The following is a 72,089-nucleotide window of genomic DNA, read 5'->3' on the forward strand; positions in this document are numbered from 1 at the left end:
TCCATGGTCATAATTTTCTCCCTCAAATGCATCTGTCAACACGTGCATGTGTGTGTTAGTCGCTCAGTCATGCCTGACTCTATATAACTCCGTGGACTGTAGCCCACCAGGTTTCTCTGTCCATGGGATTCTCCAGGCAAGAGTACTGGAGTGGATTGCCATGCCCTCCTCCAGGGGATCTTCCCGACCCAGAGATCGAACCCAGGTCGATTGTCTGCATTGTAAGCAGACTCCTTATCATCTGAGCCACAAGGGAAGCCTATACTCATATAAACATGATATATGAGTATAGGAAAGTATTATCATGTTGATCCATGGTCATAATTTTCTCCCTCAAATACATCTGTCAACATAAAAAATTATATATTTGTGAAGTGAAAGTTTCTCTCAATACAGAGACCATATTATATTAATCTTTATACCACAGTTGCTCAACCAGAGGTTGGCATATTAAGTAAACCTTCACTAAGTGTTTTTTACTTAAGAAACTACTGCTTTCTCTTCTAGATCTGCAATACTTTCCCTGCTCTCCTTGATTATTTCCCAGGGAGTCATAACAGAGTACTTAAAAATGCTGCTTATTCACAAAATTATTTTTTGGAGCAAACAATGAAACACCAAGCATCCCGGGACATTTATTGTCCATTGATTAAATCCTCAAGACTTTATTGATTGCTTTCTGATCAAAAAGGAGCCGATAAAATGTTAATGATAGCTCAGTTCTTTGTTTATGCACTTTGTGATTCATTGAATAGTTTTCAATTTACTAGGAATGTTTCGGTGGTCAAGTAACTAATGCCAACAAGCATTTTAAGTACCTATTGTGTGCATATATTGTGTGCACTTAGCATTATGAAAGATACAATATTTAACTTTTAAATAAGTGGAAAAATTGATCTTGCTTTTTGAATACTAATAGTCTACCTAAGAAGAGTCAGAATGACACCTCAGATGAAAAATAAAAAATTACAAACAAGGTATGAAATACAAATATCATAGTATAATATGAAGATGAGCATGATTGCTGTACACACTGTATGAGGGAATGGAAAAGAATGACTTAATCTAGCCGGATTTCTGCATATCAGGTGGTTGAAAATAAATTCAATATGTTTGCATGAAGGACAAGAAAAGGAATCTCAGATGGGTGAACAGTGTATGTAGAGGTGCAAATGTGTGTGATGGGAAAGAGTAGGTGAATGAAAGAAAGAAATCTTAATTGACTATAAAGTAAAACGAAATGTCATGCATATGGTGTTCAAGGTTGGTATCTGAGACTCTGAATCCTGCACCATTAGTTAAAAAGACTGTTTTCCCCACACTAACCATTATGGCACCCCCTTGTCAAAAATCATTTTATTCAGGCAGTGAAAGGGTTTATTTGTGTAACCTCAAATCTTTTCCAATAGTCTATATGAAAACCTTATACCATAACACATTATCTGTTCGTCTTAGTTACTAGCTTTGTATTCTAGTTCATTTCAGTTCATTTCAGTTCATTTCAGTGGCTCAGTCATGTCTGACTCTTTGCAACCCCATGAATCGCAGCACGCCAGGCCTCCCTGTCCATCCCCAACTCCCGGAGTCTACCCAAGCCCACACCCATCGAGTCAGTGATGCGATCTAAGCATCTCATCTCTGTCGTTCCCTTCTCCTCCTGCCCCCAATCCCTCCCAGCATCAGGGTCTTTTCCAATGAGTCAACTCTTCGCATGAGGTGGCCAAAGTACTGGAGTTTCAGCTTCAGCATCAGTCCTTCCAATGAACACCCAGGACTGATCTCCTTTAGGATGGATTGGTAGGATCTCCTTGCAGTCCAAGGGACTCTCAAGAGTCTTCTCCAACACCATAGTTCAAAAGCATCAATTTTTCAGTGCTCAGGTTTCTTCACAGTCCAACTTTCACATCCACACATGACCAATGGAAAAACCATAGCCTTGACTAGGTGGACCTTTGTTGACAAAGTAATGTCTCTGCTTTTTAATATGCTTTCTAGGTTAGTCATAACTTTCCTTCCAAGGAGTAAGCGTCTTTTAATTTCATGGCTGCAATCACCATCTGCAGTGATTTTGGAGCCTCCAAAAATAAAGTCTGACACTGTTTCCACTGTTTTCCATCTATTTCCCATGAAGTGATGGGACCAGATGCCATGATCTTAGTTTTCTGAATGTTGAGCTTTAAGTCAACTTTTTCACTCTCCTCTTTCATTTTCATCAAGAGGCTTTTTGGTTCCTCTTCACTTTCTGCCATAAGGGTGGTGTCATCTGCATATCTGAGGTTATTGATATTTCTCCCAGCAGTCTTGATTCCAGCTTGTGCTTCAGGCAGCCCAGTTTTTCTCATGATGTACTCTGCATATAAGTTAAATAAGCAGGGTGACAATATACAGCCTTGAAGTACTCCTTTTCCTATGAAAACCTTATACCATAACACATTATCTGTTTGTCTTAGTTACTAGCTTTGTATTATAGTTAATTTTGAAATTGAGAGGTGTGAGTCCTCTAACTTAATTTTTAAGAGTATTTTGGCTAGTCGCATTGCTCTGAATTTTCAGATTAATTATAGGGTAAACTCATCAATTTTTGCCAGGAAGACAGTAGTGATTTTCATAGGGATCACAGGAAATCTGTAGATCAGTTTGTGGAGTAATGTCATTTAAAAAAATAAGGTGAAATTCACATATCATAGAATTATCTATTTTAAAGTGTACAGTTTATTGTATTTAGTGCATTCACACTATTGCATGATTACTTGATCTCTCTAATTTCAAAACTTTTCCATCACTCTGCAGAAATATACCCTTCCATTAAATGATCACTAACACATCATGTGTTAACCTGTTATCTGCTTTATATATCTATAAATTTGCCTATTATGTATATATCATATGAAAGGTCTCATAGCACCGCCCCTTTTGTTTCTAGCTCTTTGATCTAGTATAGGGTTTGGGAGGTTCATCTAAGTTGCATGCACACGTGCTTTGTTATTTACTTTTATGGTTGAATAGTATTTCATGTTTTCACTTATTGTAATTTTTTATACATTCATCTATTGGTAGACATCTGTGTTGTTTCTATCTTTGAATCTTATGAATAGTGTCACTGTAAAGACTTGTGTACAAGTTTTTTGTTGGACATTTTTTCATTTTTGTGGGGTATATTTCTATGAGTAGAATTGATGGGGAATGTGGTAATTTTATGTCTTAATTTTGAGGAACTGCCAAACTTTTCTACAGTGACTACAGCAGTCATGTTCCCATGAGCAATGTACACAGGTTCTATTTACCCATATAGTTGCCAATGTGTATTTTCTAATTTTTTGTAATTATTAAAGCTAGCCTAGTTAATGTGAAGTGGTATCTTGTCATGGCTTTGATTCCCATTTCCTTAATGACCAATAATGTTGAACATATTTTTATTTGATTTCAGTATAGTATGTCCACCGTTTTTATATTTTCTTTGGAGAAATGTCATTCAAGTCCCTTTGCACTTTTTAAATTGGGGAGCTTGTTTTTGTTGTTGAATGTAAAAGTTCTTTATATAGTTTGGGCATTAAACCCATATATTATATATATAAAATACATGAAGAGCAAATATCCTTTTCCCATCCTGTAAGTTTTTGTTTTACATCTTTGATTGTGTCATTTGATGTGTGTGTGTGTGTGCACGTGAACATGTGCACACACATAGTCATTCAATTGTGTTCAATTCTTTACAACCCCATGGACTGTAGCCTGCCAGGCTTCTCTACCCATGGAATTTTCCAGGCAAGGATACTGGAGCAGGTTGCCATTTCCTCCTCCAGGGGCTCTTCCTGGCCCAGGGATCAAATCCGTGTCTCTTGCATTGGGCATATTCTTTACCACTGAGCCACTTGGGAAGCCCATACACACACACACACACCCACACCCACACACACACACACACACACACACATCCCTCATGGTAAATGCACATAAAAAAATCTCTGTATATAGAACTCATGGTAACCACACCAAAATTCTACAATAGGTACAAACACACAAAAAAAGTGAAAGGAATACAAATATGATGCTAAAGATAGTCATCAAATCACAAGGACAGAGAAGAAATAAAGAATGGAACAATTTATTTTTGCATTGGTCTTATACTCTGGAGTTGTGTTGAATTCATTTATTATCTTTAGTAATTTTTTTGTGTGGGTTCTATATGTATACTGAATTATTTGCAAATAGTCATAGTATTACTTCTTCCTATTCAAACTGAATGTCTTTTATCTGTTTTTCTTGCCTAATTGGTCTGGAAGTGAAGTGAAAGTCGCTCAGTCATATCTGAATATGTGACCCCATGGACTGTATGTCCATGAAATTCTGCCGGCCAGAATACTAGAGTGGGGAGCTGTTCACTTCTCTGGGGGATCTTCCCAACTCAAGGATTGAACCCAGGTCTTCCTTATTGCAGACAGATGTTTTACCAGCTGAGCCACCAGGGAAGCCCAAGAATACTGGAGTGGGTAGCCTATCCCTTCTCCAGTGGATCTTCCTGACCCAGGGATTGAACTGGGGTCTCTGGCATTGCAGGCAAATTCTTTACCAGGTGAGCTACCAGGGAATCCCAATTGGTCTGGAGAGTTCTTCTATTTCAACTAAATAATTTTTTACCTGTCAATTAAACTTCAGTAAAGCTTGGAATATGTAGAGTATATGCAGAGTACATCATGCGAACTGCCAGGCTGTATGAAGCACAAGCTGGAATCTAGATTTCTTGGAGAAATATCATACAGATGACACCACCATTATGGGAGAAAATGAAGAGGAACTGAATAAAATGATGAAAAGTGAAAAATTGATGAAAGTGAAAGAGGATAATGAAAAAGCTGGACTAAAAGTAAGCATTCAGAAAACTAAGATCATGGCATCTGGTTTCATCACTTCATGGCAAATAGATGGGAAAACAATGGAAATAGTGACAGACTTTATTTTTGGGGACTCCAAAATCACTGCAGAAGGTGACTGCAGCCATGAAATTAAGACACTTGCTCCTTGGAAGAAAAGCTATGACCAACCTAGACAACATACTAAAAAGCAGAGACATGATTTGGCCAACAAAGGTTCATCTGGTCAAAGTTACGGTTTTTCCAGTAATCAGGTATGGATGTGAGAGTTGGACTATGAAGAAAGCTGAGCGCCGAAGAATTGATACTTTGGCGTTGAACTGTGATGTTGGAGAAGACTCTTCAGAGTCCCTAGGACTGCAAGGAGATCCATCCAGTCCATCCTAAAGGACATAAGTCCTGAGTCTTCATTGGAAGGACTGATGCTGAAGGTGAAACGCCAATACTTTGGCCACCTGATGCAAAGAACAGAGTCATTTGAAAAGATCCTGATGCTGGGAAAGATTGAAGGCAGGAGGAGAAGGGGAAGACAGAGGATGAGATGGTTGGATGCATCACCAACTCGATGAATATGAATTTGAGTAAGCTCCGGGAATTGGTGATGGACAGGGATGCCTGTTGTGCTGTAGTCTATGGGGTCGCAAAGAATTGGACATGACTGAGAGACTGAACTGAACTGAAAGCTTGGAAATTTTTTATGTATTTAATGTATGTTCTCATGTATTCTCAATCTCTTTTGTTGTGTCCAGCTCTTTGCAATGCTATGGACTGTAGCCCACCAGGCTCCTCTGTCCATTGGATTCTCCAGACAAGAATAACGGAGTGGGTTGCCATGCCTTCCTCCAGGGGATCTTCCAGACCCAAGGATCGAAGGTGGATTCTTTACCACTGAGTCACTGGGGAAGCCCATTTAATGTGTACTACATGCTATTTTGATACACATATGCTGAAGGCTGTACTTAGGAGTTGAATGGGATTTTGAACTTGTTTTTCTGCCACACTGAGCCATAAGATGTACTCTGCCATTGCTGGGTACTTGTGGCTAGGATTCCTGGCAGAAAAAAATATTATATTTTTGCTTGATTTTCCTGTACGTTGGTATGATATTGAACAAGTCATTGCCCAGACCAATATAAAGAAGCTTTCCTTTTATGCTTTCTTATAGGTGTTTCATGGCTTTAGGTCTTAGGTTTATGTCTTCAGTCCACTTTGAGGTGATGTTTGTATGTTGTAAGATAATGATCAAAATTCTTTTTTTTGCAGGTGGTAATCTAGTTTGCCCAGCACTCTGTTTTTAACAGATTGTGCTTTCTATATGTGTCTTGAGATCAGTTGATCATAAATTTGTCCACTTCTGGGTTCTTTATTCTTTTACATTTGTCTGTGTATCTGTTTTTAAACTGTTTGATTATTATAGCTTTGTAATATAGTTTGAAATTAGAAAATGCGATTGCTCCACACTTGTTCCTTTTTAGCATTGCAGTGACTATGCAGGGTCTTTTGTTGTTCCATATGAATATTGACTTTTGACTGCACTGAGTCTTCATTCCTGCACAGGCTTTCTCTAGTTGCAGCAAGTGGGAGCTATTCTCTAGTTGTGGCACATGGACTTCTCACTGTGGTGGCTTCTTTTGTTGCAGAGCATAGGCTCTAGGGTGCATGGGCTCAGTAGTTGTGGCACATGGGCTTAGTTGTCTCACAGCATGTGGAATCTTCCTGGACCAGAGACTGAACCCGTGTCCACTGCATTGGAAGGAAGCTTCTTAACTACTGGACCACCAGGGAAATCCTTACATATGAATTTTAATTTTTTTTTTAATTTCTGTGAAAAGTTCTATTTTCATACAGATTTCATTGAATCTGTAGATTGCTTTGGATGATATAGGCATTTTAACAATATTAATTCTTCTTATTGATATACATGGGATATCTTTCATTAATTGGTCCTCTTCATTTTTTTTTTTTTTTTCATCAATGTCTTGTAGTTTCTAGTGTACAGATCATTCACCTCCTTGGTTAAATTTATTTTAAGTATTTTATTCATTTTGTTTCTATTTCCTAATGCTCTGTCAGTTTTGCCTCACATATTGTAATGCTCTGATGCACTTGTAAATAAAACTATTACACTTTACAGTTAATGTCTCCTATGATAAAAAATAATTATACTTCTTCCTTTCCATCCTTTGTATCATTGTTGTGGTTCATTACAGTTATATATAAGCATATGTATATATATATATATATATATATATATATTCATAACCATTACATAATCAAATGCACTGTTATCACTTTCTGTAAATTTTTATCTGTTAGAGCAATAAAGTAAATAAAGTAAACTTTTTATTTTACTGTCACTCATTCCTTCTTTATAACCATTTCTTTATGTTGATGTGTTTCTGACCTATATGATTTTCCTTCTCTCTAAAGATTTTTAAAACATTCTTTGCAAGGCAGTTCAACTGGCAACAAATTCCCTCAATTTTGTTTGCCCAGAAAGTCTTCATTTCTCCTTCACTTTTTAAGGAAATTTTGAAGGGTACAGAATTTAAATTGTTGGTTTGACCATCTGTATGTCTTCTGTGGAGAAATGTCTGGTTAGATCTTTTGCCCTTTTTTCAATTAGATTGTTCATTTTTGTGTTGTTGAGTTGGATGAGTTCTTTGTATATTTTGGAAATTAAGCACTGGTTGATCACATCATTTGCAAATATTTTTCTCTCATTCTGTATGTTGTCTTTTCGCTTTACTTATGGTTTCCTTTGCTGTGCAAAAGCTTACTCGTTTGATTAGGTCCTATTTGTTTATTTTTGTTTTTATTTGTATTGCCTGGGAGACTGACCTAAGAAAACATTGGTATAATTTATGTACCAGACACACTTATCTAAGCCTTCCCCTGGATGCTGCAAGAGTTTAATCTCCAGGGTGCAAAAATAATTTCTCAGACCCTTTGTGCACAGCCAGTAGTTGTTTCAGTGGAGGGACTGATTCCTAGAACTTCCTCTCTACCTTTTGTGTGACATTACTCTAGCAATGCCATCCTCACAATATTGAGTGTCTAAACCTATGACAAGGAAAGTTATTTGTTTATTTAGGTTTCATTTTATTTTTGTGTGTAATAATGGTAGGCTGTGTACATGTAACCTCTGTATCTCCAAATCAAATCCAAGAAATGGAAACACTAATAATATCGTTTTATTAGAGCACTGCTTTTCCTAATGACTTTGGAGTAACTTTGAATTGAGAAGTCAAAAGCATGTGTGAAGCCAATGTTACTGATAGAAATGACTTTTTACTTAACAAGAGCACACATTCAGTGAGTTTAATCTGTCTTTATTGTGTTTATTGTATAATAATAGACATGGCACTGGGGCCCTGGAGATTATAAATGTATCATAAAATTAATGCTAGTTTAGGGACATGTTTACAAAATATGCTTTTTTTGCATGCTAACTATCCCTTCTACTCTATTTAAAACTGTCTGCTTGTTGTTATCTATTCTGTGTCATATCATTGCCTCAATCCTAAAACAGTATTCAGTTCAGTTCAGCTCAGTCGCTCAGTCGTGTCCAACTCTTTGCAACCCAATGGACTGCAGCACTCCAGGCCTCCCTATCCATCACAAACTCCTAGAGTTTACTCAGACTCATGTCCATTGAGTTGGTTATGCCATTCAACCATCTCATCCTCTGTTATCCCCTTCTCCTTCTGCCTGCAGGGTCTTTTCAAATGACTCAGTTCTTCACATCAGGTGGTCAAAGTATTGGAGTTTCAGCTTCAGCATCAATCCTTCCAATGAATGCTCAGGACTGATTTCCTTTAGGATGGATTGCTTGGATCTCCTTGCAGTCCAAGGGACACTAAATGTCTTCTCCAACACCACAGCTCAAAAGCATCAATTCTTTGGCACTCACCTTTCTTCATAGTCCAGCTCTCACATCCATACATGACTACTGGAAAAACAATAGCTTTAACTAGACAGACCTTTGTTGGCCAAGTCATGTCTCTGCTTTTTAATATGCTGTCTAGGTTGGTCATAACTTTTCTTCCAAGGAGCAAGCGTCTTTTGATTTCATGGCTGCAGTTACCATCTGCAGTGATTTTTGGAACCCAAAAAAAGAAAATCTGTCACTGTTTTCATTGTTTCCCCATCTATTTGCCATGAAGTGATGGAACTGGATGCCATGATATTAGTTTTCTGAATGCTGAGTTTTAAGCCAAGTTTTTCACTCTCTTCTTTCACTTTCATCAAGAAGCTCTTTAGTTCCTCTTTGCTTTCTGCCCTAAGTCTGGTGTTATTTGCATATCTGAGGTTATTGATTTCTCCCGGTAATCTTGACTCCAGCTTCTACTTCCATCTAGCCAGGCATTTTACATGATGTACTTTGCAAATAAGTTAAATAGGCAGGGTGACAGTGTACAGCCTTGACATACTCCTTTCCCAATTTGGAACCAGTCTGTTGTTCCATGTCCAGTTTTAACTATTGCTTCTTGACCTGCATACAGATTTCTCAGGAGGCAGGTAAGGTGGTCTGGTATTCCCATCTCTTTAAGAATGTTCCACAGTTTGTCATGATCCACGCAGTCAAAGTCTTTTAGGGTAGTCAATGAAGCAGAAGCAGATATTTTCCTGGAATTCTCTTGCTTTTTCTATGATCCAGCGGACGTTGGCAATTTGATCTCTGGTTCTTCTGCCTTTTCTAAATCCAGCTTGAACATCTGGAAGTTCTCGGTTCATGTTCTGTCGAAGCCTGGCTTGGAGAATTTTGAGCATTACTTTGCGAGCATGTGAAATGAGTGCAATTGTGCCATAGTTTGAACATTCTTTGGCATTACCCTTCTTTAGGATTGGAACGAAAACTGACCTTTCCCATTCCTGTGAACAACCATCAATAGGAGAATGTTGGATCCCACCAGAAAAAGATACCCTGCATCCAAGGGCAAAGGAGAAGCCTCAACAAGATGGTAGGAGGGGGTTCAGTTGGGCTTAAAATCAAATCTCAGACCCACCAGAGACACTCAGAGGGCACAAACAAAACCTTGTGCACACCAGGACCAAGGGCAAGGAGCAGTGATCCCCCCACAGGAGACTGAGCCAGACCTACCTTTGAGTGTTTGAATGTCTCCTGCAGAGTCATGGGCCAGCAGTGACCTGCCATGGGGACAGGGGTACTGACTGCAGCAGTTCCAGGAGCTGAGGCAGGTTGGCATAAATAAGTCTTTTTGAAGGCCAAACTACAGGGAGAAAACACAGCCCTATCCATCAGCAGAAAATTGGATTAAAGATTTACTGAACATTTACTGAGATTTACTTGCCCGCCAGAGCAAGACCCAGTTTTACAAAGCCATCCCTCCCATCAGGAAACTTCCACAAGCTTCTTATCCTCATCCCTCAAGGTGCAGATAGAATGGAAACCACATTCACAGAAAACTAACCAAACTGACCACATGGATCACAGTCTTGTCTAACTCAATGAAATAATGACCCATATTAGGAATAGAAGAGAGTTTTATTTGAGCCAAATTTAGGACTAGCCTGTGAGACAGCCTCTCAGATCACTCTGAAGAGCTGCTGTGGAGAAGCATGGTTTTCAGCACAGTTTTATATCTTGTCAGAACAAAGTACATCAAGCAAGTCAGGGAAACATTCCTTCAAGTTTTTTTTTTCTTTCTTTCTTTTTTTGCCAAAGATCAGCATGTTTACAAAGTCAGCATGGCCTCGATGCCTGGGAAGGGAGTCTTTTCAGCTTTGATGTCCCAAGAACACTTAATCTGTATTTTTAATATTTATTTCTGGTCAGCCAACTCTTTTAAAAAATGATTAAACAGGTGGACAATGTATGTTTGATAGACCACAAAGAAGTTGTTTTCCTTCAAGTAAAATTCAAGTTAAATGAAGTATAAGCCAGAATGACTTCCCCATACCTCAGTATGTAAAAATTTCTTCCATTAATATCAGTTTATCTATCTATCCATCTACCCATCAACACCTCACTACTTTAGTGTGTATATCTCATTAACAATGATTTGTTATAAACAAAACAATAATATTTACACTCCAAAGTTACCATGAGTGCACTCATATCATCTAATGTACAGCCTATATTTGAAGATTCAATTTAAAAATGATTTGCCTAAAATATAATTTATAGCTTTTTTTTCTTTGCAATTTAGTGTGTAGCCTAAGGACAAGCATATAACTTGGTTACCCTTCTCTTTAGTTTCCTGTTATCAATTCCCTCTGCTTTGTATTTCTTTCAAGATTTAACTTTGTGAAGAATTCAATTTAGTAGTTTTATAGCAGGCGATTATTTTCTAGAGACTACATTTCAGTTACTATTTGGTTAGACAACTACATAGATGCATTTGTGTGTTCCACCGAAATTCATTTGGGGTAGGGATACATAATGTCACCCCGTTATTGGTATGTGGTGTTCTTCACATAAAAGAGTAGTATCTGCCAGATTTCTCCTTGGGAGAGTTTCATTTGTTTTTATTAATAAAAGTCTGTGGTGTAGTACTTCAGGGCTTTGTAAATATCAAACTTCTCAACCATTCACTCTACAGTTTTAGCATTTATTGATGAAACTTGCTTGAATTAATAATCATACGCTGAATTGTTGTAAAAAGATTTTTCTAATTTTATCATTGTTTCTGTTTCTAAGCTGAGACTAGTCTGTAATGAAATCTACCCTATACTTTCAAATAAGACAATCTGTATGAAAATGATAAACACTAATAGTTGCTCTAGTACCTATTATTATCACAGAAGAGTTATTTTTTAACTAGATCAGATATCTTTTTACAAAAGTACTATGGACAGATAACTCCAAACACTTCAAATTCCAATAGTGATTTCCATTTCAAACCATTGTCCACATATGAGAAGAGTGGAAATTGAAGTGACGAAGCAGCTGTTAGGGATGGATACCAGTGTCCAAATGTGATAAGCAAAATGGATACACCCTAGGGCCCATGTACTCACTATTCCAAATGCTGTTGAGGTTTACTTTAGCAATATCACTGCCACTCATCTTTAATTTACTTTTGCTTATTACTTGCTCTGTCTGCCACTGTCTTGATCAAAATGCCACAGCCCTTCTTTGGGCCTAGGATTCCTCATCCATAAGTCATAAAATTGGACTAAATGGTTTGCAACATTTGTCCAGCTACAGGACTTCTGTGTAGTTCAGTTTATCTTCATCTGTTCTTTCCAGGGCACAGATGTATTAACATCACTGACTTCTGTGCTACATGATGACAAAGAATTCCCCGACCCAGAGGTATTTGACCCTGACCAATTCCTGGATGAGAGCAGCAACTTTAAGAAGAGCGAGTACTTCATGGCTTTCTCAGCAGGGAATGCAAGTTTAGTTTCTTCATCACTTCAGAGAGCAGGGTACCTTTTGGGCATCAGGTGGAACTGGCATCCTGTGCTAGGATTGGTAAAAATGCTTTTTTGTCCATGATGAGGGGCAGTAATCACAGTGCCCACACACTTTCCTTCCCCTCAATACATCATCATTGTTGGGTTAGATCACTGGAGCTTGGAGAGGTGACCCAGTTCTTTCAAATTCAGAAATAAAGTTTGAGCTACATTCTGAAACTGTAAGTAAAGTACATCTTAGAAAAAAGAAACTCTGTGTTATAAATCTTTGAAACTTCAAGGTTGATAAAGAATAAATATACTTAGAACAGAGAACAGAGGCTGTGGAGAATGGAAAGAAACATATTGGACCATCAGATTAGGAACAGAAAATAGAATGAATATATGTGTGTTCCTAGAAAGAGATTGAACTTGAAAATATCAAATTGCAGCTATAATATGAGAATACTTAATGAAGTATGTGGTATAGTACTGATGCTCAGTAAATGTGTGTTGAAAGAAGGATACTCGTTAAGACAAGATGTAAGTGGATAGCATGTATGTCTACCCTTTGTCCATCTGTCTATCCAGCCATTCTGCCTTCCTTCCATTCACTGAAACATTCATCAAATGGTTACTGCGTAGTCTCTTTCTGACTGCCAGAAACACAATGTTCAAGAAGTATACGTACTCTATGTGTTTGTTGTTTCCAGAGAAACAGATTTGTGTGGCAGAGAGCCTGGCCCGCATGGAACTAGTTTTATTCCTGATCACAATTTTACAAAAATTTGCCTTGAAATCTGTGGTTGACCCAAAGGACATTGACACCACCCCAGTTGCCAGTGGGTTAGTTTCTGTGCCACCTTCTTACGAGCTCTGCTTCATTCCTGTGTGAGGAATGTTAGATCATCTGGCTTCAACTGCCTCTCTTCAGGGCATCACTCACTTCTTTCCCTTCAGTTTTCCTGAGAATTCCTTCTCTGACTTCTCATCTCATTGTGCTGTTTCACTGCAGAAATGTATCTGCTATTCTCCATATTCTGTAACATTTGTATTGGCCATCACATATGCTAATAATTGCCTAATATTGAGTATTATTATGTAGTCACTACAACATATAACAAGATGGTTAGTGTATACCAATGGAGAGCCTTCTCCTGTGCATGTTCAAAATAAAAGGCATAATTTGATGAGTCAGTTCTCAGACTCTCCCTCTTTTGTGCATAGTGCACGTACAAAATGGAAGAAAAGGTGCAAATAGTCATGATGTTTCTCAAAATTATAAGTCAGTACATCTAGCATTCCAAAGGATAATAGCTTTTGGGGGGACTTAAATGAGGAACTCGCTTTATCTTGCTTGTCTTGGAACATTGACAAGACCCAGTGTACTCTTGAAGAAAGCTGGTGACAGCTAGAACAGAAAAGCAGGCTGCACTAGCGTGCAAGTTTAAGACCTTCAGAATCTTTGACTGGGCTGGTTGGTGAGGTTCTTCACCTACATGAGACTAGTCACTGTAGATTGGGAGAACTGACTGTTAGTGTAATGTGCAAACACCAATGCAGACTGTCAAGAAAAATGAAGAAGCAGAAGATGCATAATGGAACAAAAATATAATTCAGAATAACATCCACAAAGATCATTGCTGGGTTCAGGAGAACAGTAAAGAAATGCAGAAATTTCAACAAAAGACAATTTAAAGGTACCAAACAGAAGTCAGATAATTAAAGAATATAATAATTGAACCTAAGGCATCATTAGAGGGTTCAGAGAAGAATGGATCAAGGAGAAGAAGTGATCAGAGAACTAAAATATATATCATTGGAGATTATGCAATCAATCAGGGGACTGAAAGAAAGACTAGGAAAAAGAAAAGAAAACTAAAGAGATTTATGGAACACCATGAGATGAGCCAATATAAGAGTCTAGAAGGAGAAGACAGAAAGAGAAAGGACTAGAAAGCTTATTCAAAGTAACAATGTCAGAAAATCTTCCATATCTGGGAAAGAAGTGAACATAAAAATCCTGGATGTATAAAGAATCTCAGATTTTAAAAAATCAAAGAAATCCATGCTGAGACACACAATAATTAAGTTGTCAAAAATCAATGACCATGAGAGTGAGAGCAACCATAGATAGCAGCTTTTCATATACAAGGGACCCCATAAAGCTGTCAGTAACTTTTAGAGCAGAAACTGACAGGAGAGAAAATAGAACATATCCTCAGAATTCTGAAAGAAGAAATAAAATCTTAGATTTGAGGACACTCATAGGCTGAAAGTAAATGGATAGAAATGGCTTCCCTGATGGTTCAGCAGTAAAGAAACTACCTGCAGTGCAGGAGACGTGGGTTCAATCCCTGGATTGGGAAGATCCCTTGGAAGAAGAAAGAACAACCACTCCAATATTCTTGCCTGGAAAATCTGATGGACAGAGGAGCCTGGTGGACTGCAGTCCACAGGGTTGCAAAGGGTTGGACATGACTTAGAGACTACACCACCACGAACACATAGTTGAATTTGTAGCATTGTGTTACTTTCTGCTGTAAAACAAAGTGATTCAGTTATGAATATGTAAATGTTCTTTTTCATATTCTTTTCTATTATGGTTTATCATAGGATATTGCACATAGTCCCCTGTGCTATACAGTAAGACCTTGTTGTTTATCCATCCTATGTTTAATAGTTTGCATCTGCTAGTCTCAAACTCCCAACCCATCCCTCTCCTACCTTTCTTCCCCTTGGCAACCACAAGTCTGTTTTCTATGTCTGTGAATCTGTTTGTAAATAAGTTCATTTGCGTAATATTTTAAATTCCACATATAAGTGATATCATGCAGTATTTGTCCTTCTCTTTCTGACTTACTTTGCTTAGCATGATCATTTCTAGGTACATCTGTGTAGCTGCAAATGTCAACTGTTGATAAGAAGAGGCAAAGAGGGAAATAGATAGCATGCAATAAGGAAAAAAAATGGATGTATCTTTACCTAGACTAAGAAAAAAGTAAGACTCAGGTAAATAAAATCATAAAGAGAAACCTATACAACATTACCACAGAATAAAAGGATCGTAAGAGACTATTATGACCAATTATATGCCATTGAAGAAAGTCAGAAAAGACATGCAATGACTAAAGAGATTGAATCAGTAATCAATAGCCTCCCGACAAAGAAAAGCCCAGGCCCACCTAGTTTCACTGGTGAGTTTTAAATACTTAAATGTAGAAGAATTAATGTTAAACCTTTTCAAAGTCTTTCAGAATGTGAGAAGAGGGAACACTTCAAAATTCATTTTTTTTTTTTTTTCTTTGAGGCCAGAAATTCTGTGGTTCCCAAGTCTGGCAAAGATGCTACCCAGAAAAGAAAACTACAGGTTAGTTAGTATTCCTTATGATGGATGTAAATATCTTCGATATAATTCTAGAAGAAAAAATCCAACTGCCTATTAGGAGTATCCTTTTGTTAGGTAGTTAGAATAGGAAAAAGGAGTCCAGAATGGCGGTGACAAAAAGACAAGCAAGGGAAAAGCCAGTGAAAATAGAATAAAGGAAGGCCTGAGGACTGGAGTGAGGACCTCAGGTAGAACAAAGAGCACTCCTGGCTAGCCCAGTTCACATATGGCAGGCCCGGGGGAGGAGAAAAAACATATAAAAAGAGGAGCCAAAAGGCCGGGGGTCTCTCTTACATGCTCTCTCTCTCTCTCTCTCTCCTCTTCACGTCTTTTGGGTCATCATGCCCTCATGCGTCAAGGATGTATTTTCCTTTATTTTCTAAATAAAACTGAGCTGTAACACAGAGCTGTAACACTGATCTGTCTGAGAGCTGTCACACGGTCTGTCCAAGGGCTGAAACACTGGTCCATCACTTCAAATTTTTGTTGTGACGAGACAGAACACTGCCCCTACACTCAACATTCAGAAAACTAAGATCATGTCATCCGGTCCCATCACTTCATGGCAAATAGATGGGGAAACAGTGGAAACAGTGGCTGACTTTATTTTTGGGGGGCTCTAAAATCACTGCAGATGGTGATTGCAGCCATGAAATTAAAAGATGCTTACTCCTTGGAAGGAAAGTTATGACCAACCTAGACAGCATATTTAAAAGCAGACAGATTACTTTCTCATCAAATGTCTGTCTAGTCAGGGCTATGGTTTTTCCGTCCATGGCATTTTTCCAGGCAAGAAATCCTAGAGTGGGCTGCTATTTCCTTTCCAGGGGGATTTCCCAACCCAGAGCTCAAACCTGAAGCTCCTGCTGCATCTCCTGCATTGTAGCATGATTCTTTGCTGATGAACCACAAGAGAAGCTCCCTTTATTTCATTATTTTTGACAAAGTCAGACTCCAAAGGGCAACAAAGCATTTGGGTTTGGAGGCAACTGGGAGACTTAAACCACAGTTTCTCAGGCCTTCTACATAAATTCTTGAGATTGGCTCTTCCTTCTATTGCCTGAGCAAGTTTTATCATTTTGTTGATGAGGACGGGAGAGTACCTTTTTAACATTTCTCCACTTGAGAATCTATGACCCTTTTCACCTTGAATTCCAGAGAGATGTATTTACTGTGATGCCTGTTGTTTTGTGAACTGCCAACATGGTGCATATTCAGAGTACCATTTTAGCGTGTTTGTTTTTTTTTTTTCCCCAAAATTGTCCCTGAGACAGCTGTGGTATATATGAGAGAGCATCACAATGAGCATCAGAAAATTTCAGTTTAAATCCTAATTTTATTTATTATGAGCTTTGTGACACTGGACGGTTGTCCTCTTTACCCAGAATCTCCCTTTCCCTCATTTGAAAAACACAAATTTGCCATCTCTACCTTCCAGTGTTTGTTTTGTTGGTGTAGTCCTGGGATTCCCAGGTAAAAGTCATGTTGATTTACTTAGACAACTATTTTATATGTCTTTGGTATTCAGGATGCTTGAATTATGCTATTGTTAACCATGAATTTCCAGAATGGAGACCTGGTTGAAATCAAGAGGTGTTTATATGGGATTTGTTAGGACTGCTTCTCAGAAGACACATATCCAGGAAGTACTTAAGCCATGTTCTTCCACACTACAACATGAGGAAGTTTATAAGGGTAAAAATTACAAACTGTGTCCAAAATTAGGATTGGATATTTTGTAATAACTGTTAATGGAAAGTAACCTTTCCATTGTGCAAAAGATTAAAAATATTAAAAAGTAAGGATTTGAGAATAGAAAATCATCCTGGATTACCTGGTATGCCCAGTGGAATTGTAAGAGTCCGTCAAGGAGGCGGTCAAGGGATCAAAGAGCCATGAAGATGCTGTGCTGCTGACCTTGGCGATGCAGGAGGTGGTGTGAGCTAAGGAATGCAGGTGGCCTCTAGAGACTGGAAAAGACAAGGAAATGGATTCTCCCGAGAGCCTCCAGGAGGAATGCAGCCCTGTCAACACCTTAATTTTCAGACTTGTGACCTCTAGAGTTGTAGGATAATAAATTAGTGTTGCCTTAAGCCAAGGGGGAAAAAAAAGAATTAGAATTGGAGATGGAAAGATGCTTGTTAAGCAAAGTATGGCTGTGTCTGAAGTGATTAAATAGTTGTGAAGCAGGCAATTTTGAAACTACAAACTTGCAGTTAACAGCCACTAGTCTATATCATTTTGAAAATGGCTGATGGAGTATTGAGTTTGACACAGTTCAGAATTGAAGTAGTCAGTGATGCAGGAACATGTCTGAAATCACATCCACAATGACTGCCCACAGTTACTCCATTTTAATTTTTTTAAATATGTCATCATTAACTATTTTATGAATCAGTTCAGTTCGGTTCAGTTCAGCTGCTCAGTCGTGTCCGACTCTTTGCGACCCCATGAATCACAGCACGCCAGGCCTCCCTGTCCATCCCCAACCCCCGGAGTCTACCCAAACACATGCCCATCGAGACGGTGATGCCATCTAGCCATCTCATCCTCTGTCATCCCCTTCTCCTCCTGTCCCCAATCCCTCCCAGCATCAGGGTCTTTTCCAATGAGTCAACTCTTCGCATGAGGTGGCCAAAGTACTGGAGTTTCAGCTTCAGCATCAGTCCTTCCAATGAACACCCAGGACTGATCTCCTTTAGGATGGATTGGTAGGATCTCCTTGCAGTCCAAGGGACTCTCAAGAGTCTTCTCCAACGCCATACATAGTTCAAAAGCATCAATTTTTTGGCATTCAGCTTTCTTCACAGTCCAACTCTCACATCCATACATGACCACTGGAAAAACCATAGCCTTGACCAGATGGACCTTTGTTGGCAAAGTAATGTCTCTGCTTTTTAATATGCTGTCTAGGTTGGTCATAAGTTTCCTTCCAAGGAGTAAGTGTCTTTTAATTTCATGGCTGCAATCACCATCTGCAGTGATTTTGGAGCCCCCCAAAAATAAAGTCTGACACTGTTTCCACTGTCTCCCCATCTATTTCCCATGAGGTAATGGGACTATATGCCATGATCTTAGTTTTCTGAATGTTGAGCTTTAAGCCAACTTTTTCAGTCTCCTCTTTCACTGTCATCAAGAGGCTCTTTAGTTCTTCTTCACTTTTTGCCATAAGGGTGGTGTCATCTGCATATCTGAGGTTATTGATATTTCTCCCAGCAATCTTGACTCCAGCTTGTGCTTCTTCCAGCCCAGCATTTCTCATGATGTACACTGCATATAAGTTAAATAAGCAGGGTGACAATATACAGCCTTGATGTACTCCTTTTCCTATTTGGAACCAGTCTGTTGTTCCATGTCCAGTTGCTTTTATGAATAGGTAACTGTAATGTTGGGTTTCTGTGGTGGCTCCATGGTAAAGAATCCACCTGCCAATGTTGGAGAGGAGGGCTTGATCTTTGAATCAGGAAGATCCCCTGGAGAAGGAAATGGCAACCCAGTTCAGTATTCTTGCGTGGGAAATCCCATGGACAGAGGAGCCTGGCAGGCTACAGTCCATGGGGGCACAAAGAGTTGGACGCGACTTAGTGACTAAAGAGCCACAAGTGCAATGTTAGTACAATGCATTCAAATACTTTGAAGTCTTTCACTTTGAAGGACAAAATACCTAGCATTAGATAGAGCATTCTTTTCAAATAAAGAGGGTATATATTACAGTGATTGTCCTCAAAGTGATACATTCACAGCTGATCATTGATTTAAATTCAGAATTTCAAGCCCTTTTTGTCATTAGATTTTTTATTTCTTTGGTTCTCAGTCTTGGCTGCATAATGGAAACACTTTGTAAAATTATAACTGGAACACCATCTACTGTGATTAAACCAGAATCTCCAGAGCAGTCACTGGACACAGAGAAAACAAGAGTAAAGGACAGTTTATTTTGATTTTTATCAGTGGGGTAAAGTCTACTCAGAAGAGAGTGCAAAGTGGATATAACTGATTGGCCTGTTTATATGGGAGAGGCCAAGTTTGAATTAACAGTGACTATTATAAAAGCTTTAGATTTCAGAATCACAGTCATCTGAGTAAGAAGAGACGACGTCAATGGATCTGGCTGTGGCCCTGGTGCTCTGTCTCTGCTCTCTGCTTCTCCTCTCATTCTGGAAACAGAGCTCTGGGAGAGGGAAGCTCCCGCCGGGCCCCACTCCTCTCCCGATTCTTGGAAACATCCTACAGTTAGATGTTGAGGACATCAGCAAATCCTTAACTAATGTAAGTAGACTTTATGCTCCTCCAATGTCCTGAAAACAGTGAGTAAATTAAGCCAAACTAAAAAAATAATATTTATATATACATAAGCTTTGATATTTCCCCTGTTTTTTTTAAGCTCTGTCATTGTCATAGAGAAACAAAATAATGTGTTTTGTGAGTAGAAGAGCATTGCTCTTTGAATGGAGCAATCAAAATAATAAGGTGTCAAAAGCTAGAGTATTGCTTCCCTTCTTTATTGTTTCTCCAAGCCATTTGCTATGACTGGGGGCTGAAGGTAAAGTGGTAATGAAGTGTTCAGCAATAAAAAAAGTTCCTTGCAGAAGATGTGCACTATATAAGCTATGTATTTTGTTCAGATGGTCAATTCTATGAAAACAGAACTTTTCTGAAGAAGCACATTGGGCTTGGTATTAAGGAAATAGCTCTGTGTTCAAGACCAGCATGAGTGAGTGAAAGAAACAAGTCATCAGTCAGGGTCCAACTGGGGGCAGCAGCGTTCATTTGGATTCTGCAGGAAGCTGCCATCTGTACCCTGTGAATGCTGCAGGATGGAAGATGATGTTCTTCCATGAGATGCTGCATGTCCTGGCACTGCCTCTATGATGCTTCCTCCCTTTCTGTGTTAGTGACACCAGTGGATCTCAAACAAGGTTGGGCGTTAGAACCATTTGATCTTATTTTTTAAAATATAGAATTGTAGTATATTCAGCATTTTGCAATGGCCATAATGGAACAGAATTTGAAAAAATAACATGTTTTATATTTATGTATTATATATATTATACACATGTATGTATGTATACATATATATAAAACTGAATCATATATACACATGTGATACACATTGTACAATATGTATATATACAAACATATATACATACATATATGTGTATATATATACAAACATACTTATATATGTATATAAAACTGAATCAGTGTGCTGTAATCTTGAAACGAGTACTGTAGTTTTATAACAGTATTATAAGTCAACTATCCTTCAAAAAATTATTGTAGCATTCATCACAGGACTGGAGAATGAGAATTCTCATGGGAAGAACTCTACATGTAACTCTGAAGCAGTCAGCTGGATGTTGGTTTAAAGGTGGGCTTTGAGGAATCATATATCACTCAAGGATCAGAAGTTGAACAAGGAGAGATTCAAATTGCAATCCTCTATATATAGTAACTCGGGGACACTGGCATGAAACGGAATTCCTTGACCACGGTTTCCTTATTGATAAGTGGAGCAAATAAACTTGCTGAAGTTCTTGATATGAGGATTAGTTGTCATTGTGTATCAATTACTTTGGCCATTGCCTGGCATTGCAATTCATCCATTAGTGGAAGTTGTAACAACCACCATCATGTTTAGGTATTGAATTCAGGAATATTAGGCTGTATGTAGCAGAAGGAAAACATAATCATAGGATGATAACACATTCTGCATCAGGCATAATGTATTATCAAATATTGACTTCTTTTACTATTACATGCATCTCCATTCCCAGCTCTCAAAAGTCTACGGCCCTGTGTTCACTCTGTATTTTGGCATGAAGCCCATGGTGGTCTTGCATGGGTATGAAGCAGTGAAGGAAGCTCTGACTGATCTGGGAGAGGAGTTTTCTGGAAGAGGCCATCTCCCAGTGAGTGAAAAAGTTAGAAAAGGACATGGTAGGTATGCATGTGCACATGTTCTGCATTCAAAATGGGGATGAGGAGGATGAAAAAGAGGGATTTGAAGAGCCCTCCAGCAGAGCTGGATCCACCAGAAAGGCTGCCAACTGTAAGCTCACTCCTCCTTGCCTCGGGCCTCTCTCCTGTCAATAGTTTCTGTTTCTCCTCCTGGTAGGAGTCATTTTCAGCAATGGCAAGAGATGGAAGGAGACCCGGCGCTTCTCCCTCATGACCTTGCGGAATTTGGGGATGGGGAAGAGGAGCATTGAGGACCGCGTTCAAGAGGAAGCGCGCTGCCTTGTGGAGGAGTTGAGAAAAACCAATGGTGGGTGAGTCTATGCTCTAGAACTCTGACCTTAAGGAACTGCTTCTCCAGTGACGCCCTTGGAAACATTTCCAGAGTGGCCGCATTTTTCCTATGGATCATGATTGCCAGCCCTTCCTTCGAAGGGGGAGGCTGTGAAGAAGAGGGAGCCAAGGGAACTATTGCGTAGCCATGCTGGTAGTTTGGTGTACACCCATGGTTGTGCACACAGTGTGGATTTAAAGATCACTTATCATACTTTCTCTGAACTTTGTTTTCACATCAGAAATCACAAAAAACATTTCTGAATCATTTCCTGAAAAAATGAGAAAACAATATTTTTCTCATGGCGCAAATATGGATAGTCTATTTCAGAGCATTTCAGCAGGGAATAGTTGTTAACTGGACAGGGTGGGAATGACCTCCTCATACCCTTATGGAGCGTAAAATTAGTATCATGTACATTATGTGTTCATCCTCACAGACTTGTCTGAGAGTACTTCCAGGGGCCAAACATACAATTCTGGCCAATAATATTGCCATATGATTTTAATCATTTAGGGATATCTTGTTGCAGTTCTCATCAATTATGATTTTTCTAAAAATCAACACTATTTTAAAATAGCAGCACTCATTATTTTCTGTTGCATAATACTCACTGTATTGATTTATTTTTTGAATAAATATTTGCTATGTCATAATTCTGCAGAATACCAAGTTGCAAAATGTTTTATTTAACTAGATTTCAACATTTCAACACCTGCTTACCCTGTCTTCTCTAAGTCAATTTTGGCTGTCTTTTCAATTTGCAAACTTTGCCCCACTGTTATTGGACTTTGTAACAAATGTATGGTAGTTATTTACCTTGCAGTACCAGGTGTAATCACCTATAAAGTGTTTGTTGCAATGACTCTAATTTTCAGCTTATATTACAAATCCCACTATTTATTTTTTTAAATATATTTATTTATTTATTTGACTGCACTGGTTCTTAGATACAGTATTTGGGATCTAGTTCCCTGACCAGGAATTGAACCCAGGCCCCCTGCATTAAGAACATGGAGTCTTAGCCAATGGACCACCTTGGAAGTCCCAAATTCTGCTATTTTAAAAAAGAAAATCAGATTTTACCTGTGACTCACATATAGACAAAGAAATACTCGCCCCAAATTACCTCTTTTCCAAATTACCTCTGCCAGTCTAGCTAAAATAAGTTTTTGTTTTTTTTTTTTTTTAAGATTTATGACTCTGGAACCTGGCATAGAAGCCCAAGATACATTTTTCTTTTATCTATGTCCTACCATTTCTTCCCAAAACCTTTCAAAAATTTATGGTAAAAAAACCCACCTAACATGAAATCTACCATCTTAGCAAATTGTTCAGTGAATACTTGCTTACAGCACTGAGTTTGTTAACTATAGTCATACTGTCATACAGCAAGTCTCTAGAACTTTTCATCTCACATGCCTGATACTCTGTACTCTTTGAACTATGACTCTCTGTTACCATTACCAAAAGGAGTTCACTTCTCAGTGAATGTTTAATCAGAGACAACTCCAAGAGTAATTGTCATACAAATTGAAGTGTTTATTTGCATCTAGTAAAGGGAATCATTCTTCAAAGCTCTGGCTTCCTGAGCAAGGAAAGCTTTGTCCTTTTATCAGGGCAGGGGATGAATATTAGCAGGAAAGTTTTGTCATTATGTACAAAGATGGTCATAATTTCACAGAAGCCCAGTTTGGGAACATGCTTCTTCATACATCTTGTGTTATGTTAATGGGTCTTAATCTCTGACTGCAGAGGAGATGTTAGCATTCACATGAAGCAAAGGTAGCTTTTGGACAGTTTTTGGTTTGTGTGCTCAGTCTCCAGTCTTGTGGTTGGGCCCAACCTGGTTTGAACTGGCTTTTGAGAAAAATCTCTTCCTGGAACCTTCTGTACCTTAAAAAAACAACACAACACCAACAAAGAAACCAACATTTGTTGATATTCTTACACGAATTCCCTAGGAACACAATGAGATTTCTAGATCTCACTCTTTGCATGAGTTACTCAAGGGCAGAGGCCTATTGGAGTCATCTTCATTTCCTCTTCCCCCAGACTCTGGCAACTAGCATTCTGTTTTCTGTTTCCATGGGTTTGACTACTATACACAACACACACACACACACACACATACATATGTATACATATATACATACATATATAAGTGGAATCATGCAACATTTGTTCTTCTGTAATCGATTATTTTCACTTAGTACAGTGCGTGCACTTTTCATTCATGTTGTAGCATATGATGCAATCTTTCTTATGACTGAATAATATTTCAGTGTATCTATTTATCACATTTTCTTCTTTTTAAATAGCTTTATCTTGAATTTCTAAGCAACATTGTACATTATCTAGTACAGATTTTCCATGATTTGATAAAAATTCAGAAAAATTCTTTATATGAAAATAATTCATTCATATAACTGATACACTGAGATTGCAGCTAATTGTTGTCTGACTTTCTCCTCTTTTTTTTTTTTTAATATTTATTTATTTTTGGCTGCATTGATCTTAGTTGTGGCATCCTGGATCTTGATTGCAGTATGTGGGTTTCTCTCTAGTTGTGGCCTGTGGACTCTGTAGTTTGCAGGACATGGGCTCCCTGGTTGAGGTTCACAGGCTCAGTTGCCTCGTGGTATGTGGAATCTTAGTTCTCCAATAGATCCCACGTCCCCTGCATTGGAAGGTAAATTCTTAACCACCAGACCACCACTGGAAAGTCCCCAGTGTTTAATTTTCTACAGAATTTTCAGATGGATGATAATCAGCATTGACAATGTGAGTAATTAAATTATATGAAAATGCCATCTTTAAAAAATTTTTTAATTATTTTTTAGTCAATTTCCTTCATTGAAGTATAGTTGATTTCCAATGTTGTGTTAATTTCTGCTGTAAAGCAAAGTGATTTAGCTTTACATACAATATATATATATTCTTTTTAAAATATTTCTTCCATTATGGTTTACCATAGGATAACAAGTATAGTTCTCTGTACTGTACAGTAGGACCTTGTTGTTTCCACACTTTATACATAACTCTTAACATCTTCTAACCCCAACTTTCCACTCCATTCCACCCCTCCGTCAAAACCCTCCCCACTGGCAACCACCAGTCTGTTTTCTATGTCTGTGATTCTATTTTTGTACCCATGATTTTTAAATTGCATTTTCATTTTGCCTCATGGCTTTGCTCTTAAATTCTAATTTAAAGGCAAAGAAGGATAGGATTAGAAAGCAGTGGGAGCATTGCATGGACTCCAAAGACCCAGGTTTGAGTCCCAGCATTGCCCCTATCTTGCCATGTGATTCTGGCTGAATCTCTCCTGCTTCCAGGACCTTGTCCTCTTATTCTTTAAAATGGGCACAGTAATACCTAACAACATTAGTATGAAATATATTCAGTGAGTTTAACTGAAGGGGCTTTGAAAATGCTGAGGTACCACACAAATACTACAAAATATAGTTACTCAAGACCATGTCAAGTACAACCACTTCTTACAACTAATTGAAAGTTGCCCCTTTCCTTTTCTGAGCTTCCGTAATCCTTTCCCCAACAACTGCTTGTATTCAGATTTAGTGTTTGTATTGCATGGTGTGCCCCCTGCTGTTCTCTGCCAGTTCTGCATCTTGTCAGTCCAGGGGGATTGTAAACCACCCAAGGTTTATATTCTCTCCTATTTCTCTTGAAAATAGTATTTTTAAATATTTTCTTCTGTATCCCTTGGACAAAGGAACACTGGGTGAAGAGAGCACAAGTATTAGCAGTGGATATGAATTTAATATTTTTTTAAAAAAAATTATTTAACTAGCTATTCAGATCAAGGTAAAAGTGATGTGTTAATTTTATGCATGTTGAATATTGTTCTGTTAAGGGAATTTGTAAAAGAAATATTGACAAACTTTCTAACATACTGTTTCCTTGCTGTCTCAAAGGCAAAATGTTTTTCACATGTATGCTTTAATGATGTGTTTAAATTGTTATTCTTTAGGGTTGCCCTGTGATCCCACTTTCATTCTGGGCTGTGCTCCCTGCAATGTGATTTGCTCCATTATTTTCCAGAACCGTTTTGAGTATAAAGATCAGATTTTTCTAGGTATAATGAAAATATTTAATGAAAACGTCAGAATTCTGAGCTCTCCATGGCTGCAGGTGAGACCAAGTTCCTTTCTTCTCGAGGAATCATTTCTGCTCTTTTCTGTGTGAGGTCCAGATCTCTCTCTGCACGAAGCTGTGAGGCGAATGTATGAAGAGCACAGTCCGGCCCAGAGCTTAGCATTGTGGAGTGCTCATCTGGGGTGGATGGCTGAGCCCTTTAAGAGCAGACAGGAAAATACATGCCCAGAATAATACAGAACTGCAATTCAGTCCTGTTGACTCTGTTCAATGGTTTTTCCATAAACTACTTCGGTGACTTCTCCAAAGCATGCCCACAGCAGTAGAAGGACCTCCAGACCCTTCTGGAAAGGCTTCCATTGCCCACAAGTCTAGTCATTGTCTCCACTTAGTTACTGCTTCAGCATATTAATTGGCAGAAATATCTGCTTTGGGGAAGGAAGAGAAGATCTCCTTCAAGGGGGAGAGTGCTGCCAGGGGACACCGACTAGGATAGGAGAGTTTGATACTTCAGTTGGCATCCTGACTGACAAAATAATTGCTTTGGGGATGACGAAATGATTGTTTCCTTGGTGTGGGAACCAAAAACAAACCTCACAGGTGTACCCTGTGCTGAGCTGACACGTTCTGCCCTCCGCCTAAAAGACAATGGTGTGACCTCATAAAGGTCACTTAATTGCTCTGGTTCCCAGTTACTTTATCCATAAAAGGTTGAGTTGTGTTTCATGGTGTCTTTTGAACCCTCTAGGGTCTAAAATACTGATTTTATGTTTGAGGCTACTAAACAGAAATAGAAACATCAGGAATCAGCTCTGTCCATATCAAGTTATCCAAATTCTCTTAACCTCTATTGTCATCTATAAAATGTAAATCCATCCCTCATTTCATGATTGTAGGGAAAACTTGTTGTAAAAAAATAATAAGATAATTGATATAAGGATGATTTTATACCATAAACATGATGTGTGAATATAGGAAATTATTATCCTTTTTCATCCCTCAGTTGAATTTTCTTCTTCAAATACATCTATCAACATAGATACAGTGTATTGTGAAATAAATATTTCCTTCAATACAGAGACCATGTTATATTACTATTTTAACATGGCTGCTCACCAAGGATGGGCATATGTACTATATGTACTATATGTACATAAATTTTCATAAAGTGTTCTTTATTTAATAAACTATTGTTTTCTTTTGTAGGTCTGCAATACTTTCCCTGTTCTCATTGATTATTTCCCAGGGAGCCATAACAAATTCTTTAAAAACTGTGCTAATGTAAAGAGCTATATTTTTGAGAAAGCAAGAGAACACCAAACATCCCTGGACATTAACAATCCTCGGGATTTTATTGATTGTTTCCTAATCAGGATGGAGCAGGTAAAATGTTAATAACTCAATAACTTGATTGCTTATGCAGTTTGGGGGGTAATTGAATTTGCTGGAGATATTTCAGTGGTTTGGCATTCTATGCTGACAAGTATTTGTATTGTGCATAAATCTATAGTAAGAATCTATTATGGAAGGTATAACATTTAACTGTTTAATCAGTTGAATATATTGATTCTACTCTTCACATACTAATAATACACCTATGGAAAGGCAGAATGACACCGCAGGTGAGATGGAAACATTTAGAAACAAGTTAGAACATACAAAATATCATGGTATGATATGATGATGGACATGATCATTGCACACACTGTATGAGGAAATGGAAAAGAATGGCTTAATCTAGCTGAACTTTTTGCATGTCAGGTGGTTGGAAATGAATCTGAATATATTAGCACTGAAGGGCAAGGTAGGGAATTTCAGATCAGTGAATGCTGTATGTATAATGCCCTATATATTGGCCCGTGATGGGCAAGAGTAGGTGGGTGGAAGAGAGAAGCCTTAATTTTGTGTGAAGTAAAATGACTTGCCATGGATATGGAGGTGGAGTTACATGTCTGTGAGCATGAATCCTGCACCATGTGTTGAAAAGACTACTTTCCCACATGAATCATCTTGGCATCTTTGTCAAAAATCAACTGACCCAAAATTTGAGGGTTTATTTGTGTAATCCGACATCTGTTCCTGTAATCTAAATGTCAGCCCTTACACTTTCATCTGGTCATTTTAATTACTGTTTGGTTTTTTTTTTTTAAATCAGAGACATCTCTTTGCCAGCATAGGTCCATATAGTTAAAGCTTTGGTATTTCCAGTAGTCATGTATGGATGTGAGAGTTGGACCATAAAGAAGGCTGAGTGCCAAAGAATTCATGCTTTCGAATTGCAGTGCTGGAGAACTTGAGAGTCCCTTAGATTGCAAGGATAGCAAACCAGTCAATCCTAAAGAAAATCAACCCTGAATATTTATTGGAAGGACTGATGCTGAGGCTGAAACTCCGATATTTTGGCCACCTGATATGAAGAATTGACCCATTGGAAAAGACCCTGATGCTGGGAAAGATTGAAGGCAAAAGGAAATGGGGATGGCACAAGATGAGATGGGTAGATAGCATCACCGACTTAATGGACAATAATTTGAGGAAACTCTGGGAGGTAGTGGAGGACAGAAGAGCCTGTCCTGCTGCAGTCCCTGGGGTCACAAAGAGTTGGACCCAAGTTAGCAATTGAACAACAACAGTTAGTTTTGAAGTTGAGAAGTGTGAGTCCTTTAATTTTTTGTCATTTTAAAGATTGCTTTGGCTTTTGTGTGTCTCTTGAATTTCCAGATGCATTTTGGCATAAACTTATCAGTTTATGCAAAGAAATGAGTGGTAATCTTGATATGGATTGCAGGAAATATGTAGATCAACTTATGGAGTAATGGCATTTTTAAATTGAGGTGAAATTTGCATCCTTATAATTAGCCATTTTAAAGTGTACACTTTAACAAAAAATAAATAAAGTGTACACTTTAGTGATACTTAGTGCATTCACATTATTGTGTTACAATTAACTCATTCATTAAAATATTTTTTCATAACTTTACAGAAACATACCCTAACCATTAAATCATCACTGTTCAATCCCTCCACCCAATCATGTCCCAACCTGTGGTCTATGTTTTGTGTCTATGAATTTTCTTGCCATGGATATAGTGTATAACAGAACTCATAGTATTGCCACTTTTGTTTCTAACTTCTTTCACCTAGTATGTTTTGGAGGTTTATCTAACTTATAGTATGTATCAGTACCTTGTTTTTCTCTTTTATGGCTGCAAAATTTTTGATTTTATGTACATATGATAATTTTTATTCATTCATGTGTTGTTTCTTCATGGAGTGGAATTGATGAGATGTGGTAATTTTATGTCTAATATTTTAAGGAACAGCCAAACATTTTCACAGTGACTGCAGCATTTATATTCCCACTGGCAATTAAAGGTTTCTATTTTCCAACACAATTGCCTGTACTTAATTTCCAATTTCTTGTCATTATTAAAACTTGCTTAGTTAATGTGAAGTGGTTTCTCATTGCAGCTTTAATTTACATTTCCCTAATGAGTGATGAATTGGACATGTTTTTGCAGGGTGTTTCTGGCTTGTTATCTGGGTCGTGAAGATCTTTTTTGTATAGTTCTTCCGTATATCCGTGCCACCTCTTCTTAATATCTTCTGCTTCTGTTAGGTCCATACCATTTCTGTCCTTTATTGAGCCCATCTTTGCATGAAATGTTCCCTTGGTATCTCTAATTTTCTTGAAGAGAGCTCTAGCCTTTCCTATTCTATTGTTTTCCTCGATTTCTTTGCACTGATCCTGAGGAAGGCTTTCTTATCTCTCCTTGCTATTCTTTGGAACTCTGCATTCAAATGGGTATATCTTTCTTTTTCTCCTTTGCTTTTCATGTCTTTTCTTTTCACAGCTATTTGTAAGGCTGCCTCAGACAGTTATTTTGCTTTTTTTGCATTTCTTTTTCTTGGGGATGGTATGGATCCCTGTCTCCTGTACAATGTCACGAACCTCCTTCCATAGTTCATCAGGCACGTTGTCTACCAGATCTAGTCCCTTAAATCTATTTCTCACTTCCACCGTATAATCATAAGGGATTTGATTTAGGTCATATGTGAATGGTCTAGTGGTTTTCCCCACTTTCTTCAATTTAAGTCTGAATTTGGCAATAAGGAGTTCATGATCTGAGCCACAGGCAGCTCACGGTCTTGTTTTTGGACTTCCAAAACAAGCCACTGGTGATGGAATTCCAGTTGAGCTATTTCAAATCCTAAAAGATGATGCTTTGAAAGTGCTGCACTCAATATGTCAGCAAATTTGGAAAACTCGGCAGTGATCACAGGACTGGAAAAGGTCAGTTTTCATTCCAATCCCAACGAAAGACAATGCCAAAGAATGCTCAAACTACCGCACAATTGCACTCATCTCACATGATAGTAAAGTAATGCTCAAAATTCTCCAAGCCAGGCTTCAGCAATACATGAATGGTGAACTTCCAGATGTTCAAGTTGGTTTTAGAAAAGGCAGAGGAACCAGAGATCAAATTGCCAACATTCTCTGGATCATCAAAAAAGCAAGAGCATTCCAGGAAAACATCTATTTCTGCTTTACTGACTATGCCAAAGCCTTTGACTGTGTGGATCACAATAAACTGTGGAAAATTCTGAAAGAGATGGGAATACCAGACCACCTGACCTACCTCTTGAGAAACCTGTAAGCAGGTCAGGAAGCAACAGTTAGAACTGGACATGGAACAACAGACTGGTTCCAAACAGGGAAAGGAGTACGTCAAGGCTGTAAATTGTCATCCTGCTTATATAAGGTATACGCAGAGTACATCATGAGAATCGCTGGGTTGGAGGAAGTACAAGCTGGAATCAACATTGCCAGGAGAAATATCAATAACCTCAGATATGCAGATGACACCACCCTTATGGCAGAAAGTGAAGAAGAACTAAAGAGCCTCTTGATGACAGTGAAAGAGGAGATTGAAAAAGTTGATTTAAAGCTCAACATTCAGGAAACTAAGATGGCATCCGGTCCCACCACTTCATGGCAAATAGATGGGGAAACAGTGGAAACAGTGGCTGACTTTATTTTTGGGGGCTCCAAAATCACTGCAGATGGTGATTGCAGCCATGAAATTAAAAGATGCTTACTCCTTGGAAGGAAAGTTATGACCAACCTCGACCACATATTAAAAAAGCAGAGACATTACTTTGTCCACAAAGATCCATCTAGTCAAGGCTATAGTCTTTCCAGTAGTCATGTATGGATGTCAGAGTTGGACTATAAAGAAAGTTGAGCGCCGAAGAATTAATGCTTTTGAACTGTGGTGTTGGAGAAGACTCTGGAGGATCCCTTGGACTGCAAGGAGATCCAACCAGTCCATCCTAAAGATCATCAGTCCTGGGTGTTCATTGGAACGACTGATATTGAAGCTGAAACTCCCATACTTTGGCCACCTGATGTGAAGAGCTGACTCATTTGAAATGACCCTGGTTCTGGGAAAGATTGAGGGCAGGAAGAGAAGGGGACGACAGAGGATGAGATGGTTAGATGGCATCACTGACTCATTGGACATGAGTTTGAGTAAACTCTGGGAGCTTCAAGGACTAGGAGGCCTGGCGTGCTGCACTCCATGGGGTCGCAAAGAGTCAGACACAACTGAGCGACTGACCTGAACTGAACTTGATGAATTCACCTTTCTTAGTCCAGTATAAAGCATCCCATTCTTATTTTTCCCCTTTAAACTATTTTTGATAAGCTTTCTTCTAATATTAATATAGCCAGTCTATCTTTATTTGGTACTCATAGCTTACAAACTCTCTTTCCTTCTTTCTCATTCAATATATTTGTATTTTAGCATCTCAAGTGAGTTTCTTGTACAACACACAGGGTTTTTTGGTTTTTTTTTTTAAGAATAATTGACCTGTAACATGTACAGTTATATAACAGTTAGTTATAGGTGTACCACATAATGATTCCATATATTACAAAACAATTACTACAATATTCACAATTAACATTTTACCACACATAGTCATAGATTTTTGCTTGTAAATCTTAAGATTTACTTTCAGCAATTCAAATAAGGAATATGTCATTAATTACAGTCATCATGCTGCATATTACATCACCAAGGCTTATTTGTTTTATAGCTGGACATTTGTACCTTTGATTCCCTTCGCTCATTTTGACCTCTTCTCCTGTCTCTGGTAGCCACCAATGTGTTCTCTCTGAGATCAAATTATTAGAATATTTCACATATAAAGTTGATCACGTGGTATTTGTCTTTCTGTTTCTAATTTCCTTTATTTAGCATAATAAATACAAGGCCCATCCATCTTGCCACAGATGTCAGGATTTCCTTCTTTTATGGCTAAATTATATTCTATACTGGTATAGATTTATTGGGGATATGTAGTGGAATATTTCCATACACAGTTTAAAATTTTATTCCCTCAATATCTGTCTTAAATCATGAGTGTCAATCAAAGAGATCAGTCATATTGAAGGATTTATTTCTGCCCTGTAAGTTTTTCCTCTAATATGTTTCATAATTTTGCTTCTCAATTCCATCAGTATAGCCTTGTTTTTGTTTGATCAACTTTTTTCTAGTGTGACTTTTTAAATTTCCATTCAATTTTTTTGTGTATTTAAAAATTAATTTCTTAGTACTTTTAAAAGAGATTACTGTTACCATTCTAAATTCATAACAATTCAGTATGAACTGATTCCTCAGTAGCTTCAAATCACATACAGTAACTCTGCTCCCATCCAACGTCACCCCCTTATTTCACTGGTGCACAAAATTATATCTCTACAGTATACTAACACATATATATGGAATTTAGAAAGGTGGTAACAATAACCCTATGTGCAAGACAGAAAAAGAGACACAGATGTATAGAACAGACTTTTGGGCTCTATGGGAGAAGGCGAGGGTGGGATGATCTGAGAGAACAGCATCGAAACATGTATATTATAAAGTGTGAAACAGATCGCCAGTCCGGGTTGGATGCATGAGACAAGTGTTCAGGGATGGTGCACTGGGAAGACCCAGAGGGATGGGATGGGGAGGAAGGTGGGAGGGGGGTTCAGGATGGGAAACACATGTAAACCCATGGCTGATTCATGTCAAGGTATGGCAAAAACCACTACAATATTGTAAAGTAATTAGCCTCCAACTAATAAAAATAAATGAAAAAAATTATATCTCTATATTTTGTACCTAGAATCATCTCTTTATAATGATTTTTTAATAAATTTTTCTTTTACATAATTTAAAAAGTGAAATGAAGCTTTTCTATTAGAATACAGTAGAAGCAGTGATAGATTTCTTCTTCTTGGTATCTAAAATCACTGTGGATGGTGACTGCAGCCATGAAAGCTATGACAAACATAAATAGCATATTAAAAAGCTGAGCCATTACTTTGCCAACAAAGGTCCTTGTAGTCAAGGTTATGGTTTTTCCAGTACTCATGTATGGATGTGACAGATGGACAATAAAGAAGGCAGTGTGCCAAAGAATTGATGCTTTCTAACTGTGGTGCTGGAGAAGGCTCTTGAGAGTTCCCTGGATGGCAAGGAGATCAAATCAGTCAATCTTAAACGAAATCAACCCTGAATATTCATTGGAAGGACTGATGCTGAACCTGAAGCTCCAGTACTTTGGCCACCTGATGCACACAGCCGACTCATTGGAAAAGACTCTGATGCTGAGAAATACTGAGGACAGAAGGAAAAAAGGATGACAGAGGATGAGATGATCAGAGGATGAATCATCTCAGAAGATGAATGGTATCACCAATTCAGTGGACATGAACTTGTGCAAACTCCAGGAGATGGTGGCAGAGAGGGAAGCCTGGCATGCTGCAGTCCTTGGGGTCCCAAAGAGTTAGATGCGACTTGGTGACTGAGCAACAACAACAATAGTCGTTTTTGCTTTTCTATTTGCCTACATACTTATTTTTAACAAGGAACTTTATCAATCTGGCTTTGACTTATCATCTTGTAGCTTTGGTTTTGTTAACCAGGAACTCCTTACCCTTTATTTTGGGGTGTCTTATAGCTCCTATTTTATGGAGGGATAGTTTTGCCACATACAAAAGTCTTGGTGGACATAATTACCTTCAGGATTTTAAATATATCTTTCCACTGATTTTTGGCCTCTACAGTTTTTGTGGAAAAAATGAAAAGTTATCATATGGATGATACTTTGTATATGACAAGTTACTATTCTCTTGATGCTTTGAACATACTCTCCTGTGTTTTGGCTTTTGACAGTTTTACTAAAATATGCCTTACTGTGAGTCTGTTTGGTTTTATCCTTCTTGGAATTTGTTTAGCTTTTTGGATTTATAGATTCATGTACTTTGCAAAATTTTGGAAGTTTTCAGTCATTCTTATTTCAAATACTTATTCATTCCTGATCTCTCTTCTGGGACTCTATAAAGTGGATGTTAGTACAATTGATTGAGTTCCATGGGTCCTTTAGGATCTATTTATTTTTCTTTATTCCTTTTTCTTTCTGATAATCACACTGCAAATTTTTATTCTTTCTTCAGGCATGCTGTTTCTTTCTTGAGTTTTCCGTTGTCTACTATTCAAACTTTTTGGTAAATTTAAAATTTTTCAGGTATTGCATTTTTTTTAGCTCCAAAATTCTGTTTGATTTATTTTTATAGAAATTTTCTCATTATTTTGTACTTGTTATGTACTTTTCAGATTTTCTTTAGTTCTTGATGTTTTCCATCAGTTGTTTAAGCTATTTAAGACATGTATTTAAAAGTTTTTATTTAGTAAGTCCATGCCTGGACTTCCTCAGGAATGACTTGTGTCAGCTTGGTTTTTTATGTGTTAGTGGCCCATGCTTCTTCCTTTTTGGTATATTTTGTAACTTTTTAATTAAATTATTCCTAGGAAAAGGACAATCAAGAACTGGTGTATACGGCTGAAAACTTGGCAAACACTATATTGGATTTGTTTGTAGCTGGAACAGAGACGACAAGCACCACACTGAGATATGGTCTCCTCCTCCTGCTGAAACACCCTGAGGTCATAGGTATGATAACATGGTGGGCAGGGTGACTGCAGAAGAGATGAAGGAAAGATGCTTGAAAGTATTCTACCTTGTTTCTCTCAGAAAACTATTTAAGTCTCTGAGCAGCTTCATTTTTCTCAAATTTAATGAAGGGATTGTAACCTAATATCTTTACATAATATGAGATGACTAAGAGGAGTAGAGACTCTGTGAATGGTAAGAACATCAACACTGTAGCATCTGGATTTTATGGGAGGTCATGTGTAGCAGGCATGGCCAGCATGAATTGACCTGGAGCTGCATATTGGTTTTACCATGGAAATGTAACTGTGATGGCCCTTCATTCTGAAAATGAGATGTTCCAAACAACAGTGTCTGAGGACTACTCGGTGGTCTAGTGTTTACAACTCCACCTCCAATTCATGGGGTATGGCTTCAATCCCAGTTTGGAGAGCTAAGGTCCCATGTGCTCTGGAGGGTGGCCAAAAGTCAAAACAAAAGAAAAAAAAAAAAAAAACCAGTGTTGGGAAAATGGAAATGCTCCTTACTAAAGCATAATTGGAAATCGTAGGAATTTAGTGAAGCTACCTGATATAATTTCCATAGTCTAGGAAGTTCTCTAAAGAGTTAGATTGATGATAAATTGGCTTAAGATATTTATGTAAAGGAATTTTTTGGTCCATAAGTTTCTTTTTGGAAAAGTGGTTATTGCCAAAGAATGCATTTTGAGGAGTCAAGAATTTTATCTTTCACAACAACTTTTTGTTAGAAATTAATTTTTAAAGGATTATGGTTATGCGTCACTGTTTAGAAACATACATTACCTTGATTAGTGTCAGAATAGCCCTGAAATGATTATAACATATGAGAATTAGCCTTTTAAAGTTGGAGAAGAGGTCAAGAAGCAGCCAACAAGTATTCAACAGATTTCTGAAATACAGAGAGCATATTGAGGGGTGACAATGAAGTCAGTAGAGAGGATGAAGTTGTTGTTCAGTCACTGAGTGTGTCCAGCTCTTTGCAACCCCATAGACTGCAGCATGTCAGGCTACCCCGTCCTTTAGTATCTCCCAGATTTTGCTCAAATTCATGTCCATTGAGTCGGTGATGCTATCTACCCATCTCATCTTCTGCTGTTCCTTTCTCCTTTTACCCTCAATTTTTCCCAGCATCAGAGTCTTTTCCAAAGAGTTGGCTCCTTGCATCAGGTAGCCAGAATATTGAAGCTTCAGCTTCAGCATCTGTCCTTCCTTTGAATATTCAGGGTTGATTTCCCTTAGGATTAATTCGTTTGATCACCTTTTAGTCCAAGGGACTCTCAAGAGTCTTCACCAGGACTACAATTCAAAACCATCAGTTCTTCAGTGTTCAGCCTTCTTTATGGTCCAACTCTCACATCCATACATGACTACTGGAAAGGCCTTACCTTTGACTATATAGAATTTTGTCAGCAACATGATGTCTCTGCTTCCTATTACCCTGGTCTGGTTTGTCATAGTTTTCCTTCCAAGGAGCAAGCATCTTTTAATTTTGGGGCTGCACTCACCATCTGCAGTGATTTTGGAGCCTAAAAAGATAAAATCTGTCACTACTTTCACTTTTTCCCCTTCTATTTGCTATGAAGTGATGGGACCGGATTCCATGATCTTAGTTTTTTGAATGTTGAGTTTTAAGCTGACTTTATCACTCTCCTCTTTCACCCTCATCAAGAGGTTCTTCAGCTCCTCTTCACTTTCAACCATGAGAGTGGTATCATCAAATGAGAAGTCGTTTATGTTCTTATAGTCCTAAAAGTTCCGAGTTGGGAAGTACCTAGTTTCAAAAAGGATGAAAGGAGACAAAGGCTGATAAAAGTGGCTCTCCCAGCCACAAGTCTTTGATAACTCCTTTTATCAGGTAACTTTGATTCTCTAATAGGATGAGAGAGGATTACTGTCTAGAGAAATGGAATATAAGAGGTCCTACACTCAGGACGCTTGGGGAAAAGAGTGAGGTCACAACATAGAGGAAAGATTAGGGAAGAATCCACTTCTTGAATTCAGAGATCCTTAGTCCCTTTCTCCATCCTGCTTCCTGAAATTCAGCTGCCAGAGAAAAACTCCAGAGTGAGCACTCTGGAGAAAAGACTTCCAAGTTTTGCCATCTAGACAGAAAATTATCTTAACATGTCTCACAGAGTGAATGAAATATAAACATCCTTCCCAAGACACAAGGTCACAAAATTTCAGAACCCCAGGATGAAAGAGAAAATCACAAAAACTTTCAGAGAGTTGTAGCAGCTCATAGATAAAAGATTAGAGTTAACAACAGCATCAGAATTCAAGAGTAACTATCAAACTGGGTATTAGTTTTTAAAGGGTGTTTTCAGTCTAGGATGTTTGTCACAGTTTTTATCCACTCTTTCCCCTTTCTCATCCAGATGCCTGAAGTCATGTCAAGGAAGTCATGGGCTCCGGGGATTTGAAAAGCTCATGAAGGAGAGTGAAAGTGTCAGGGCTATTGTTAGATAGCAAGCCTGGAAAATATCCACAGCTAAATGGATTAGGTGGATAAAGCAGGTGTGAGGAGAGACACCAAGAGCAAAAGAGAGGTGATGGAGTATCTGTAACTTCTGAATAATAAGTAACTTTTTATTAGGAGTTTGAAACATCTGCCTCAGTGTTAGGAAACAATCCTAGATCAAGATACAGAGTTGTTCGAATGGAGCTAAAATAATATGGTTAGGTCCAAGAAAGTACCAAAAAGGAACATAATCATAATTTTCTTACCAGGAAGCAATGTTTATTTAGTCAGAATGCTGTTAGAGTGAATATTCTAACAGCCAAAAATTGTGGTGTAAATATAAACTTGGGAAATAGACTAAGGGGATTTGTGTGTGTGTTTTGTGTGTGTGTGTGTGTGTGAGTGTGCATGTGATTTTGTATGAGTGGGGGTGTGGAGATGTAAATTCTCAACTCTCATGCCAGGATATCAGATTATTGTTTTAAAATCTGCAAGTTAAAAATAGAAACAAAGAGTCATTATTTAGAAATAGGATATGAATATCAGAAGAAACTGCTAAAATGCTCATAGTGGTGGCATTTGGCAATAGGAGGATAAAGTGAATACCATCACAAATTGTTCATGCAAAATACAAAATAAAACACATATAAGTTAAATTTTAGCCTATATTATTTTGAAGTAAAATTAATATTTTATTTTATAAAATTTTATAAAATTAATGTTTTATTCTTGTTTCTTTTTTCAAGGACAATATTTTTTAATAATTAATTTTAATTGGAGACATTACTTTACAATATTGTGGTGGTTTTTGCCATACATTGACATGAATTGGCCACGGGTGTACATGTATCTCCCATCGCCAACCCCCTCCCACCTCCCTCCCCATCTCATCCCTTTCAGTTGTCCCTCTGCACCGGCTTTGAGTGCCCTGTTTCATGCATCAAACTTGAACTGGTGATCTATTTCACATATGGTAATCTACATGTTTCAATGCTATTCTCTCAAATCATCCCACCCTCACCTTCTCCCACAGAGTCCAAAAGTCTGTTCTTTATATCTGTATCTCTTTTGCTGTCTTGCATATAAGGTCATCGTTAACCATCTTTCTAAATTGCATATATATGTGTTAATATACTGTATTGGTGTTTTTCTTTCTGACTTACTTCACTCTGTATAATAGGCTCCAGTTTCATCCACCTCATTGGAACTGATTCAAATGTGTTCTTTTTAATAGCTGAGTAATATTCCATTGTGGATATGTACCACAACTTTCTTATCCATTCATCTGCCAATGTAATTTCTTGACTTTATATTCTGTTTATATTTGAAACATTTCATCATTTCTCTTTGTTTTATCATGTATGCTAATATAGAGATATGTATAGATGTATCTTAAGCCAGGCTTGTAAGAGACTTACATGTGTCTGTACTATGGCCATTACCTCTCTATGTTTAGATTCCTTTCTGGTCTTGTAGTTTATGTGGTGTATTATGTAGTATAATAATGTTGAAAGTGAAAGAAAGTGTTAATCACTCAGTCGTGTCTCTTTGCCACCCCATGGGCTGTAGCCCACCATGCTCCTCTGTCCATAGGATTTTCCAGGTGAATGCTAGAGTGAATAGCCATTTCCTGCTCCAGGGCATCTTTCCAAACCAGGGATAGAACCCAGGTCTCCAATATTACAGACAGATTCTTTACCATCTGAACCACTAGGGAAGTCCACAATGCTGTTGAGACACCTTCATAATGCCTCATGTATCCCTGAATTGGTATGGAATATGGGTGTGCATTTTCCTCTTTTTCCTTACTCCTTTCATCTTACTTATTGCTTATCAGCTAAAGTCCAGGAAGAGATTGACCGTGTCATTGGCAGACACCGGATCCCCTGCATGCAGGACAGGAGCCACATGCCCTACACTGACGCTGTGATCCATGAGATCCAGCGATACGCTGATCTGCTCCCCACCAGTCTTCCCCATGCAGTGACCCGTGACATTAAATTCAGAAACTACCTCATACCCAAGGTAAGACTGGTTTCTCTTATACTGACCTCATTGGTTTCATAGTTCCTATTTACAGAGTATGGGCATAACCCTCGATGAACACAAGTTGAGAGAAGTAAAAATAGTCTTGTGTGTGGTGGCTTGATGGGTTGTGTGATGTTTCCAGTTTAATCTGTAAAGGTTTGTAACAGATTTTGACAGGGAGTAGTGCAAGACTTCCACATTTTTTGTTTTTTTAAATATTGTTTGTCTAACCATAGCTGTCCACATTTCCAACTGAATGTTAGTATCAATTTGTCAATTTATCAAAATACTCTTCAGGGATTTTCTTTTAGAATGGTGACATTTTAGATCAATTTAGAAAGACTGAATATCATGATATGAATATGATACAGTCTCCCTGTTTGAAAGGGCTTTCTGTAATGTTTTTCAACAATTTATTCCAGGCATTGGCTTGAATATTTTTGGGATAATTTTCCCAAGGTGGTTATTGTAGTTACAAATTTTTTAAATGCCTTTTCCATTTTTTATATGTAATATCAAAATATAATTGATTTTATAACTTTTATGACCTTATATATAGCAAACTTGCTAAATTTAAAATCATTTCTGAAAATTTCTTTCTAGTTAATTGCAATTTCTATATACATTATCCTGTTATCTGGGTTAATATCTTTGTACCATCCTTTATTTATTTCTGGTCTGAAGGAGAGTTGAGATTAACATCTCACTATTGGGAGTGATGTTCTATGTATATTTTGTTAGATTTTTTAAAAATCAAATTAAGGAAGTTTGCCTGGTAGCCTAGTGGTAAAATAATCCTCTTACCAATACAGGAGATGCAGGAGACACCAGTTCAATCCCTGGGTCAGAAAGAGCCCCTGGAGAAGGAAATGGCAACCCACTCCAGTATTCTTGCCTGGAAAACCCTGCCAGAGGAGCCTGGCGGGCTACAGTCCATGGGCACAAAAAGTGTTGGACATGACTGAGCAGGAGTATGGACAGCGTATATTTGATAGACCATACCAGGTTGTTTTAGTTAATGCAGAATTCAGGTTAAATCATTGATAAGTCAGAATGATTTCACTATATTGCAATATATGAAAATTTCTTCCATTAATAACCACTTATGTATCCAACTATCCATCAAAACCTTATTACTTCACTATGCATGCCTCAATAACAGTGATTATTGCATACAGAGGAATAATAGCATGTCTACACAGGGGTTATCACTGAAACAATGATATTATCTAATGCACTGGCCGTACTTAAAATATCCCAATTTTCTTAAAATAACCTTTCTAGTCTTTTTTTTTTCCTTCATAAATAAGGTGAGGGTCCATACTGTCACTTATCCCATTATTATTGGTTATGCAGTCCTGTTCACATGATAAAGTGGTATTTGCCAGATTGCTCCAGAGAAGAGGTCCTTTTATTACATTTAATACACCAAAATCTATTGCATGGCACATTAGGGCTTTTAGAGTATAGTGCTTCTTAATCATTGATCCAATAGTTTTAGCTTTGCTAGCAAAACTTGTTTAAATTGATGATATTAACCTAATTGATATGAAATGATTTTTCTAGTCTTATCATTCTTCCTGTGTTTCAAATCTAGGATTAATCTGTGATGACGTCTACTGTATTTTTGTTTCTTAAATAATTTTATTTATTTATTCATTTATTTTTGGCTGTGCTGGGCCTTTGTTGCTACACACGGGCTTTTCTCTAGTTGTGGCGAGTGGGGGTTAATCTTTGTTGCAGTTCATGGGCTTCCCATTTTGCATGACTTCTGTTGTGGAGCATGTGCTCTAGGGCACAAGGGCTTCACCAGCTGTGGTGATTTGGCTCAATAGTTGTGGTTCCCAGGTTCTAGAGCACAGGTTCAGTAGTTTGGTGCCTTGGCTTATCTGCTCCACAGCATGTGGGATCTTCTTGGACAGGGATCAAAACTATGTCTCCTGCATTGGCAAGTGGATTCTTTACCAGTGAGCTACCAGGGAAACCTTATCATATATTTAAAAATAAAGACAGACTGTCTGCATGCCAATGGTAAACACTAATATTTGTTACCATACTTATTATCACAGAAAATCATGTATCCATTTATAAAAAACACTGTGAACAGGTAACAGCAGAACTTTATAGTTCAATAGAGACTTACATTTAAAACCATAATCCAAATATGAGATGAGTGAAAATTGAAATGAGAAAGCACCTGGTGGGAACAGACACTAGTATTCAAATATAATGATTAGCAGATTGGATTGATAAGGTCTGACACCATAGGACCTAGATACCGAGGTTTTCAGATGCTGTAGAAGTTCACTTCAGCAGTATCACTGCCACTAGTCTTAAACTTATGCTTGTTTATTACTTGTTCTGTCTGCCTCAAAATACCACTGCCCTTCTTTGGACTGAGGATTCCTTATTATTGATCCTTAGAATGGACTAAGAGATTTGCAGCATTCCTTCTAGCTTCGTGACTTCTCCAAAGTTTAGCTTATCTTCACCTGTTCTTTCCAGGGCACAGATATATTGACATCACTGACTTCTGTGCTTCGTGATGACAAAGAATTCCCCAACCCTGGGGTATTTGATCCTGGCCACTTCCTGGATGAGAGTGGCAACTTTAGAAGGAGTGACTATTTCATGGCTTTCTCTACAGGTAATAATTTTTTTCCCTCAGTTCTTTAGAGGACAAGATACCTTCTAAGGATCAGTTGGGAGTTACATAGTAATCCTGTGGGGCTGGTAGAAATGCTTTCTCCATGATGAGGGGCAGCAATCCAAAAGCCTACGCACTTTCCCTCCACATGAGACATTGTCATTATTGGGCTAGATTACTGGAGCTTTGGAGAAGTGACTCAGTTATTTCAAATTTAGAAATAAAACTTGAATTGGGAACTGCAAATGTAAGAGAACCATATCTTAGCCAAAAAGAACCGTGTGTTATAAAACATCAAGATGTGTTGGAGGTTGATGAAGAGTAGGTATACTTAGAGCAGAGAACAGAGGCTATGTGGAATGAAAAGAAACATGTGGGACTACTAGACTAGGATCAGAAAATAAAGCCAGCATATGTGACTTTCTAGAAAAAAAATGGATAGAAACCTGAAAATATGAAGTTGTGGTTATAATATGTGAATAATTTAATGAAGTGTTTGGAATAGTCAGTAAATATTTGTTAAAAGAGTAATATTTGCTATGGGAAGATGTCAGATGGATAGCATATGTGTCCACCCTTTGTCCATCAGTCTCCCTAGTCATCCTGCTTTCCATCCATCCATTCAAGCATTCATCAAATGGATATTACATAATCTCTTTCTGACAGCCAGAAAGACAGAGTTCAAGGAATATGTACTTTCTGTGCTTGTTATTCTCAGGAAAACGTGTTTGTGTGGGAGAGGGCCTGGCCCGCATGGAGCTGTTTTTATTCCTGACCACAATTTTACAAAAATTTACCTTGAAATCTGTGGTTGACCCAAAGGACCTCGACACCACCTCAGTTGTCAATGGGTTAATTTCTGTGCCACCATTTTATCAGCTCTGTTTCATTCCTGTGTGAGGAATGTTAGGTCATCTGGCTTCTTCACTGATGTTGTCTTCAACTCCCTCTCATCTGGGGCATCGTTCACCTGCTTCCCCTCATCGTTCCAGAGAGTGCTTGCTCTGACCTCTCTTCATTCATTGTGCAATTTCAATGTAGAAATGTATCTGCTGTTCTTCATACTCTGTAACATCTGTATTGGCTACCACATAATGCACATAATTATCTGATGTTGAATAGTTCTGCATTCATAGGACTATATACTCCATCAAAATAAAACAAGATGATTACTCTCTGTACAATGCAGAGCTATTTCTGCTATGCCTGTTCCTAATAAAACACATACATTGGTAAGCCAGTATGAAGCTTTCCTTCTTTTGTGCATATTGCAGATAAGGGAGGAAAGAAAAAAGAGGCAAAGATGTCACATGGTCCTCATATGCACAGAGAAGAGAATGAGGGTAGAAAAGCTCCCTTGGCTGCATGTTACCATGAGTTACTTGAGGTTTGGACTTGAAAGTGAAAGAAATTGTTTTCTAGACCATCTTCATCCTGTAGGGATTATGGAGATCACTGAGTGTTGTTTAGTTGCCCAGTAATGTCTGACTCTCTGATGAAATACCATGGACTGTGGCCCAGGTGCCTCTGTCCATGGGATATCTCAGCCAGGAATACTGGAGTGAGTTTCCATTTCCTTCTCCAAGGGTTCTTCCCCACCCAGGGATTGAACCCAGGTATCCTACTTTGGCAGGCAGATTCTTTACTGCCATGCCACAAGGAAAGCTCAAAGTCAAAGTAATCCAGGAAAACTACAATTGAAAATCAGGATAGAAATCAATGCGATTGCAGAAAGGAAATCACTGGATAGAATCAAAGAAACCAATGCTAGTTCTTTGAAAATTTGAATAGAATTGATATATCTGTAGCTAGGTTACCCTGAAAAACACATCGGACATGAGTTTGAGTAGGTTCAGGGAGTTGGTGATGAACAGGGAAGCCTGGTGTGCTGCAGTCCATGGGGTCGCAAAGAGTTGGACCTGAATGAGTGACTGAACTGAACTGAACTCAACCCTCAAAAAAGCTATAAGATCGGAGGAGCCAAGATGGCGGAGGAGTAGGACGGGGAGACCACTTTCTCTCCTACAAATTCATCAAAAGAATAACTGAACACAGAGCAAACTTCACAAAACAACTTCTGATCGCTAGCTGAGGTCATCAGGCGCCCAGAAAAGCAGCCCATTGTCTTCGAAAGGAGGTAGGACAAAATATAAAAGATAAAAAGTGAGACAAAAGAGCTAAGGATGGAGATCCGTCCCGGGAAGGGAGTCTTAGGCGGTATTGCTTGGGGTGGGGTCCGGGCCTGAGTGCCCTGAGGACAATCGGAGAGAGCTTCGGTGAGTTGCCAACTTGAACTGTGGGAGACCAAAGGAGAGAGAGTAAATTAAACGGCCGGAACACACTGCCGGCAGTTCACAGAACAAAGAGACCAAGAAAGTCCAGAGAAGAGCTCGCAGGCTGCGAACCGGCCCAGCCCTGCCGGAGGCAGGAGGCAGGGGGGAGGGGAAGGTCACCGCGAGACACAGGGCACAGGCACCCGACCGGCGCGGGTAGGGACTGGGGCCTGGACGCGGAGGGCAGAAGGCGCACGCACCCGACTGGTGCCAGCGGAAACTGAAACTGGGTCTGTGGAAGGGAGGGGGCGCGCCACACCTGGGGAGAGTGCGCCCACCAAGCCCCTGGCTGCCTGGACCGCTCTGACGGGGAAGGCACTGAGAGCAGGCGCAGCTTTTCGTTCCACGCTTTTGTGGAACACCCGAGGGCTGGAACCTCGCGCAGCGCGGGGCGTGCTCCATATAGAACAGCCGGGAGCCTAAGCAGCGCAGACGGAGAAAGCAGCGTCAGCCCCTCCCGGCAGCGCCAGCCCGTCCCGCGGCGCAAGCCCCTCCCCACAGCATCAGCCCCTCCCCGCAGAGCGAAGGAACTAGCTACCTGAATAAGAGTCCACCTCCGCCCGCCTGTGTCAGGGCGGAAATGAGGCTCTGAAGAGACCGGCAAACAGAAGCCAAATAAATAAAGGGAACCGCTTCAGAAGGGACTGGTGCAACAGATTAAAATCCCTCTAGAAAACACCGACTACACCAGAGGGGCCTGTAGATATCGAGAAGTGTAAGGGGGAATGAGGAGCTATCTGAAACTGAGCCGAATCCACACTGACCGCAACAGCTCCAGAGAAACTCCTAGATATAATTTTACTTTTCTCTCTCTCTCTCTTTTTTTTTCTTTTTATATTTTTTCTTTTTTATTTTTTCTCTTTATTTTCCTTTAAAATTCCCTATTACTCCCCCATTACTCCTTAACTTTCATTTCCATAGATTTTTACGATTTTTTTAATTAGGGAAAAAACAAAAAAAAATTTTTTTTCTTTCTTTTTTTTCTTTTTCTATTTTTTTTCTTTTTTTTTACTTTCCTTTTTCTCTTCTATTTTCTATTTTTATTTTTCTTTTATTTCTTTTAAAGTCCTCTAGTACTCCTCTACTACTCCTTAATTTTCATTTTCAATACACTATAACCTTACAAAAAGAAAAAAGAAGAAAAGCCCTATTTTTAAACCGAAGATTATTCTCACCCAATCTTGACTCTCTGTTTTCTACCTCAGAACACCTCTATTTCCTCCTTTCCCCTTCTCTTCCCAGTCCAATTCTGTGAATCTTTCTGGGTGACTGGGCTATGGAGAACACTCTGGGAACAGACAGCTGCATAGATCTGTCTCTCTCCTCTTGAGTCCCCCTTTTTCTCCTCCTGCTCATCTCTATCTCCCTCCTCCCTCTCCTCTTCTTCATGTAACTCTGTGAACCTCTCTGGGTGTCCCTAATGGAGGAGAATCTTTTCGCCATTAACCTAGAAGTTTTCTTATCAGTGCTGTATAGTTGGAGAAGTCCTGAGACTACAGGAAAAATAAAACTGAAATCCAGAGGCAGGAGATTTAAGCCCAAAACCTGAGAACACCAGAAAACTCCTGACTACATGGAACTTTAAGTAATAAGTGACCGTCCAAAAGCCTCCATACCTAAACTGAAACCAACCACCACCCAAGAGCCAATAAGTTTTAGAGCAAGACATACCACGCAAATTCTCCAACAACGCAGGAACATAGCCCTGAACATCAACATACAGGCTGCCCAAGGTCACACCTAACACATAGACCCATCTCAAAACTCATTGCTGGGCACTCCATTGCTCTACAAAGAGAAGAAATCAAGTTCCACACACCAGAACACTGACGCAAACTTCCCCAACCAGGAAACCTTGACAAGCCAATCGTCTAACCCCACCCACTGGGTAAATCCTCCACAATAAAAAGGAACCACAGACCTCCAGAATACAGAAAGCCCACTCCAAACACAGCAATCTAAACAAGATGAAAAGGCAGAGAAATACCCAACAGGTAAAGGAACATGAAAAATGCCCACCAAGTCAAACAAAAGAGGAGGAGATAGGGAATCTACCTGAAAAAGAATTTAGAATAATGATAATGAAAATGATCCAAAATCTTGAAAACAAAATGGAGTTACAGATAAATAGCCTGGAGACAAGGATTGAGAAAATGCAAGAAATGTTTAATAAAGACCTACAAGAAATAAGAAAGAGTCAATTAAAAATGAATAATGCAATAAATGAGATCAAAAACACTCTGGAGGGAACCAAGAGTAGAATAACGGAGACAGAAGATAGGATAAGTGAGGTAGAAGATAAAATGGTGGAAATAAATGAAGCAGAGAGGGAAAAAGAAAAAAGAATCAAAAGAAATGAGGACAACCTCAGGGACCTCTGGGACAATGTGAAACACCCCAACATTCGAATCATAGGAGTCCCAGAAGAAGAAGACAAAAAGAAAGGCCATGAGAAAATACTCGAGGAGATAATAGCTGAAAACTTCCCTAAAATGGGGAAGGAAATAGCCACCCAAGTCCAAGAAACCCAGAGAGTCCCAAACAGGATCAACCCAAGGCGAAACACCCCAAGACACATATTAATCAAATCAACAAAGATCAAACACCAAGAACAAATATTAAAAGCAGCAAGGGAGAAACAACAAATAACACACAAAGGGATTCCCATAAGGATAACAGCTGATCTATCCATAGAAACCCTCCAGGCCAGAAGGGAATGGCAGGACGTACTGAAAGTAATGAAAGGGAATAACCTACAACCCAGATTACTGTATCCAGCAAGGATCTCATTCAGATATGAAGGAGAATTCAAAAGCTTTACAGATAAGCAAAAGCTGAGAGAATTCAGCACCACCAAACCAGCTCTTCGACAAATGCTAAAGGATCTTCTCTAGACAGGAAATGCAGAAAGGTTGTATAAACGTGAACCCAAAACAACAAAGTAAATGGCAACGGGACCACACCTATCAAAAATTACCCTAAATGTAAATGGGTTGAATGCCCCAACCAAAAGACAAAGACTGGCTGAATGGATACAAAAACAAGACCCCTATATATGCTGTCTACAAGAGGCCCACCTCAAAACAAGAGACACATACAGACTAAAAGTGAAGGGCTGGAAAAAAATATTTCACGCAAACGGAGACCAAAAGAAAGCAGGAGTCGCAATACTCATATCAGATAAAATAGACTTTCAAATAAAGGATGTGAAAAGAGACAAAGAAGGACACTACATAATGATCAAAGGATCAATCCAAGAAGAAGATATAACAATTATAAATATATATGCACCCAACATAGGAGCACCACAATATGTACGGCAAACACTAACGAGTATGAAAGAGGAAATTAATAGTAACACAATAATAGTGGGAGACTTTAATACCCCACTCACAACTATGGATAGATGAACTAAACAGAAAATTAACAAAGAAACACAAACCTTAAATGACACAATGGACCAGCTAGACCTAATTGATATCTATAGGACATTTCACCCCAAAACAATCAACTTCACCTTTTTCTCAAGTGCACACAGAACCTTCTCCAGAATAGATCACATCCTGGGCCATAAATCTGGTCTTGGAAAATTCAAAAAAATTGAAATCATTCCAGTCATCTTTTCTGACCACAGTGCAGTAAGAGTAGATCTCAATTACAGGAAAAAAATTGTTAAAAATTCAAACATATGGAGGCTAAATAACACGCTTCTGAATAACCAACAAATCATAGAAGAAATAAAAAAAGAAATCAAAATATGTATAGAAATGAATGAAAATGAAAACAAAACAACCCAAAACCAATGGGACACTGTAAAGGCAGTGCTAAGGGGAAGGTTCATAGCATTACAGGCTTACATCAAGAAACAAGAAAAAAACCAAATAAATAACCTAACTCTACACCTAAAGCAATTAGAGAAGGAAGAAATGAAGAACCCCAGGGTTAGCAGAAGGAAAGAAATCTTAAAAATTAAGGCAGAAATAAATGCAATAGAAACTAAAGAGACCATAGCAAAAATCAACAAAACTAAAAGCTGGTTTTTTGAAAAAATAAACAAAATTGACAAACCATTAGCAAGACTCATTAAGAAACAAAGAGAGAAGAACCAAATTAACAAAATTAGAAATGAAAATGGAGAGATCACAACAGAGAACACTGAAATACAAAGCATCATAAGAGACTACTACCAGCAGCTCTATGCCAATAAAATGGACAACTTGGATGAAATGGACAAATTCTTAGAAAAGTATAACTTTCCAAAACTGAACCAGGAAGAAATAGAAGATCTTAACAGACCCATCACAAGCAAGGAAATCGAAACTGTAATCAAAAATCTTCCAGCAAACAAAAACCCAGGACCAGATGGCTTCACAGCTGAATTCTACAAAAAATTTAGAGAAGAGCTAGCACCTATCTTACTCAAACTATTCCAGATAATTGCAGATGAAGGTAAGCTTCCACACTCGTTCTATGAGGCCACCATCACCCTAATTCCAAAACCAGACAAAGATGCCACAAAAAAAGCAAACTACAAGCCAATATCACTGATGAACATAGATGCAAAAATCCTTAACAAAATTCTAGCAAACAGAATCCAACAACATATTAAAAAAATCATACACCATGACCAAGGGGGCTTTATCCCAGGAATGCAAGGATTCTTTAATATCCGCAAATCAATCAATGTAATACACCACATTAACAAATTGCAAGATAAAAACCATATGATTATCTCAATAGATGCAGAGAAAGCCTTTGACAAAATTCAACACTCATTTATGATTAAAACTCTCCAGAAAGCAGGAATAGAAGGAACATACCTCAACATAATAAGAGCTATATATGACAAACCCACAGCAAGCATCACCCTCAATGGTGAAAAATTGAAAGCATTTCCCCTGAAATCAGGAACAAGACAAGGGTGCTCACTCTCACCACTACTATTCAACATCGTGTTGGAAGTTTTGGCCACAGCAATCAGAGCAGAAAAAGAAGTAAAAGGAATCCAGATAGGAAAAGAAGAAGTGAAACTCTCACTGTTTGCAGATGACATGATCCTCGACATAGAAAACCCTAAAGACTCTACCAGAAAGTTACTAGAGCTAATCAATGAATATAGTAAAGTTGCAGGATATGAAATTAACACACAGAAATCCCTTGCATTCCTATACACTAACAATGAGAAAACAGAAAGAGAAATTAAGGAAACAATACCATTCACCATTGCAACAAAAAGAATAAAATACTTAGGAGTATATCTACCTAAAGAAACAAAAGACCTATACATAGAAAACTATAAAACACTGATGAAAGAAATCAAAGAGGACACAAACAGATGGAGAAACATACCGTGTTCATGGATTGGAAGAATCAATATTGTCAAAATGGCTATTCTACCCAAATCAATCTATAGATTCAATGCAATCCCTATTAAGCTACCAACGGTATTTTTCACAGAACTAGAACAAATAATTTCTCAATTTGTATGGAAATACAAAAAACCTCGAATAGCCAAAGCAATCTTGAGAAAGAAGAATGGAACTGGAGGAATCAACCTGCCTGACTTCAGACTCTACTACAAAGCCACAGTCATGAAGACAGTATGGTACTGGCACAAAGACAGAAATATACATCAATGGAACAGAATAGAAAGCCCAGAGATAAATCCACAAACCTATGGACACCTTATCTTTGACAAAGGAGGCAAGGATATCCAATGGAAAAAAGACAACCTTTTTAACAAGTGGTGCTGGGAAAACTGGTCATCCACTTGTAAAAGAATGAAACTAGAACACTTTCTAACACCATACACAAAAATAAACTCAAAATGGATTAAAGATCTAAATGTAAGACCAGAAACTATAAAACTCCTAGAGGAGAACATAGGCAAAACACTCTCTGACATAAATCACAGCAAGATCCTCTATGACCCACCTCCCAGAATATTGGAAATGAAAGCAAAAATAAACAAATGGGACCTAATGAAACTTAAAAGCTTTTGCACTACAAAGGAAACTATAAGCAAGGTGAAAAGACAGCCCTCAGATTGGGAGAAAATAATAGCAAATGAAGAAACAGACAAAGGATTAATCTCAAAAATATACAACCAACTCCTGCAGCTCAGTTCCAGAGAAATAAATGACCCAATCAAAACATGGGCCAAAGAACTAAACAGACATTTCTCCAAAGAAGACATACAGATGGCTAACAAACACATGAAAAGATGCTCAACATCACTCATTATTAGAGAAATGCAAATCAAAACCACAATGAGGTACCATTGCACGCCAGTCAGGATGGCTGCTATCCAAAAGTCTACAAGCAATAAATGCTGGAGAGGGTGTGGAGAAAAGGGAACCCTCTTACACTGTTGGTGGGAATGCAAACTAGTACAGCCGCTATGGAAAACAGTGTGGAGATTTCTTAAAAAACTGGAACTAGAACTGCCATATGACCCAGCAATCCCACTTCTGGGCATACACACTGAGGAAACCAGATCTGAAAGAGACACGTGCACCCCAATGTTCATCGCAGCACTGTTTATAATAGCCAGGACGTGGAAGCAACCCAGATGCCCATCAGCAGACGAATGGATAAGGAAGCTGTGGTACATATACACCATGGAATATTACTCAGCCGTTAAAAAGAATTCATTTGAATCAGTCCTAATGAGATGGATGAAACTGGAGCCCATTATACAGAGTGAATTAAGCCAGAAAGATAAAGAACATTACAGCATACTAAGACATATATATGGAATTTAGAAAGATGGTAACGATAACCCTATATGCAAAACAGAAAAAGAGACACAGAAATACAGAACAGACTTTTGAACTCTGTGGGAGAAGGTGAGGGTGGGATATTTCAAAAGAACAGCATGTATACTATCTATGGTGAAACAGATCACCAGCCCAGGTGGGATGCATGAGACAAGTGCTCGGGCCTGGTGCACTGGGAAAACCCAGAGGAATCGGGTGGAGAGGGAGGTGGGAGGAGGGATCGGGATGGGGAATACGTGTAAATCTATGGCTGATTCATATCAATGTATGACAAAACCCACTGAAATGTTGTGAAGTAATTAGCCTCCAACTAATAAAAAAAATAAAAAAGAAAAAAAAATCTATAAAAGAAAAATTACACAAGAAATCCTTGAAATGGGGAGTCATCTCTTTAATGCCATGGACATAAAATGGATAATGAAAGAGTATTCTGAATGGCTCTATGTCCACCAATTTGATGATTTTATTTAAATGGGTCAATTTCTTAAGAACACAGTCTGACAAAATGTATACAAGGAATAACATCTGTGCCATGACATTATAGGGAGTGCTAAACTACACTTTCCCTTGTGAGCATATTGATTCAAAGCAACATGAATAAATTCTCTTTGTAAAAAAAACAGTCTGGAAACTAGTGAAAAGATTTCTATATCCTGAGTGAGTGTGAATTCAGCTACATCAAAGCCAGAAGGAAAGACAAGGACAGAGATTCACAAATTCAACAGCAAATTAGAAGGACTGTACATCATAGCTATTCAGGATTTATCCCTGTCATGCAGGAGTGCTTCAACATACAAAATTCAAACAATGTGATATGCAACATTGCCACAACAAAGAATAAAAATCACATGATTTTCTCAACAGATGTAATAAAAGCATTTGACAGCATTCAACAAGCTTTCATTACGAAAAAACTGAACAGACTAGGAATAATAAGCCCATGTGAAAACCAGAACTTAGCATCACAGATTTCAAAAAGCTGAAAGCTCTTTCTCTAAGCTCTGGAGCAAGGAAGGAATCTACTCTCACCCCTGATACCTGACATCATATTAGAAATCATAGTTAGAGAAATTAGAAAAAGAAGTAAAAGGCATTCAAATCAGAAGGAAGAACTAATATTATATCTGTTCACAGATGACATGATCTTATATGAAGAAAACCATGAAGATTCCACGATAAAATCCTGTAAGAACTAATAAATGAAATAATTCAGTAAATTTGCAGAACATAAGGTGGTCAACATGCAAAAACAGTTGCTTTTCTATATACTACTACTAAGCTATGTGTTAATTAGAGATACAATACCATCTGTCATAGCAAGGAAAATATCAAAATGTTAAGAATAACTTAATTAAGGAAATGAAAGCCTGTATACCAAGCCAGGTAAAACATTGCTGAAAGAACTTTTAAAAGACACAAAGAAATAGAAAGGTATTCCATGTACATAGGTTGGAAGAGTTAATATTGTTAAAGTGTCCATACTACCCAAAGTCATCTAATATTCCATGTAGTATGCTTCGAAATCATAATGACATTTTATACAAAAATAGAAATAATTCTAAAATTCATGTGGAACCACAAGGCTCTAAATAGCCAATGCAATTTTGAAAAAGAAGGACAAAGCTGGAGGCATCACACTTTCTGATTTAAATATATTAAAAAGGTAGTTAAACAGTTTTGTACTAACTTAAAAATAAACACAGAGCAATATAACAGTATAGAGAGCCCAGAAATGAATCCAAGTTTACAGAGTCATGTGATCATCATCTAGTATGCCAAGACTACCCAGTGGGGAAATAACAGTCTCTTCTACAAATAATGCAGGAAAAATAGATACTCATGTGCAAAAGAATAAAATTGGACCCTTATTTTACACCAGAGAGAAAAGTCAACTAAAGATACATTAAAGATCAAATATAAGACCTGAAACTATAGAAGTTTTGAAAGATAACACAGGGTATGATCTCCATGACATTGATTCTGACAGTGATTTCATGCTTATGACACTAAAAGCACAGGCAGCAAAAGCAATCTTAGACAAGTGGGACAATAAAAACAAAATCTACACAGGAAGCAAAAACAGTCAAAAAGGTTAAAAGACAACATACAGAACAGGAAAAAAATATCTGCAAGTCATATCTGACAAGGGGTTAATCTCCAAAATATATAGGAACTCTTAAAACTCAATAGTAAAAGTTAGAAAACCTATTAATCCAATTTAAATATGGGCAAAAGGCTAGAAGGGCCATACTTCTAAAGAAAAACAAGAATGGCAAGCAGGTGTATGAAAAAGTGCTCAACATCAGTAATCTTCAGAGAATACAAATCAAAACCACAATGATATAGCTCCTTACATCTGTTAGGCTGAATATTATAAGAAAGAAAAAAGTGTTGGCAAGGATATTAAGAAATTGAAATCCCTGTATACTGTTGGTGAAAAGACAAAATGGTGCAGCTTATAAGGAAAACAGAAGAGAGGTAAACCAAAAAACTAAAAATAGAATTACCACATGACCCAGCAACCCCTTTTTGGACTATTTAATAAAAGAAGTGAAATCATGATGCTAAGGAGATATTACACACCCATGTTCAAGTTAGCATTATTCACTCTAGACAAATGTGGAAAATCCTCAATGTCCATCAGTGGATGGATGGGAGAAATGTGGTATTTAACAAATGAATGTGTATGCAAAGCTGAAACAGACTCACAGACATATTAAACAAACTAGTGGTTTTCAAAGGGGACAAGGAAGTGGGCATGGATAAATTGTTGGTTGGGTTTAAGAGATATAAACTAGTATGAATAAAATATGTAACCAACAAGAATGTATTGTGTGGGCTTTCTGGTGGCTCAGCGGTAAAAAGCTGACTGCAATGCAGGAGAAATGGGTTGGATCCTCGGGTGGGAACTATCTGCTGGAGAAGGAAATGGAAACCTACTCCTGTATTCTTGCCTGAAAAATAACATGAACAGAAGAGCCTGGCGAGCTACAGTCTCAAGGCTATAGCCTTGGACATGACTTAGCAACTAAGCAACAACCATAATAGAATGTATGACACAAGGGGTTAAACTTTAGTAAACCATGGACTTTGGCTGATATTGCTGTGTCAGAGTTGGTTCATTGAAACAAATGCACCACACTGGTGAGGGTTATTGATAGGAGAGGCTTTGTGGGTTTAGGATGAGCTATGTGGGAATTGAATACATGTTGCCCAGTTTTGTGTGAACCTAGAACTTCTTCAAAAATAACATTATTTAAAAGAAAAATACACAAAAATAGTTGTAGAATAGCTCCATTCTACAACTCTTGCCAAGACAAGGTGCATTTCTCTCTGGTTGTGGGGGCTTTAGTGCTGATGCCTTCCTGGTCATTTGGACATCAATAGGAATTCCATTAGATGTGCGATATCGCTAAACTGATAGTAAAAAAATGCTGAACTCGCAGATAAGATCTTGTACTGATGAAATGGTGATAGCTAAACTCACTAAGACATACATTGTTCACTTGAAAAAATAAAAGTCAGATTGGCTCATCTAAGATTTCCAATTATTAGTCATTCTTTCATTCCATAGAAAGAAGAGCCTTTCAGAAATCTTAGCAGGAAGAAGGAGGTACAGAGCAAGGTACTCCTTAATCAAGGAATAAAATAGTTGCTAAAGGAGCATGACTGAGCTTATTTTATTCAGAATAAACTGCTGTGGTTCTATTAGTGTGAGAGGCAAATGAGTTCCTCACTGTTCAGTTGCTAAGTCTCGTATAACTAACTGCGACCCTATGGACTGCAGCATGCCAGGCTTTACTGTCCTTCACCATCTCCTGGAGTTTGAACAAACTCATGTCTGTTGAGTCAATGATGCCATCCAAGCACCTCATCCTCTGTTGCCCACTTCTCCCCCTGACCTCAAGCTTTCTCAGCATCAGGGTTTTATTTCCAATGAGTTGGCTCTTCCCATCTGGTGGCCAAAGTATTGGAGCTTCAACTTCAGCATAAGTCCTTCCAACGAATATTCAGGGTTGATTACTTTGGGATTGACTGGTTTGATCTCCTTGCAGTCCAAGGGATTCTTCTCCAGCATCACAGTTTGAAAGCATCAATTCTTTGGTGCTCGGACTTCTTTATGGCCCAACTCTCAAAAAAATTGGGAAAACCATAGCTTTGACTAGACAGACCTTTTAAGTGATGTCTCTGCTTTTTTAATATGCTGCGTAGGTTTGTCATAGCTTTCCTTCCAAGGAACAAGCATCTTTTAATTTTATGACTGGAGTCACCATCCACATTGACTTTGGAGTCCAAGAAAATATTATCTGCCACTCTTTCCACTTTTCCCCCCTCTATTTACCATGAAGTGATGGGATTGGATGCTATGATCTTAGTTTTTTGAATGTTGAGTTTTAAGCCAGTCTCTTCTCTCTCCTCTTTCACCCTCATCTAGAGACTCTTTAATTTTTCTTTACTTTGTGTCATTAGAGCAGTATCATGTGTGTATCTGAGGCTATTGATATTTCTACAGCAATCTTGATACCAGCTTGTGATTTCATCCAGTTTGGTATTTCATATGATGTCATTAGCATAGATGTTAAATAAGCAGGGTGACAATGTACAGCCTTGACATATTCCTTTCCCAATTTTGAAAATATAGCAGTAATGTACTTTGTGAGTATATTTTATGGAAAGTGAGATACATTACAACAATGTTATTAGTAAGGGGAGAGAAACCTTAGATATACTTTGTCACAAGGTACATGTACTTCGTATGAAATAGTACTGGATTATTTTAAAATGAACTTGAATTAATTGTATATTGAGAACTCTAGGGAAACCATCAAAAAGAAGTAATAAAGCAGGTATAAGTAATAAGAATAAGTAATAAGAAAATTGAGAAGGTGAGAGGTGTCAGCTGCATGGTGACTTAAAACGTTCCTCCTTTCTCTGCCCTCTTTAACAACAACCAGCTAGAGATCTTTGCTGGTAAAGGTCTGTTTGTGCATGCATGTGTGCTAAGTCACCTCAGTTGTGTCAGACTCTGTGTGACACTGTGGACTGTAGCTCACCAGGCTCCTGTGGCCATGGGATTCTCCAGGCAAGAATGCTGGAGTAGATTGCCATGCCCTCCTCCAGGAGATCTTCCTGACCCAGAGATCGAGCCTGCATCTTTTATGTCTCCTGCATTGGCAGGTGGGTTCCTTACCACTAGCACCACCTGAGAAGCCCCAAGGTCCCTATAGTCAAAAATATGGTTTTTCTAGTAGTCATGTATGGATGTGAGATTGGGCCATAACGAAGGGTGAGCACTGAAAAATTGATGCTTTCACACCGTAGGGCTACACAAGACTCTTGAGAATCCCTTGGACAGCAAAGAAGTCACACCAGTCAATCCTAAAGGAATTCAACCCTGAATATGCAGGGGAAGGACTGATGCTGAAGCTGAAGCTCCAATACTTTGGCAACCTGATGTGAAGAGCTGACTCATTGGAAAAGACCCTGATACTATGAAAGAGTGAGTGCAAAATGAGAAGGCACCAGCAGAAGAAGAGATGGTTAGATAGTATCACCGACTCAATGGTCATGAATTTGAGCAACTCCAGGAGACAGTGAAGGACTGGCATGCTGCTGTCCATGGGGTCAAAAGAGTCGGACAACACTGAGCAGCTGAACAACAATTAGAGATTTATCCATGAGTAAAATGCTTCAGTGGAAGCAGTGGGGCCACCTGTGCACCTGAAAATGGACAGTCAGGTCTCAGTAAGGGCTGGAGATGCAAAGGGGTTGGTGAAATTGCCCATTACCTATTCCTGCCATCAGGGTGAAAACATGAAGTGTGCTGACCTTGGCAGATATCCACACATGAGAGGGAATTTCTAGCAGTCTAGCATGTCTGATGGACAATTCCAGTGCAGCATCAGAGCAAAAAGGATATGAGTTGAGATGCAGTGGAGAGAGAAGAACTCCACCACAGACCCCTCCCCTCACCCCACAACCAGGGACTGAGCTGTGTGCTGGCAGCATCCTCTCCTGTGGAGGAGATGGAAAGCAGTGAGTGAGTGCCTGGTCACCTTAGTTGTGTGGGTTGCAGCTGGGGAAACTCATTTCTTTCCAGCAGCAACCAAAGTACTACCCAGGGCCCTCATGACTGGGCCAGAGAGGAGAAAGTGAATGAAGTAGATAAGAATTTCAGAGGACATTAGGGGGCATGCAGTCCTGCTGACTCTCTTTATGACTCCAGCAGGGAGTCTGTTCACAAGCCTCTGCTATTTACTGGAAAGCGAAAAAGAGGTTTCCGGCAGCAAGTCTGGTTAGTTTTAAGAAGAGAAAACGCAAAAGATTAAGAATTCTGCTATAAGAGTGAGCAAGAAAGAGTGTGTGTTTTTCAGTACAAAACCTAAGAAACAGCACCACCAATAGCAGCACCAATGATCTATACCACCATCTGAAGACAACCAGTTAAGATTTAAGATTTTCACTTAAAGTGTGACTGGGGCATAGGCTTGGGTTACATGATATTGAATGGTTTGCCTTGGAAATGAACCAAGATCATCTTGTTGTTTTTGAGATTGCACCCAAGTACTGAATTTTGAACTGTTTCGTTGACTATGAGGGTTACTCTATTCCTTCTAAGGGATTCTTACCTACAGTAGTAGATATAATGGTAGTCTGCATTAAAGTCACCCATTCCTGTCCATTTTAGTTCATGATATCTAAAATGTTGATATTCACTCTTGCCATCTCCCACTTTACCACATCCAATTTACCTTGATTCATGGACCCAACATTCCAGATTTCTATGCAATATTATTTTTTATAGCATCACACTTTTCTTTCACCACCAGACACATCCACAACCGGGCTTCATTTCTGCTTTGGCCCAGGCTCTTCACTCCTTCTGGAGCCATTTCTCCACTCTTCCCCGTTGGATATTGGAGACCTACTGACATGGGGGGCTCCTTTTCTGGTGTCTTTCTTTTGATTATGGTGAAAGAGAGTGAAAAGCTGGCTTAAAATTTAACATTCAAAAAACTAAGATCATGGCATCTGGTCCCATCACTTCATGGCAAATAGATGGGGAAAAATTGAAAACAGTGGCAGATTTTATTTTCTTGGGTTCCAAAATCACTGTGAACACTGACTGCAGCCACAAAATTAAAAGATGCTTGCTCCTTGGAAGGAAAGCTATGACAAACCTGGACAGTGCATTAAAAAGCAGAAACATCACTTCTCTGCAAAGCTCTGTCTAGTCAAAGCTGTGGTTTTTCCAGTAGTCATGTACAGATGTGAGAGTTGGATCATCAAGAAGGCTGAGTGCCAAAGAGTTAACGCTTTCAAATTGTGATGCTAGAGAAGACTCTTGAGAGTTCCTTGGACAGCAAATACATCAAAGCAGTCAATCCTGAAGGAAAGCAATCCCAAATATTCATTGGAAGAACTGATGCTGAAACTGAGGGACTGAACAACAGCAACTATTATTGTAGATTTCTCTGTTTATTGTTTTAGGTCTTTCATTATTTGCCTTGTATATTTTGGGGCTCTGTTGCTAGGTATATGCATATGTGTATAATTATATTTCCTTGAAGGATTTACTTTTTTAATCCAATATAGAGCATTTCCCTGGAGAAGGAAATAGCAAGCCAGTCTAATATTCTTGCCTAGATAATCCCATGGACATGAACCCGATGGGCTATGATCCATAGGTCACAAAGAGTTGTACATGACTGAAGTGACTTAGCATGCAAAGCATTTCATTCTTATTGTTTCTTTTAAATTGCTATTTATTAAAAACCATTTCTTCTTAACCTTAGTATGGCCATTCCTGCTTTATTCGGCTATTCACTGATGGCAAAATCTCTTTTCCTCTTTCCCATTCAACAGATTCATGTCTTTGTGTTTCAAAAAGTGAATTTTGTATTGACAAACTGTAGTTATTTTAAATTGAGAGTGATTGACATGACTTTAATTTCGGGTTACAACATAATGATTCAGTAAAAGGGGATATTGCAAAATGATTACCACAATAAATATAGTTAACATCCATTGCAACACATAGTTTCAATTTTTTCTTGTCATGGAACTCTTAAGGTTTACTTTCCTAGCAAGTTTCAAATATACAATACAGTATTATTTACAGTCATCATGTAGTATAGTGTATCTGCAACACTTATTTTATACCTGAAAATTTATACATTTTGATTCCCTTCATTCTTTTTGACCACCCCTCATCTCTGGCAGGCACTGATATCAAATACCAAATTTGTATTTATGAGATCAGATTTTAAAGTATTTTACATACATGATTGATCATATGGTATTTGTCTTTCTGTGTCTGATTTATTTCACTTAGCACAATAACTTCAAGGCCCATCCATGTTGTCACATGTGTCAGGATTTCCTTCTTTAATTTACAGCATATTATATTCTATATATGTATGGACTGGGTATTAGAGATATGTAATGAAATATTTATGTACATAATTTAAAAATGTATTCTTTTGGGCATTCCTTGGTAGCCTGATGGTTAGGTTCCTGGTTTTCACTGCCATGGCCTGGGTTCAGTGCCTGAGATCCTACAAGTGAAGTGGCCAAAATATAAATATGTATATATTCTTATAATATATGTTTAAAATTGTGAGTTTCACAAATCAATTTCACAAATTTTTCCACAAATAATTTCACAAATCAATTAAAGTGATTATTAATATTAAAGGACTAATTCCTGCTGTTAGTTTTTGTTTTCATGTATGTTTTTTGTTTTTCAGTTCTTCTGGTATAGTCTTATTTTTTGTATGATCACTTTTTTCTAGTGTACAATTTTACCCCTTTCAAATGTTTGTATATTTTTCAGTTACTCTTTAAAATGGGAATTATTGTTAACCTCTCTTAAAAAATAATTTTATTTATTTGTTCATTTTGGTTGCAATGGCTTTTCATTGCTTTGTGTGGACTTTCTCTACTTGTGGTGAGAGGGGACTACTCTTTGTTGTGATATGTGAGCTTCTCATTGTGGCAGTTTTTCTTGCTGCATAGCACAGGCTCTAGGTGCGTGGGTTTTATTAGTTTCAGCATGCAGGGTCAGTAGTTGTGGCACACATGCTTAGTTGCTCTGAGGCATGTGGAATCTCCCCTGACCAGGGATCAAACCCATGTCCCCTGCACTGGCAGCTGAATTTTTAACCACTGGACCACCAGGGAAGACTTGTTAACTTCTTATATTTAGAAAAATCCAGTATGAATTGTTTTCACTGTAGCTTCTAATTGTATGTTAATTCTGATCCCACCCAGTTTCATTCCACTTTATTTCATTGGTATCACAGAATATATCTGTATATGATTTTTTCTAGAATAATGTATTTCTAATGATTGTTTTTATGCATTTTTCTTATACTTATTTATTTTTTCCATTTATTTTTATTAGTTGGAGGCTAATTACTTTACAATATTCTGGTGGTTTTTGCCATATATTCACATCAATCAGCCATGGATTTACATGTATTCCCCATCCTGATCCCCCCTCCCACCTCCCTCCCCACCCCATCCTTCTGGGTCTTCCCAGTGCACCAGCCCCGAGCACTTGTCTCATGCATCCAACCTGGGCTGGCGATCTGTTTCACACTTGATAATATACATGTTTCAGTGCTATTCTCTTAGATCATCTCACCCTCGCCTTCTCCCAAAGAGTCCAAAAGTCTGTTCTATACATCTGTGTCTCTTTTTCTGTCCTGCACATAGGGTTATCGTTACCATCTTTTAAAATTCCATATATATGCATTAGTATACTGTAATGGTGTTTATCTTTCTGGCTTACTTCACTCTATAATGGGCTCCAGTTTCGTCCACCTCACTAGAACTGATTCAAATGTATTCTCTTTAATGGCTGATTAATATTCCATTGTGTATATGTACCATAGCTTTCTTATCCACTAGTCTGCTGATGGACATCTAGGTTGCTTTCATGTCCTGGCTATTATAAACAGTGCTGCGATCAACATTGGGGTACATGTGTCTCTTTCAGATCTGGTTTCCTCGGTGTGTATGCCCAGAAGTGGAATTGCTGGGTCATATGGCAGTTCTATTTCCAGGTTTTAAAGGAATCTCCACACTGTTCTCCATAGCGGCGGTGCATTCCCACCAACAGTGTAAGAGGGTTCCCTTTTCTCCACACCCTCTCCAGCAGTTATTGCTTGTAGACTTTTGGATAGCAGCCATCCTGACTGGTGTGTAGTGGTACCTCATTGTGGTTTTGATTTACATTTCTCTGATGATGAGTGATGTTGAGCATCTTTTCATGTGTTTGTTAGCCATCTGTATGTCTTCTTTGGAGAAACGTCTGTTCAGTTCTTTGACCCATTTTTTGATTGGGTCGTTTTTTTTTTTTTCTGGAATTGAGCTGCAGGAGTTGCTTGTATATTTTTTAGAGTAATCCTTTGTCTGTTTCTTCATTTGCTATTATTTTCTCCCATTCGGAAGGCTGTCTTTTCACCTTGCTTATAGTTTCCTTTGTAGTGCAAAAGCTTTTAAGTTTCATTAGGTCCCATTTGTTTATTTTTGCTTTTATTTGCAATATTCTGGGAAGTGGGTCATAGAGGATCTTGCTGTGATTTATGTCAGAGAGTGTTTTGCCTATGTTCTCCTCTAGGAGTTTTTATAGTTTCTGGTCTTACATTTAGATCTTTAATCCATTTTGAGTTTATTTTTGTGTATGGTGTTAGAAAGTGTTCTAGTTTCATTCCCTTACTAGTGGTTGACCAGTTTTCCCAGCACCACTTGTTAAAGAGGTTGTCTGTTTTTCATTGTATATTCTTACCTCCTTTCTCCAAGATAAGCTGTCCATAGGTATGTGGATTTATCTCTGGGCTTTCTATTTTGTTCCATTGATCTATATTTCTGTCTTTGTACCAGTACCACACTGTCTTGATGACTGTGGCTTTGCAGTAGAGACTGACGTCAAGCAGGTTGATTCCTCCAGTTCCATTCTTCTTTCTCAAGATTGCTTTGGCTATTCGAGATTTTTTGTATTTCCATACAAATTGTGAAATTATTTGCTCTAGTTCTGTGAAAAATACCGTTGGTAGCTTGATAGGGATTGCATTGAATCTATAGATTGCTTTGAATAGTATACTCATTTTCACAATATTGATTCATCCAATCCATGAACACAGTATATTTCTCCATCTGTTTGTGTCCTCTTTGTTTTCTTTCACCAGTGTTTTATAGTTTTCTATATATAGGTCTTTTGTTTCTTTAGGTAGATATACTCCTAAGTATTTTATTCTTTTTGTTGCAATGGTGAATGGTATTATTTCCTTAATTTCTCTTTCTGTTTTCTCATTGTTAGTGTATAGGAATGCAAGGGATTTCTGTGTGTTAATTTTATATCCTCCAACTTTAGTATATTCACTGACTAGCTCTAGTAATTTTCTGGAGTCTTTAGGGTTTTCTATGTCGTGGATCATGTCATCTGCAAACAGTGAGAGTTTTATTTCTTCTTTTTCTATCTGGATTCCTTTTATTTCTTTTTCTGCTCTGATTGCTGTGGCCAAAACTTCCAACACAATGTTGAATAGTAGTGGTGAGAATGGGCACCCTTGTCTTGTTCTTGACTTCGAGGAAATGCTTTCAATTTTTCACCATTGAGGAAAATGTTTGCTGTGCCTTTGTCATATATAGCTTTTATTCTGTTGAGGTATGTTCCTTCTATTCCTGCTTTCTGGAGGATTTTTATCATAAATGGCTGTTGAATTTTATAAGAGGCTTTCTCCGCATCTATTGATATGATCATATGGTTTTTATCTTTCAATTTGTTAATGTGGTGTATTATATTGATTGATTTGCAGATATTGAAGAATCTTTGCAACCCTGGGATAAACCCCAGTTGGTCATGATGTATGATCTTTTTAATATGTTGTTGGATTCTGTTTGCTAGAATTTTGTTAAGGATTTTTGCATCTATGTTCATCAGTGATATTGGCCTGCAGTTGTCTTTTTTTGTGACATATTTGTCAGGTTTTGGTATTAGGGTGATGGTGGCCTCATAGAATGAGTTTGGAAGTTTACCTTCCTCTGCAATTTTCTGGAAGAGTTTGAGTAAGATAGGTTTAGCCACACACTCAATTTTTGGTAGAATTCAGCTGTGAAGCCATCTGGTCCTGGGCTTTTGTTTGCTGGAAGATTTCTGATCACAGTTTTGATTTCCTTGCTTGTTATGGGTCTGTTAAGATTTTCTGTTTCTTCCTCGTTCAGTTTTGGAAAGTATACTTTTCTAAGAATTTGTCCATTTCTTCCAAGTTGTCCATTTTATTGGCATATAGCTGCTTGTAGTAGTTTCTTATGATCCTTTGTATTTCAGTGTTGTCTGTTGTGATCTCTGCATTTTCATTTCTAATTTTGTTAATTTAGTTCTTCTCCCTTTGTTTCTTGGTGAGTCTGGCTAATGGTTTGTCATTTTTTTTTTTACCTTTTCAAAAAACAAACTTTTAGCTTTGTTGATTTTTTCTATGCTTTCTTTTGTTTCTTTTGCATTTATTTATGCCTTAATTTTTAAGATTTCTTTCCTTCTACTAACCCTGGGGTTCTTCGTTCTTCTATTCTTCCTTCTCTAGTTGCTTTAGGTGTAGAGTTAGGTTATTTGTTTGACTTTTTTCTTGTTTCTTGAGATAAGCCTGTAATGTTATGTATCTTCCCCTTAGCACTGATTTTACAGTGTCCCGTAGGATTTGGGTTGTTGTGTTTTCATTTTCATTCATTTCTATGCATATTTTGATTTCTTCTATGATTTGTTGGTTATTCAGAAGCGTGTTATTTAGCCTCCATATGTTTGATTTTTTAATATTTTTTTTTCCCTGTAATTGAGATGTAATCTTACTGCACTGTGGTCAGAAAAGATGACTGGAATGATTTCAATTTTTTTGAATTTTCCAAGACCAGATTTATGGCCCAGGATGTGATCTATTCTGGAGAAGGTTCTGTGTGCACTTGAGAAAACGGTGAAATTGATTGTTTTGGGGTGAAATGTCCTATAGATACCAACTATGTCTAGCTGGTCCATTGTGTCATTTAAGGTTTGTGTTTCCTTGTTAATTTTCTGTTTAGTTGATCTATCCAGAGGTGTGAGTGGGATATTAAAGTCACCAGTGTTATTGTGTTATTGTTAATTCCGCCTTTCATACTTGTTAGCAATTGCCTTACATATAGTGGTGCTCCTATGTTGGGTGCATATTTATTTATAATTGTTATATATTCTTCTTGGATTGATCCTTTGATTATTATGTAGTGTCCTTCTTTGTCTCTTTTCACAGCCTTTATTTTAAAGTCTATTTTCTCTGATATGAGTATTGCGACTCCTGCTTTCTTTTGTTCTCTGTTTGCGTGAAATATTTTTTTTTCCAGACCTTCAGTTTCAGTCTATATGTGTCCCTTGTTTTGAGGTGGGTCTCTTGTAGACAGCATATAGTGGTCTTGCTTTTGTATGCATTCAGCCAGTCTTTGTCTTTTGATTGGGGCATTCAACCCATTTACATTTAAGGTAGTTATTGATAAGTATGGTCCCCTTGCCATTTGCTTTGTTGTTTTGGGTTCACGTTTATACAACCTTTCTGTGTTTCCTGTCTAGAGCAGATCCTTTAGCATTTGTCGAAGAGCTGGTTTGGTGGTGCTGAATTCTCTCAGCTTTTGCTTATCTGTAAAGCTTTTGCATTCTCCTTCATATCTGAATGAGATCCTTGCTGGGTACAGTAATCTGGGTTGTAGGTTATTCTCTTTCATTACTTTAAGTATATCCTGCCATCCCCTTCTGGCCCGAAGAGTTTCTATTGAAAGATCAGCTGTTATCCTTATAGGAATCCCCTTGTGTGTTATATGTTGTTTCTCCCTTGCTGCCTTTAATACTTGTTCTTTGTGTTTGATCTTTGTTAATTTGATTAATATGTGTCTTGGGGTGTTTCACCTTGGGTTTATCCTGTTTGGGACTCTCTGGGTTTCTTGGACTTGTATGACTATTTCCTTCCCTATTTTAGGGAAGTTTTCAGCTATTATCTCCTCGAGTATTTTCTCATGGACTGTCTTTTTGTCTTCTTATTCTGGGATGCCTGTGATTCAAATGTTGGGGCATTTCACATTGTCCCAGAGGTCTCTGAGGTTGTCCTCATTTCTTCTGATTCTTTTTTCTTTTTTCCTTTCTGCTTCATTTATTTCCACCATTTTATCTTCTACCTCACTTATCCTATCTTCTGCCTCTGTTATTCTACTGTTGGTTCACACCAGAGTGTTTTTGATCTCATTGATTGCATTTTTCATTTTTAATTGATTCTTTTTTATTTCTTCTAGGTCCTTGTTAAACATTTCTTGCATCTTCTCAATACTTGTCTCCAGGCTATTTATCTGTAACTCCATTTTGTTTTCATGATTTTGGATCATTTTTATTATCATTATTCTAAATGCTTTTTCAGGTAGATTCCCTATCTCCTCCTCTTTTGTTTGGCTTGGTGGGCATTTTTCATGTTCCTTTACCTGCTTGGTATTTCTCTGCCTTTTCATCTTATTTAGATTGCTGTGTTTGGGGTAGCCTTTCTGTATTCTGGAGGTCTGTGGTTCCTTTTAATTGTGGAGGTTTCCCCCAGTGGGTGGGTTTGGACAATTGGCTTGTCAAGGTTTCCTGGTTAGGGAAGCTTGTGTCGGTGTTGTGATGGGTGGAGCTGGATTTGTTCACTCTGGAGTGCAATGGAGTGTCCAGTAGTGGGTTTTGAGATGGGTCTATGCGTTTGGTGTGACTTTGGGCAGCCTGTATATTGACCTCAGGGCTATATTCCTGCATTGCTGGAGAATTTGCATGGTATGTCTTGCTCTGGAACTTGTTGGCTCTTGGATGGTGCTTGGTTTCAGTGTAGGTATGGAGGCTTTTGGATGACCTCTTATTAATTAATGTTCCCTGTAGTCCAGAGTTCTCTGGTGTTCTCAGGTTTGGGGCTTAAGCCTCTTGCCTCTGGATTTCAGTCTTATTTTTCCAGTAGCCTCAAGACTTCTGCATCCATACAGCACTAATAATAAAACTTATAGGTTAATAGTGAAAAGATTCTCCACAGTGAGGGACACCCAGAGAGGTTCACAGAGTTACATGAAGAAGAGGAGAGTGAAGAAGGAGATAGAGATGAGCAGGAGGAGCAAAAGGGGGATTCAAGAGAAGAGAGACAGATCTAGACAGTACTCTGTTCCCTAAGTGTTCTCTGCAGCCCAGAATACCCACAGAGATTCACAGAATTGGATTGAGAAGAGAAGGGGGAGGGAGGAAATAGAGATGATCTGGGGGAGAAAAAGGAGAGTCAAAAAAGGGGAGAGAGTAATCAAACCAGTAATCACACTCCTGAGTAAAAATGGGTACTGAAGGTTGGATTCTTAAATGTCCAAAATTGATATCAAACACTGAAAAACAAAGATTAAAAATCTAGAGTAGAGGTTAGACTCTTAAAAATACAATATTTAAACACACACACACACACACACACAAATTTGAGAAATATATATGAAGTTTGCTTTAAAAATAGGGTCCCCCCCTTTTTTTGCAAGGATATAGTGGGCTATAAAAATGAAAATTAAGGAGTAATAGAGGACTAATAGAGGACTTCAAAAAAGAAAAAAAAATTTAATAAAAAAAAATAATAGTAAAAATATATCCAGGAATTTCTCTGAAGCTGTTGCAGGCAGTGTGGGTTCAGTTCAGTTTCAGATAGCTCCTTGTTCCAGCTTGCACTTCTCGATATCTATAGGCCCCTTCCAGTGTATTCGGTGTTAGCTACAGGGATTTTAATCTGTTGCTCTTGTCACTTCTAAAGCGGTTCCCTTTGTTTATTTGACTTCTGTTTGCAGGTCTCTTCAGTGTCTAATTTCGGCCCTGACACAAGTTGGCGGAGGTGGTCTCTTGTTTAGGTTCGCTTGTTCAGTCATGCTGTGGCGAGGGAGGGGCACTGCAGACAAATATCACTGGCATGTGTGGGGGGTACTCGCAGTGTTCTGGCCACACTAGGTTTGCCCCCACTCACGGCGTGTGTGCTTTCCCTGTCTACACTGCTCAGGCTCCAGGCTGCTCTACAGGGAGCGGGCCCTGAGTTGTGTGCACTTCCCAGGCCCAAGTCACTCAGGTTCAGGTTTTTGGGTACTCCACAAAGGCACAGCCTCGGTTGGGCCTGAGTTTTGTGCCTTCCCTATCCGAGCAGCTCAGGGAGTCAGGGGCTTGACTAGCGCACTCTCCCCAGGTGCAGCATGATTTCACCCCTCCCCGTCCCCATCTCAGTTTCAGAGCGCACCAGTCTGGTACACCTTGTGTCTCTTCTGGGGAGGTGATCTCTTGCTGCGACCCTCCCAGTGGATGTCAACCATCCAGAATCTCAGGAAGTCTTTGGTTAGAGATTGGAAGCCAGTTTGCAGTTTGGTAGGGGATGCTGTCTCTGGGGCAGAGTTTGCCCCTTTCCCCTCCCCACTGCCTCCTGCCTCCGGCAGCAGATGGGCTGGCCTGCAGCCAGTTAGCTCTTCTCTGGAATTGCTCGGTCCTTCCTTTTTTCTGCAAATGGCCGGCATTGCCTTTGGTTAGGGCTTTTCGCAGGTTAATTCTCTCTCTCTCTCTCTCTCTCTCTCTCTCTCTCGCCCTCTCGCTATCCCACAGTTTAAGTTGCTATCTCATGTTAGCTCACTCAGATTGCCCTCAGGGCTTTCAGGCCCGGTCCTTACCCTAAGCAATGCCGCCCGCTCCTCTCCTTTCAGCCCCAACTTGCTGGTGGTGAATGCGAGCATCTGGGGTACTTTTCTGCTGGGAGTTGCTTTTAGGCATGTAATCTGTGGGTTTTATTTATTTTTCCTCCCAGTTAGGTTGCCCTCTGAGATTCGAAAACTTCCCCTAGACCTGCCTGGTGAGAGGTTTTCCTGGTGTTTGGAAACTTCCTCTATTAGGTCTCCCTTCCCTGGATGGATCGCCATCCCTAACTCAATTGTCTCTCTTTTTATCTTTTATATTTTGTGCTACCTCCTTTTGAAGACAATGGGCTGCTTTTCTGGGTGCCTGATGTCCTCTGCTAGCTATCAGAAGTTGTTTTGTGGAGTTTGCTCAGCATTCAAATGATCTTTCGATGAATTTGTGGGGGAGAAAGTGGTCTCCCCGTCCTATTCCTCTGCCATCTTAGCTCCTCTCGCATCTGTCTTTTAAATAAAATAGAAAATTAAAAGAAGGTTTTATATTAGAATATGATAATATTAACTTTTATATTTACCTACATGGTTATTTTTAACAAGGAAATTAGTCTGGCTTTGAATTATCATCTAGTGGCTTTTGCTTTTAACTGGGAAGATGATTACCATTAGCATTTCTTGTAGGGTCAATCTATTAGTCAGGAACCCCCTTAGCTTTTATTTTGGGAATGTCTTATATCTTCTATTTTCTGGAGAGATAATTGTGCAGATACAGACTTCTTGGTTGATATTTTTACATCCAGGATTTAAACTATATCTTTCCATCAATTACTGGTCTCCATTTGTATAGAAAATGAACTGTTATCCTATTACAAACCTTTGCATATGATGAAGGATTTCTCTGTTGATGCTTTAAACTTTCTCTCTTTTGCCTTGGCTTTTGACAGTTTGATCAAAATGTGCCTTGCTGTGACTCTATTTGGGTTTATAATTCTTGAAGCTTATTTAACTTCTTGGATTCATTGGTTCATGTATTTCACCAAATTCTGAAAGTTTTCAGCAACTCTTTTATTTTTTTATAAAGATTTTTTGAAGTGGACAATTTTTAAAGTCTATTTAATTTGTTACAACATTGCTTCTGTTTTGTGAGGTTTTTTTGTTTTGTTTTTTGACTGGGAGGCATGTGGGATCTTAGCTCCCTGACCAGGGATTGAACCCTTACCTTCTGCATTGGAAGGTGGAGTCTTAACCATTAGACCAACAGGAAAGTTGCCATTCTTTTTTTTAATATTTATTTTCTATTCCTTTGCTCTCTCTTTTCTCAGATTCCCATTAAATGGATGGTGTACACTTGACTGAATTCTATATGTCTCTTCAGTTCAGTTCAGTTCAGTTCAGTTCAGTCACTCAGTCGTGTCCAACTCTTTGGGACCCCATGGACTGCAGCACGACAGTCCTCCCTGACCATCACCAACTCCCGGAGTTTATCCAACGTCATGTCCGTTGAGTTGGTGATGCCATCCAATCATCTCATCCTCTGCAGTCCCCTTCTCCTCCTGTCGTCAATCTTTCCCAGCATCAGGGTCTTTTCCAATGAATCAACTCTTGCCATCAGGTGGCGGAAGTATTGGAGTTTCAGCTTCAGCATCAGTCCTTCCAATGAATATTCAGGACTGATCTCATTTAGGATGGACTGCTTGGATCTCCTTGCAGTCCAAGGGACTCTCAAGAATCTTCTCCAACACCACAGTTCAAAAGCATCAATTCTTCTATGCTCAGCATTCTTTATAGTTCAACTCTCACATCCATACATGACTACTGGAGAAAACCATAGCCTTGACTAGACGGACCTTTGTTGGTAAAGCAATGTCTCTGTTTTTTAATATGATGTCTAGGTTGGTCATAACTTTCCTTCCAAGGAGTAAGCATCTTTTAATTTCATGGCTGCAGTCACCATCTGCAGTGATTTTGGAGCACCCCAAAATAAAATCAGCCACTGTTCCCACTGTTTCCTCATCTATTTGCTGTGAAGTAATGGGACCAGATGTCATGATCTTAGTTTTCTGAATGTTGAGCTTTAAGCCAACTTTTTCACTCTCCTCTTTCACTTACGTCAAGAGGCTCTTTAGTTCTTCTTCACTTTCTTCCATAAAGGTAGTGTCATCTGCATATCTGAGGTTATTTATATTGCTCCCATCAATCTTGATTCCAGCACTGTGCTTCATCCAGCCCAGAGTTTCTCATGATGTACTCTGCATATAAGTTAAATAAGCAGGGTGACAATATACAGCCTTGATGTACTCCTTTTCCTATTTGGAACCAGTCTGTTGTTCCATGGCCAGTTCTAACTGATGCTTCCTGACCTGAATACAGGTTTCTCAAGAGGTAGGTCAGGTGGTCTGGTATTCCCATCTCTTTCAGAATTTTCCAGAGTTTATTCTGATCCACACAGTCGAAGGCTTTGGTGTAGTCAATAAAGCAGAAATAGATGTCTTTCTGGAACTTCTTGCTTTTTTGATGATCCAGCGGATGTTGGGAATTTGATCTCTGGTTCGTCTGCCTTTTCTAAAACCAGCTTGAACATCTGGAAGTTGACGGTTCACGTATTGCTGAAGCCTCGCTTGGAGAACTTGGAGCATTAATTTACTGATGTGTGAGAAGAGTGCAATTGTGTGGGAGTTTGAGCATTCTTTGGGATTGCCTTTCTTAGGGATTGTAATGAAAACGGACCTTTGCCACTCCTGTGGCCACTGCTGAGTTTTCCAAATTTGCTGGCATACTGACTGCAGCACTTTCACAGCATCATCTTTCAGGATTTGAAATAGCTCAACTGGAATTCCATCACCTCCACTAGCTTTGTCCGTCGTGATGCTTTCTAAGGCCCATTTGACTTCACATTCCAGGATATCTGGCTCTAGGTGAGTGATCACACCATCGCAATTATTTGGGTCATAAAGATCTTTTTTGTACAGTTCTTCTGTGTATTCTTGCCACCTCTTCTTAATATCTTCTGCTTCTGTTAGATCCATACCATTTCTGTCCTTTATTGAGCCCATCTTTTCATGAAATATTCCCTTAGTATCTCTAATTTTCTTAAAGAGATCTCTAGTCTTTCCCATTCTATTGCTTTCCCTTTTTTCTTTTTTCTTTCTTTCTTTCTTTTTTTTTTTTGCATTGTTCACTGTCTATTAGGTACTGTTAATTTGTTCTATTAATTTGTTTTGTTAATTTTTTCTGTTACTTTGTCTCTTAGGTTCTGTTAATTTTTTTAATTTAAATTTATTTATTTTAATTGGAGGCTTATTACTTTAGAATATTGTATTGACCAGCAGTGGGATTGCTGGGTCATATGACAGTTCTATTTCCAGGTTTTAAAGCAATCTCCTCACTGTTTTCCATAGTGACTGTACTAGTTTGCAGTCCCACCAAGAGTGTAAGAGGGTTCCCTTTTCTCCACACCCTCTCCAGCATTTATTGCTTGTAGACTTTTGGATAGCAGCCATTCTGACTGGTGTGAAATGGTACCTCATTGTGGTTTTGATTTGCATTTCTCTGATAATGAGTGATGTTGAGCATCTTTTCATGTGTTTGTTAGCCATCTGTATGTCTTCTTTGGAGAAATGTCTGTTTAGTTCTTTGGCCCATTTTTTGATTGGGCCATTTATTTTTCTGGAATTGAGCTGCAGGAGTTGCTTGTATATTTTTGAGATTAATTCTTTATCCATTGTTTCGTTTGCTATTATTTTCTCCCATTCAGAAGGCTGTCTTTTCACTTTGCTTATAGTTTCCTTTGTTGTGCAGAAGCTTTAAGTTTAATTAGGTCCCATTTGTTTATTTTTGCTTTTATTTATTTCCTATACACTGGGAGGTGGGTCATAGAGGATCTTGCTGTGATTTATGTCAGAGAGTGTTTTGCCTATGTTTTCCTCTAGGAGTTTTATAGTTTCTGGTCTTACGTTTAGATCTTTAATCCATTTTCAGTTTATTTGTGTATGGTGTTAGAAAGTGTTCTAGTTTCATACTTTTACAAGTGGTTGACCAGTTTTTTTCAACACCACTTGTTAAAGAGTGTCTTTTCTCCATTGTATATTTCTGCCTCCTTTGTTGAAGATACA

At 38.4% G+C, this 72,089-nt stretch overlaps 1 protein-coding gene across 3 annotated transcripts; it reads left to right on the forward strand.

The window, feature by feature from the left end:
- Nucleotides 1-12,127: 12,127 nt before the first annotated feature.
- LOC122709244 (cytochrome P450 2C19-like) lies at nucleotides 12,128-43,100 on the forward strand. 3 transcript variants are annotated; one of them, XM_043926452.1, is made up of 9 exons: nucleotides 12,128-12,238; nucleotides 21,402-21,564; nucleotides 21,743-21,892; nucleotides 25,911-26,071; nucleotides 27,242-27,418; nucleotides 34,903-35,044; nucleotides 39,363-39,550; nucleotides 42,059-42,200; nucleotides 42,919-43,100. In XM_043926452.1, exons 1-9 carry the CDS (start codon nucleotides 12,128-12,130, stop codon nucleotides 43,098-43,100), a joined length of 1,416 nt encoding a protein of 471 aa, XP_043782387.1. The 3 variants fall into 3 exon arrangements, with proteins under 3 accessions (XP_043782387.1, XP_043782386.1, XP_043782388.1); XM_043926451.1 differs by lacking the exon at nucleotides 12,128-12,238 and adding an exon at nucleotides 19,726-19,893; XM_043926453.1 differs by lacking the exons at nucleotides 12,128-12,238; nucleotides 27,242-27,418 and adding an exon at nucleotides 19,726-19,893.
- The last annotated feature ends 28,989 nt before the right edge of the window (nucleotides 43,101-72,089 follow it).

The sequence above is a fragment of the Cervus elaphus genome, chromosome 15 (assembly GCF_910594005.1).
Source record: "Cervus elaphus chromosome 15, mCerEla1.1, whole genome shotgun sequence".
Classification (NCBI taxonomy): Eukaryota; Metazoa; Chordata; class Mammalia; order Artiodactyla; family Cervidae; genus Cervus; species Cervus elaphus.

Bases quoted from the DNA above. Each gene is read 5' to 3' on its own strand.
- LOC122709244 (XM_043926451.1), top strand. From the start codon at position 19,726: ATGGATCTGGCTGTGGCCCTGGTGCTCTGTCTCTGCTCTCTGCTTCTC. The intron at 19,894-21,401 runs GTAAGTAGACTT...CTCCATTCCCAG, and splicing joins TCAGCAAATCCTTAACTAAT to CTCTCAAAAGTCTACGGCCC. The intron at 21,565-21,742 runs GTAGGTATGCAT...TCCTCCTGGTAG, and splicing joins AAAAGTTAGAAAAGGACATG to GAGTCATTTTCAGCAATGGC.